Here is a 64,299-nt window from a genome sequence, read left to right on the forward strand (position 1 = left end):
TTCAGATTATTTTTGGGCCGATTTAACCCATTTTAAAGATCTGAGGTTGCTGTCTATTTAAACAGGCCAGGACACACTGCAACACTTCAGAACTACACAGGAAAGAGGAAGAGCACCGATACAAAACCCTCACTATAAACAGATATCCACGCAACTTGATCTGCAGATGCCTACTAAACAGACAGCAACAGGAGGACACAGTATGCCCTAACACACTAGCCATACTGCCCTACATCAAGAACATATCAAACTGACAACTAGACTCTTAAGACCACTAGGAATCATGGTAGCCCACAGCCGCTCTTTGACAAACGCTCACAAGGAATAAAGATCCCACATCCATAATATGAAGAACCAATGTGGTTCATAAAATACCATACAACGACTGCCACAAACATAACATCGGACAGACATGAAGGAAACTAGCCATCAGAATACATGAACGTCAGCTAGCAGCAAAACAGCACGACAAACTCTCCTCAATATTGGTACGCTCAGGCAATGAAGGCCATCAGTTTAACTGAGACAATGTAACCATAGTAGCCCACGCCAAACGTAGACATGCACAGGAACTCCTAGAGGCATGGTTCTCCACCCGCAATGCAGTCAACAAGTACATAGAATTGGACCTCATATACAAACCCATACAGATCAAAACCGGAAACGACACTAATCACTAGAATGGGCCGAACAGTATAAATTCCAAGCAGAGTAGAATAATAACATTGTTTCATAGGAGGCTTCACAGATGACGTCACCTAGCACAGTGATGAAACGTCTGAACGAGAACAAGCCATCTCAACGAGCAAGTCAACAATCCAAGCTACAGATCTTTGCCAAAGATTTTAAAGATCTATCGAACCATGGGACTGCTGTACAACTTTTTCTTGTGGTCTGCTCTCCATTCTCAATTTGCAATTTGACCCTATCCAGTCTAGTTCCTATTATAAATCGGTAGCCTGAATTTTCTAAGTCCATTCTTTTATGCCTCATGACGGTCATTCTGTTCCTTTGCTTCCAGTTTGCAGTACAGGATTGTGTGGGTGCATGGCTTACAGATGACATATCTTAATGTCCCGAATGGTTGTACCTAATCAGGATAAACAAAATGGCATTGGACGCAGCTCACTCAAGGCTCTAGATAATTTTGTATTCCTGTTTGTCAGGCTTTATAATAGAGATGACTCTGTTAAGCTGTTAACACTGAGATTTATGCATATTTTGTTGCAACCAGGTGAAGAGGGGTGAATTTCAACTATATCACACTTCGATTAAAACACTATACTAGACAAATTTAAGACTAAAGTTTTCTTTCTGATGTGCTAAAAATGTGGAATTTTCATTATTTGCTAACTCTGAGAAAAATAATAAATTTTTCAAGCGTATGTGCAAACACGGGTGTAATGTTTTAAAAGGAAGAAGGATGTCTTTAAAAGGAAGAAACAAAAGAACAAAGACTTAAAAAATTGTTATAGCCTTTGAATTGTGAGGGTTGAAGAAGATAGACAGAGAGAGAGAAAGAGATTAGAGAGTGAGAGAGACAGTTATAGAGATGTACAGCATGGAAACAGACTCTTTGGTTCAACTCATCCAAGCCAACCAGATATCCCAAATTAATCTAGTTCCATTTGCCAGCATTTGGCCCATATCCCTGTAAACCCTTCTTATTCATATACCCATCCAGATGCCTTTTAAATGTTCTATTTGTACCATCCTCCACCACCACCTCTGGCAGCTCATTCCATATACACACTTACCTCTGCATGGAAAACTTGCCCCTTAGGTTCCTTTGAAATCTCTGCCATCTCACCTTAAACCTATGCCCTCTAGTTTTGGACTCCCCTATCCTGGGAAAAAGACCTTGACTATTCACTCTAATCCATGTCCCTTATCATTTTGTAATCTGCTATAGGTCACCCTTCAGCCTCTGATGCTCCAGAGAAAATAGTCCCAGCCTATTTAGCCTCTCCCTACAGCTCAAACTCTCTGACCCAAGAGAGGAAGAGAGAGAGAGAGCGCGAGAGAGAGAGCACGAGAGACAGCGAGAGCGAGAGCGAGAGAGAGATCCTTCCAGGTCCTGCTATTATCAAGTTATTTTCTTTCTAGTATGGGTCAATTGTGTATTCCCAAGCCTGACTCTATTTTCTTTCCATACCACATCATATTTGCAGGCAACCCTTTCATGTCCAACATATGTAACTTCTCACACAAATGCAAATCAAAACAGGAGACAATGGTTTTCTGATGCCTTACTCAATTAACTGGTTTCGGTGCATTTAGGTAAAATGGTAACTTCAATTCAGATAATTTTGCTTTTTCCATTGACGGTAATATCTGGTCATATGATCACTGCAGCTACTGAAATCCCACATTACTTTTCCATTTTAAAACTGTTTCAGTTAGTGTAAGTCTCAGGCACCACAAGTACTTAGAACAGTTTTGTCGATTTTCTGACAGCATGCTACTCAGGCTGTACTGTTCTATGCTCTATAAGCAAACAAGCAACCCATTAACTTCAGTATGATCCGGATTTGTTTCATTGACGTGGGATTGCTGGCCTCGAGTTTTCTTTAGACTATTATAAAAGTCTTAACCATTTGTTGCTGTATTCTACAGATTTCCTAATAATGCACCTCTGGAGTGTAGTTATCTGTATTAAAAAAAGTCACATTCTCTGCACTGTGTCAAGGCTCATAGTCTAATAAAATTAAAGAGCTGCCCACATATGATGCATTAATAAAATGTACAGCACAGAAACAAGCTGTTCGGCCTAACATATCCATGCGCACAACTGCCACACAACCACATGTGTTTCATTTAACCAAAGCAGCACTACTCATATGTGTTTATTGAGTTCCATATTTATCCTGCTCAACTCACATACTGGTTATTCAGTTGACAGGACAGCTGACTTGCTATGCAGATGGAAGCCATCCTCATAGATTCAATTCCCATATCAGCTGAGTTTACTGTGAAGACCAAGTCTTCTCAACCTCACCTTAAGTATGATCACCCTCAGATTCAACTCACTGCCAGTTGTCTGTCTCTAATGAGTGAGCAGCCTATAGTTCTCTATGGGCTATGGTGGCTTTTCACTTCAAGCTCCATATTCTCAACTCTCTTCAGATTTATTCATGGCTACCTTATATTCCTGGACCCAAATTATTTTCTTTCCCACAAGTGGAACCAAGTTCCAAACCTCTACCATGTTGTTGTAGGTTTTCATGAACAACAAAGAAGACTATTTGCAAATATAAGAAGATATCAATAAACTTTCAAAATGGGTGTATAAACCATAATAGATCCAATAAAGCCAAGGAGCAGTGCATCTCTGAGGCTAAACATGTATACCTCATCTTCCTTATCCTGACAATTACCTTCCACTTAAAAAACAATGATCCCTTCAAAAATACTGGAAGAGATTTACAAGCTAGCCTTGAGGCACTTGTGTGGTTACGTCATCATCCACCTCCACTCCCACTCTTTGCTAGCTCGTAACTCACCCCTTCAGTTGCAAAGACACATTTACATTATTGAAAAGAATCCCAACATTTACCTCAACCCAATTCAAACAGTTCAAAATGTGAGGCTGGATGAACACAGCAGGCCAAGCAGCATCTCAGGAGCACAAAAGCTGACGTTTCGGGCCTAGACCCTTCATCAGAGAGGGGGATGGGGGGAGGGAACTGGAATAAATAGGGAGAGAGGGGGAGGCGGACCGAAGATGGAGAGTAAAGAAGATAGGTGGAGAGGGTGTAGGTGGGGAGGTAGGGAGGGGATAGGTCAGTCCAGGGAAGACGGACAGGTCAAGGAGGTGGGATGAGGTTAGTAGGTAGCTGGGGGTGCGGCTTGGGGTGGGAGGAAGGGATGGGTGAGAGGAAGAACCGGTTAGGGAGGCAGAGACAGGTTGGACTGGTTTTGGGATGCAGTGGGTGGGGGGGAAGAGCTGGGCTGGTTGTGTGGTGCAGTGGGGGGAGGGGATGAACTGGGCTGGTTTAGGGATGCAGTGGGGGAAGGGGAGATTTTGAAACTGGTGAAGTCCACATTGATACCATATGGCTGCAGGGTCCCCAGGCGGAATATGAGTTGCTGTTCCTGCAACCTTCGGGTGGCATCATTGTGGCAGTGCAGGAGGCCCATGATGGACTTGTCATCAAGAGAATGGGAGGGGGAGTGGAAATGGTTTGCGACTGGGAGGTGCAGTTGTTTGTTGCGAACTGAGCGGAGGTGTTCTGCAAAGCGGTCCCCAAGCCTCCGCTTGGTTTCCCCAATGTAGAGGAAGCCGCACCGGGTACATTGGATGCAGTATACCACATTGGCAGATGTGCAGGTGAACCTCTGCTTAATGTGGAATGTCATCTTGGGGCCTGGGATGGGGGTGAGGGAGGAGGTGAGGAGACAAGTGTAGCATTTCCTGCGGTTGCAGGGGAAGGTGCCGGGTGTGGTGGGGTTGGAGGGCAGTGTGGAGCGAACAAGGAACCTTCAGTTCACCTGGGCCATCTCCAGCACATCCCTCACCTTCCTGGACCTCTCAGTCTCCATCTCAGGCAACCAGCTTGTAACTGATGTCCATTTCAAGCCCACCGACTCCCACAGCTACCTAGAATACACCTCCTCCCACCCACCCTCCTGCAAAAATTCCATCCCCTATTCCAATTCCTCCGCCTCCGCCGCATCTGCTCCCACGATAAGACATTCCACTCCCGCACATCCCAGATGTCCAAGTTCTTTAAGGACCGCAACTTTCCCCCCACGGTGATTGAGAACGCCCTTGACCGCGTCTCCCGCGACACATCCCTCACACCCCGCCCCCGCCACAACCGCCCCAAGAGGATCCCCCTCGTTCTCACACACCACCCTACCAACCTCCGGATACAACGCATTATCCTCCGACACTTCCGCCATTTACAATCCGACCCCACCACCCAAGACATTTTTCCATCCCCTCCCCTGTCTGCTTTCCGGAGAGACCACTCTCTCCGTGACTCCCTTGTTCGCTCCACACTGCCCTCCAACCCCACCACACCCGGCACCTCCCCCTGCAACCGCAGGAAATGCTACACTTGTCCCCACACCTCCTCCCTCACCCCCATCCCAGGCCCCAAGATGACATTCCACATTAAGCAGAGGTTCACCTGCACATCTGCCAATGTGGTATACTGCATCCACTGTACCCGGTGCGGCTTCCTCTACATTGGGGAAACCAAGCGGAGGCTTGGGGACCGCTTTGCAGAACACCTCCGCTCAGTTCGCAACAAACAACTGCACCTCCCAGTCGCAAACCATTTCCACTCCCCCTCCCATTCTCTTGATGACATGTCCATCATGGGCCTCCTGCACTGCCACAATGATGCCACCCGAAGGTTGAAGGAACAGCAACTCATATTCCGCCTGGGAACCCTGCAGCCATATGGTATCAATGTGGACTTCACCAGTTTCAAAATCTCCCCTTCCCCCACTGCATCCCTAAACCAGCCCAGTTCATCCCCTCCCCCCACTGCACCACACAACCAGCCCAGCTCTTCCCCCCCACCCACTGCATCCCAAAACCAGTCCAACCTGTCTCTGCCTCCCTAACCTGTTCTTCCTCTCACCCATCCCTTCCTCCCACCCCAAGCCGCACCCCCCGCTACCTACTAACCCCATCCCACCTCCTTGACCTGTCCGTCTTCCCTGGACTGACCTATCCCCTCCCTACCTCCCCACCTACACCCTCTCCACCTATCTTCTTTACTCTCCATCTTCGGTCCGCCTCCCCCTCTCTCCCTATTTATTCCAGTTCCCTCCCCCCATCCCCCTCTCTGATGAAGGGTCTAGGCCCGAAACGTCAGCTTTTGTGCTCCTGAGATGCTGCTTGGCCTGCTGTGTTCATCCAGCCTCACATTTTATTATCTCACATTTTATTATCTTGGATTCTCCAGCATCTGTAGTTCCCATTATCTCTCTCAAACAGTTCAAAGTTTGTTTTCATGAAGTTTTTCAAACTACCTGGAAATGTGCACTATATCATTAGAAAAATTCTGTGGAAATCATCCCAACTTTTTATTAGCAGTTTAAAACAAGCTTAAACCCACCAAGTGGTAAATTATGTACAGACATCCACCAGAATGCAATCAGCAGGGCCTCTTCGTTCTGCCATGATTTCCATAGAATAATGCAGTGCTGCCATCTACTGTGCAGATTGCAAAAATACAGCTTAAAATTAAGCCGTGTCAATGAAAAAAACATATGCAGAGGCAGAAATTTCTGAGTAAAATTTCACAATGTCCTGACATTGAATGACAGAACAATTGAACTAGTCTACCGTGTAAATAATGCAAGTACAAGAGGCTAGGAATTCTGTGCAAATAACTCACCTCCTTTCTTCCCAAAACCTCTCAAGTCAGGAGGGTGATGGAATACTCTCCACTGACCTGGACAAACTATGTTCATTGGAATTATACAGCCATTCCTTCAAAGTCTCTGGGACAAAATCCTGGAACTCTCTTCCAAACAACGCTGTGGACTTCTCTAACTCCCAAGGACTGGAGTGACTTAAGAAGGCATCTCACCATCACCTACTCCAGAGCAATTAGGAATGGGTACAAAATTCTAGCCAGCCAGCAATGCCCACTTCCAATGAATATATTGAGGTAAAAAAAGACACAGCACTGAACAAAACATTCCATTTTTACCTATGTTTGGCAGCGGGCGATTTCGTGATCCAAAACTCTCATAGAAACATGGAAACATACAAAAAAGAAGCAAGATTAGGCCATTTGAACCTTTGATCCTGTCCTGCCGTAAAATATGATCATTTTTTTTCCCCGAAGAAGGGCCCAGACCCAAAACGTCAGCCTTCCTGCTCCTCTGATGCTGCCTGGCCTGTTGTGTTCATCCAGATCCACGCTGTGTTATCTCAGACTCCAGCACTGGCAGTCCCTACTATCTCTCAATATGATCATAGTTGCTCAGCCAACTCAGTATCTTTTTCCTATTCCACCCCACCCCCATACCCTTTGATCCCTTTAGCCCTAATAACTATTTCTAACTCCTTCTTGAAAACATTCAGCGTTTTTGCCTCAACCATTTTGTGTGGCAGAGAATGCCACAGGCTCACCACTCTCTGGGTGAAGAAATTTCTCCTCATCTCAGTATGCCTATCCCATATCCTTTGGCTGTGACCCTCTTGACTCCCATAAAACTGCTCTGTCTGAATGCTCACCTCCGAAGAAAAACTCAAAAGGCTGGATACTGGAAACAAAATGCTCAAAGTAAACATGCTCGAAATGCTCAATAGAAATAAATAGTCAAATTAATGCTTTAGGTGTATTTATATGACAAGGTCACAGTAGTGCTATTTCTAGCTTTTCTCTTAATTATTACATTGGTACCCTAGTCAGCAGTGCTGCCTCACAGAGCCAGCAACCTGGGTTCGATCGCAGCCATGGGCTACCGTCTGCGTGGAGTTTGCAGAATTTCCCTGTGCCCGTGTGGGTTTCTGTCAGGTGCTCTAGTTTGCACCCACAATCCAAACATGTGCTGGTTAGGGGGACTGGCCATGCTAAATTGCTCATAGTGTCCAGCGATGTGTAGGCTAGGTGGACTAGCCATGGGAAATGCAGACCTGATGGGCTGAATGGCCTCCTTCTGCATTGTGGGTGCCCTATGAAAGGAAAGGACAACAGTTCAATTTTATTTAATAGAAACACGTATCTGTATCAGAAAGTCACAGGTTCAAATCCTATATTGAAATTTGAGCCGAGAATTCAGGCTGACAGCTCACTGCATTACTGATGACCTCATCATTGCAACACCATTAGTCAAATGAGCTATTAAGTGAGACACGACCTACTGCAGCCATGGATGTTGCGAAGATCATAGCTCCTTCAGCCAACACAATCAAATAAACTCGTTCATCGTTGCTGATTGAGAATCGTCACTGCATAGTTGTCATTGTTACCCACACAATGTTTGCTAGGTTTTAAATAAGTAATTGTGTGAAGCCTTTTCCTGTTAACATTCGGAGTTATATTGAGAATAGAAGTATTACTCTTCAGTAAATTTTTCCATTTGATGAAAAGCAGCAATAAATTAAATATTTTTCTCAAAGACATTACGACAGGCTCAGATCAAAACTTAAAGCTATTGCAATATCTTTTAGATTTTTCTTTAAATTCCCAACATTAGGCAATCGCTTCAAGGTGAGGCATTGGCCTCGTTGTATTATCACTGGGCTATTAATCCAGAGACCGAGGTTATGTCCTGGGTACGCAGGATTCGAACCTGGCAGATAGTAGAATTTGCATTCAACATAAAAATATAAAATTAAGAGTCTAATGATGACCATTGTTAATGGTAATGATGACGATGACTGTCAGGAAAAACCCATCTGGTTCACTCACATTCTTTGGGGAAGGAAACTGCCATCCTGACCTTGTCTTGCCTCCAGGTGACTCCAGACCCATAGTAATGTGGTTGACTGTCTACAGTCCTCTGGGCAATTACAGTAATAAAAATGCTGGGCTGGCCAACAGCACTCACATCCTTTGAAAGCATTTAAAAAAAAGCCCTTGGTCAAGCCTTGGTTTTAATAACAAGCAAAAAGATTTTTTCAACAGTGTAGTACATCGTGGAATGCAAGAAAGTGAATAAAGAGATAAATCATGTTCTGAGTACAAACATAACCATTACAAAAAAATTTCCAGTAATAGCTGTAAATCAGGGAGGTGAAAGGAAGAGAGGAATTTAGTGAACTTACAATCACGGTGGAAGTGATACTGAACAAACTGATCCAGCTTCAGGCTGACAGATCCCCGGGTTTGACGGATTCCAGTCCTGGCTTTTAAAACAGCTGGCTAATGGACTAGTTGATGCATCGGTTTCAGTTTTCCAAAGTTTGCTCCATTCTGGAAAGGTTTCATCACACCAGAAAATATCAAATGTAACTCCTCTATGCAAGAAGTGAGTGAGGCAGAAATAAGAACATCTATTTGCTGTAGGGAAGGAGTCAAATCAATCATTACGGACATTATTGCTTGCATTCAGACAAACTCAGGGTAATCATCAAGTGTCAGCATGAGAAAGGGAAATCATTAAAAAAAAATGGATTGAAAGCTGTAGGAGTTGTTGAATGTTTCACAGGTACTGTGGGTAAAGATGAGTCTGTTGATGTAATGAACTGATGGGGTGGATAGTCAGAGGCTTTTTCCCCACAGAGGAAAGGTCACCTACAAAAGGGCACAGGTTGAAGGTGAGAGGGGGAAAGTTTAGCGGAGAAGTGCAGGGAAAACTTTTCACGTAGAGGGTGCCTGGAATGCACTGCTAGTGGTGGTGGTGGAAGCAGATATGTTGGCAAAGTTTAAGGCATATCTCAATAGACACAGGAATGGGAGGCGAATAGAGGGATAGAAACTGTGTATGGGCAATACGCAGTGAGTCTAAATAGGATTAGGAATTGGCACAGGCTTGGTGGACCAAAGGGCCTGTTCCAGTGCTGCATTGTATTGCTGTATTTTGACAAGTGGATACATAACAGATTATTGTACAAAGTAGGAGCTCACGGTGAAGGGATAACATATTTACATTGCTAGAGATTGAAGGGCTGGTAAAACACAGAGTTTGTGCAAATGGGTATGTTTCCGAACAGCAGGATTTGACTAGTAGGGTCTGTGGGCGCCTCAATCATTTGCAATTTATATCAATGACTTGGATAAGGGGAGTAAAGGCCTGGTAACTAAATCTGCTGATGCCACATATATCAGTAGGAAAATATGTTGTGAGTAGGACAAAACAGGTTGCAGTCAGATACAGGTTGGCTGTGAGTGGGCAAAGATCTGTCAAATGGAGCATAATATGAAGTTGAGATAACATGGTGTGAAAAGCCGTGAAGGTGGTGGTCGTTGAATATTTTTAAGACTGAGGTAGAGAGATTCTAGTTGGGCAGGGGAATCGGGGTCATTGTGGGTCAATGAAAACGTGAAATGCTAAACACAAAACGATCAGCCATAATCTTATTGAATGGTGGAGCAAGCTTGAGAGCCAAATGGCCTACTTCTGCTCCTAACTTTATGTTCATATTCTCTTCCTTTCACCTTCCATGTTTCAAAAGTTGAAGATGTCTTCTTACTAATCAACAGCAAAACAAACAAACAGTTCCACATTACGATGTTCATCAGATAACTGCTATAATCCTTATGCTTGGTCACCAAAGGTAATCAAAATTAATGCCTATAAAATTATTCAGTACCATTAGAATCAGGACTTATTGCAGAGGCAGTCATGCAAGGACTGAAGCACTCTGCCCTCCCCCTCATACAGCCAAAACTGTGGCTCTGATACATGGACAATGTGTTTGGCATCATTAACCGCACCAAATTAGAGGAGACACACCATCTCATCAACAACATTTTCATCGGGATCAAATTTATGAGAGAAGAGGAAGACAACAATGAACTTCTATTCTTAGACATCAGGGTAGAACAAATGACCAACAGAGAGTTTCAAACCAGAGTATATCAGGAAGCAACCCACACTGACCAAATCCTCAATTTCTACAGCAAATCACCCCAATGTCCACAAACAAAGCTGTGTTAGGACACTATTCAAACGTGCCACAACTCATTGCAACAAGTCAGAACTATACAGGAAGGAGGAAGAGCAAGGTCTTTGCTAACAACAGATATCCCAACAACTTCATCAACAGGTACCTACTAGATAGGCAATGGCAAGAAGACACAGTATGCACCAATACACTGGCCACACTACCCTATATCAAGAACATATTAGAACTGACAATGAGACTCCAACAATCACTAGGAAACCACGTGGAGAGGTGAGTGAGAGAGGAGTGGTATTATCGGTGGACAGTTAATCACTAGGAAACCACGTGGAGAGGTGAGTGAGAGAGGAGTGGTATTATCGGTGGACAGTTAATCCAGAGATAATGTTCTGGGGACCTGGGTTCGAATCCCACCATGGCAGATGGTGGAATTTGAATTCAATAAAATATCTGGAATCTAATGGTGACTATGAATCCATTGTTGATTGTTGGAAAAACCCATCTGGTTCACTAATGCCCTTTAGGGAAGGAAATCTGCTATCCTTACCTGGTCTGGCCTACATGTGACTCCAGATCCACAGCAATTTGGTTGACCCTTAACTGCCCTCTGGGCAATTAGGGATGGACAATAAATGCTGCCTAGCAGCAATGCCCTCATCCTGTGAATGAATGAAGAAAAAAAAAATCATTGTAGTGCACAAATGCACAGCCACTTTACAGTAACACTGACACAGACCAAAGACACCATACCCATGACATGCAGGATCAATGTAGTTTACAAAATACCCTGTAATGACTGGAATAAACATTGCATCAGCCAGACCAGAAGGAAACTACAAAGTGAGTGAACGTGAAGAGCACACGTAAGGAGACCTGAGGTGCACCCTGGTTGAATTTTGTTGTTCGAAATGACGTAACAGCCAGTTTCTGTCTGAAATAATTTCAACCAACACAATGAAGATTCTTCAAACAGTCCCAAAACTTGCAGGTTTTTCAATTAAGCTGATGCAGACAGAAATCCAGCAGAGGAAAGAGCTTTCTCGGCATCAATGGAATTGAGTCCATAAGAGGAATGATCCAGGCTCAATGGAAGGAGGTACAATTGGCAAGGAGCGCTACTTCAACACATGCTGTTCAACTCCAAAGTGCTTCACAAGCCATTCCAGGGCAGCCACATGAGAGGTGCTCCTTGTGCAATGCACGCAACATGTACATTGCTGATTTCTAGTCACTTTTTCTTCATAGTGCTTCATCTGCTCTACAACATTCAAAGACATATGTGCAACACAGGAAAATAAGGAATAGCAGCAGGTCTAGATTATGTGATCCTTTGAGCCTACTCCATTATTCAATACAAATGTGTCTGACCTTAAATCCAACTCCTTACACAATTGTTTTTGTTTTAATTAATTTCAAAATCTTCCAGGCCCCCCTGAACAACACAGGCATTGACAAGAAAGTTGGAAAAATCGTGAGATGGCCAGTGAGGAATTTCTCAATGTCAACACCAAAAGTTACATTTTCTAATCAAGTGTTGAATAGTGAGATGACATTCTCAGTATTGAACAGCGAGGGGTCAATCTGAATGCATTGACACACTGATAATTCCCCAAAAACACCTCATTGGTATGCAGTTTCCCATTCCCCCATCTGCTACATAGAATCCAGACGGTGAGAATTCCTGACGTGGAAGTCAGTACGGTTACTTGGCTACTGCTGATTCCTCTGACCTTTCACACTAGGCTCCAACATTTCAGAGCAAACTCCATGGGCAGTGCTGATGCACAGACCTTGGCATCTGAAATGTACCAGCCCGACTGCACCTTAATTGCATATCACAATTCAATTCACAAGTTGGCTCTGAATCTCAATGCTGCATTTTGAGACCTCCTGGCACTTATCATTGGAATGCTGCTGCTAGGACATTTTGTGCACAGAGAGGGGCGGGGGCAGCCAGCTCACAGAATCAGCCAGGGTGCACCTCAGGGTTCCTTGTGTGCTCTTCACGTTCACTCACTTTGCAATCTGAGAAAATGGGAACTGCAGATGCTGGAGAATCCAAGAAAACAAAATGAACACGGCAAGCCAAGCAGCATCTCAGGAGCACAAAAGCTGACGTTTCAGGCCTAGACCTTCATCAGAGAGAGGGATGGGGAGAGGGAACAGGAATAAATAGGGAGAGAGGGGGAGCGCCTGCTTTGAAGTTCACAGTTTACCTTTTTTTTTGCTTTGCCCCCTCATCCAATGCTCACAGACTGACCGTCTTTCTGTCTTGCTTGCCAGCGGTGATCACAGAAAAGAGAGCAGAAGTGATGCCATGTGGCAGTATGCTACATCAATCTTGCACAAGCACAGCAAACACACTGCATGTGCTTCAAGCACATGAGGGTCACGACTCAGACTCCAACTTGACCGAGGGCGACTGTACTTAAAGCAGAGGGGTTGTGACTCAGTAAGTCAAGGGCCACCTCAGATAACAGTTCAGGAGCTTGGGCACAATCAGTCGACTGCTTAGGGAGGTCAGGGGCACGATCATCTCTGCAGTCTGGGCAGTGGGCCATGGGCAACCCTGTGGGTCCAATGCAAACAGGAGGCATGGGAAGTCAGCTGGGTGCCTGCACGGAGATCAGTCAAGGGTCTGGCCAGTCATCAGTCAGCGTTGTCTCTTCAAATCAGTTGAAGGGATGGGTGGTCCATCCATTGAAAGTCAAGTGGTGATGGTGGTGGGCGAGTGGGTGTGCAGGATGTATTAGAGGCCGGGAATGAAGCTGGAGAACTTTACTGTGGGAATTAGACCATGCTGAGATGTAGGTGGGATAAAAATTATGAAGAGGAACAAAAGGGGGAGGCAGAGGGTACAGCATTGGAGGGAAGGTGATAAGATCATCGGCAGTCAGCAACACCCTGGTTCAAATGGGGGAGGCAGTCATATATTAGCATTGGAAGCAGTCCATCACTAGACTCATCCCAAGTTGGATGGAACACCTTTTGAGGAGAGGTTGAGTAGGTTGGGCCTGTTCTCATTGAAGTTTAGAAGGATAACAGGCGACCTTACTGGAACATTCAAAATGCTTAGACAGGTTAAAGCAGGAGGGCTATATCCCCTTTTGGGATAGTCTAGGACCAAATGGCACAACCTCAGAGTAAGGAGTCACCCAATGAGGAGGAATTTCTTCTCTGAGTGTAGTCAATCCGTGGAAACTTTTACAACAGAGGGCCATAGAGATCGAGTTGTTAAACATATTCAAACACCAGATAGGCATTTTAATAAGCAAGGAAATCGAGGCTTATAGTGAAAAGTGGAATTAAGGACTAGCGTTCAGTCATGTTCACAGTGAATGGTGCACACAATGGGCTGAATGGCCTACCTTTGCTCCTGCATCATCGTCTTATAGCCTTTGTCTCTGTGCATGAAGCGTGAGTGCTGTTTCGTTTAATCATTCTGTAAATAACAAACGTGCAACGGAGCTGAAAATGGCTGGAATGGATGGGGCAAGTCTTTCCTTCTGTGGGGTTGGTGCTCTCTGTTTTAAGTAATTTGAGGTCCCTTTAAACAGCAACAGTATTACACGGGCACTAGGAGGGGTACACCTGCCAGTACTATATGCTGTGTCAGCATTAACCTACACCGTGGAGTCTAATCCTGGCCAAACATCCTTCCCCCTCCACCCCACTCCAGACACAAACTCCCCATCCCCCTGACATAGTTCCATCAGCCCCGCCTGAGGCTGGACCCAGTCCCCGCTTGCCCTACAACCCAACACCCCACATCACCCTGCGGAACCAACACACCCCTTCAACCAAGATAATAAAGTGTGAAGCTGGATGAACACAGCAGGCCAAGCAGCATCTCAGGAGCACAAAGGCTGACATTTCGGGCCTAGACCCTTCATCAGAGAAGGGGATGGGGTGAGGGTTCTGGAATAAATTTCACTCCCGCACATCCCAGATGTCCAAGTTCTTCAAGGACCGCAACTTTCCCCCCACAGTGGTCGAGAAAGCCCTCGACCACGTCTCCTGCATTTCCCGCAACACATCCCTCACACCCCGTCCCCACTACAACCGCCCAAAGAGGATCCCCCTCGTTCTCACACACCACCCCACCAACCTCCGGATACAACGCATCATCCTCCGACACTTCCGCCATCTACAATCCGACCCCACCACCCAAGACAATTTTCCACCCCCACCCTTGTCTGCTTTCCGGAGAGACCACTCTCTCCGTGGCTCCCTTGTTCGCTCCACACTGCCCTCCAACCCCACCACACCCGGCACCTTCCCCTGCAACCACAGGAAATGCTACACTTGCACCCACACCTCCTCCCTCACCCCTATCCCAGGCCCCAAAGATGACTTTCCATATTAAGCAGAGGTTCACCTGCACATCTGCCAATGTGGTATACTGTATCCATTGTAGCCGGTGTGGCTTCCTCTACATTGGGGAAACCAAGCGGAGGCTTGGGGGCCGCTTTGCAGAACACCTCTGCTCAGTTCGCAATACACAACTGCACCTCCCAGTCGCGAACCATTTCAACTCCCCCTCCCATTCTTTAGATGACATGTCCATCATGGGCCTCCTGCAGTGCCACAATGATGCCACCCGAAGGTTGCAGGAACAGCAACTCATATTCTGCTTGGGAACCCTGCAGCCCAATGGTATCAATGTGGACTTCACCAGCTTCAAAATCTCCCCTTCCCCCACCGCATCCCAAAACCAACCCAGTTCATCCCCCCCCCCCCACTGCATCCCAAAACCAGCCCAGCCTGTGTCTCTGCTTCCCTAACCTGTTCTTCCTCTCACCCATCCCTTCCTCCCACCCCAAGCCGCACCTCCATCTCCTACCTACTAACCTCATCCCACCTCCTTGACCTGTCCGTCTTCCCTGGACTGACCTATCCCCTCCCTACCTCCCCACCTATACTCTCCTCTCCACCTATCTTCTTTTCTCTCCATCTTCGGTCCGCCTCCCCCTCTCTCCCTATTTATTCCAGAACCCTCACCCCATCCCCCTCTCTGATGAAGGGTCTAGGCCCAAAACGTCAGCCTTTGTGCTCCTGAGATGCTGCTTGGCCTGCTGTGTTCATCCAGCTTCACACTTTATTATCTTGGATTCTCCAGCATCTGCAGTTCCCATTATGTCTGATACACCCCTTCAGCCACATGAGTCGATATCTCCCATAGGGCCCAACCTCCCCTCAACACTCGCTGAGACATTCGGCCCATCCAGTCTGCCCTGCCATTGCAGCATGGCTGATAGGCTTCTCAACCCCATTCTCCTGCCTCCTCCCTGTAACCTTTGATCTCCTTATCGACCCTTCTGTCACATACCTGGCCCCCTGGAACTCTACACCCCCACAACCACTTGGCACCCTGCATTTCCAGCAGACTAGCTTCACATAAACCTTACGATTTTACCCTTTCACAGCAGCTGTCAAAGTGGCTGCATGAGATTCTGAAGCTATAAATTATGGTTTGATTTATTTGTCACATGTACTGAGTATAGGAATACATGAGTACAGCGAAAAGTGCAGAAAGTCACCACTCACTGGTGCCCACTTGGTTACAAAGACCCGAAAATGAAAGATTTAACAGAGCTTGACGTAAAAACACAGCCAGGTGACCTTCTGCACACAATTTCCACTCCTTAGAAAATCCAGCCCAATATTCCTGATCCCAGGCCATGTGCATTGTTCAAGGAGTCCGAAGCATAGCTCAAATATCTCAGTCTAAGATGAATAAAAGAATGGCTGCCGGTATTTATCCGGTCTGTGACACTCTGACTTAAGTTATAATCACAACCAAGGTAATCATCAAATACATGGAGTCTGCATTTTATAGCGCCCACTATTGGACATGATTGTCATTTTAATTCAAGGCATACTTCTTTAAATTGCATTGGCATTTATAGTTTAAGAAATGGCATCTCGGTATTGTCTGCTCCCACTCCCATTCTTGCCTCCTGCACAGCTTCCCTCCTTTCAGTGGCGCCTTCTCATCCCCAGTCTCAACTTCCACCATCGCCATCACTCCCCCCCCCAGCCTCACTACCTGGAGACGCCATCTCCGCACCACCCCGCACTTGACGTCGGCTACAGGTAGGGTGGCATACTTCCATTTGGTTTTACCTTCCTCCATTCTTAGCCCTGCCTTGTCTCACTCCCACTGTTCTTTTCTTCAGCCCTTCCCTTAATGACTGAAGACCCTCTCCACTTTGGCTACTGCTCCAAGCTTGCACTCAAGGGCTCCATCTATTGGCAGCTATTGGTTGTGCAGACAGTGTTGGAACTCAGCAGCTCCCTGCACAACTCAACCTCTGTCACTAGATGGAAACTGGTTAATCTGAAAATTCAAATGCATGGACTTTTATTTAATATTGTATATAATATTGTACTTAGTTGATGTATTTAATTTTGCAAGTTATTTCAACTCAGAATATCCAGTGCTACACATCTATCACACACTTATTCAACTGCTTTTTTTTTCTGGGCAAGTAATGACTGAAGGAACCTGGCTTTAACATTAGTCCCCATGCGTCCCATGATTCACCTAAAGTCACTTGCATTAAAAGTATCAATTTTCACAACTTTAAGAGAAATTGGGAATTTGGCCCTGTTTCAATATATGAAACAACCATCACAGCCAGCCACTGTGGGGTCAAAGTCATCCTTGATAGCAGAAAGAGATTGTCGCCTAATTGAACACTGGCAGGTTTTAGATTTCAGCTCACTGGTAACTCCTAAGACACAGATCTGCGAATTTGAGGACAGTTAATTTAGATCTAAAGAGTTTGTCCTCCTGCAGGCCACAAATCAGATGAGGTTGCTGCCTTGGAATGTGTTTCCAATCCTCCTCATTCAGCATCAGCACCAGAACCACTGGGCCCACATCCAAATATCTGATGCTTACCAGAGAGATGTGATGAAGATAACTATGTGATGGTTGACAAGACCATGAACGTGGAATCATCCATTAAAACGAATGAGATGCGGCTGATCAAAGTATAGCACAATAAAATATCGGACCATTTTTGGCAGCAGAAAGAATATGAACACAAAACAAGAAGACCACAAGAAATAGCAGCAGAATTAGGCCATTCAGCCCATTGAGAGCTCTGCCATTTTATCAAGGCTGATATGTTCCTCAACCCCATTCTCCTGCTTTCTCCCTGTAAGCCTTGATCCCCTCACTGATCTAGAAGTGAATTATCAATGCCTTAAATATACTCACTGATTGGCCTGCAGAGGTAATGAGTTCCACAGATTCACCACCCTCTGGCTGAAGAAACTCCTCCTCCAGTTCTAAAGGGTCATCCCTTCACTCTGATCCTGTGGCCTTAGGTCCTAGCCTCTCCTACTAGTGGAAACATCTTCTCCGTGTCGTCTCCATCCAGGCCTCTGTCCAGTGTTCTGTAAGTTTCGATGAGAACGAGAGCAGACTCAGATTCCTAAACTTGACAAGTCCTTTATCCCTGAGGTCATTCTTGTCAATCTCCTCTGGATCTCCTCCAAGGCCAGCACATCTAGAACCCAAAACTGCTTACAATATTCCAAACATGATCTGACCAGAGTGTTGTACATCCTCAGTAGTTTATTCCTGCTCTTGTATACACATTCAGAGTCCATTTACACAGTGTGCAGGAGTTGGACAGTTGCATGGGAATATTTCCCATGTGTAATGACAACAGGAGACCTTTAAAAAGTTATCTGCTGACGTGACCAACAACAACATGAGCTCTTTTAAACAGCAGGTGGAGTATTTCCTACCTAAAGAAGAACATGGCACATTTTCTCTGCATGCATTGCTTCAGGCATGATTTGAACAGGAATAGTTACTTCAATGTGATTATGCAATAGGCTGCCAAAAATGCAGAGGTTTGACTGACCGTCGGGCACGCTTAAAAAAATAAGTGACATATCTTGGAGCTTTGCCACAATTTTGAAATTCTTCTATATCATTATCTGTTAAAATGAAAACTTCATTTTCTAAAACCTTGAACTGTCCCTCCCAGTTCTCTCTGTTCTCCCTCCCCCTCCCCAAAAGTGACTCTCTCCATTCGAAGTATCGCAGGGACCCAGTTCGAGGAATGTGGTTTTACAGCTGGTACCTCTCTTCCCCATTTACGTTTAAATCCAATTTTGGATTCCTGGCCTGTAGCTGACTGAATCTGTAAGGTGGTCGAAACCTCTGTCAAATAATTCTCATCTTCTAATATAATTCTAAATACTGCCAGCAGTGAGAGGACTGCATGTCCCAGTTGATTGCAGTGTTTAAATATATAGATCTTCCACTGTAGAATTCCATTATATTCATTTTCTTTTTAGAGTTCCTAAGAGTTACCAATGTGTTGTCTATTATATTACACAGACATAACATATTTCATTTAAAAGTTAATATTTGATAAATGATTGCATGCTTGTAATTTCTAAAACATTATCTTTTATAATGGGCACACACTTCAGTATATGGAAAGATAAGGCTGAAGCATTCGCAGCAATCTTCAGCCAGAAGTGCCGAGTGGATGATCCATTTCTGCCTCCTTCGGTGGTCCCCAGCATTACAGATACCACTCTTCAGCCAATTCGATTCACTCCACGTGATATCAAGAAATGGTTGGAGACACTGGACGCTGCAAAGGCTGTAGGCCGCAACAGCAATTTGCTGCTCCCCTAGTCAAGTTCTTCCAGTACAGTTACAACACTGGCATCTACCTGACAATATGGAAAATTGCCGAGGTATGTCCTGTACACAAAAAGCAGGACAAATCTAATCCAGACAATTACTGCCTAATCAGCCTACTCTAAATTATCAGTGAAGTGACAGAAAGTGTCATCAACAGTGTTATCAAGCAGCGCCTGCTCAGTGACGCCCAGTTTGGGTTCTGCCAGGGCCACTCAGCTCCTGACCTCATCCCAGCCCTGGTTCAAACATGGACAAAAAAGCCAAATGCGAGTGCGACGGCCCTTGACATCAAGGTCGCATTTAACTGAGTCTGGCATCAAGGAACCCAATTCTTCCAGTTATGCTAGGGTACCAGGGTCAACTCTCCACTGGGTGGAGTCTTACCTGGCACAGGAGAAGATGGTTGCATCTGTTGGAGGTCACATATCTTAGCTCCAGGCATCTGTGCAGGAGTTCTTCAGGGTAGTGTCCTAGGCCCAACCATCTTCAGCTGCTCCATCAGTAACCTTTCCTTCATCACAAGGTCAGAAATGTTCACCAATGACTGCACAATGTGTGCAGCACCATTCGTGGGTCCTCAGAAACTAAAGCAGTCCATGTTCAAATGCAACAAGCATGGCAGGCTAGTCATTGGATTCAAAATTAGTTCAAAGGTAGGAAGCAGAGGGTGATGGTTGTAGGTTCTTTCTTGGACTAGAGGCCTGTGACTAGTGATGTGCCAAAGGGGTCAGTGCTGGGACCTTTGTTATTTACATAAATGATCTGGATGTGAATCTACAAAGCATGATTAGCAAGTTTGCAGATGATAGAAAATTATGGGGTATCTTTGATAAAGAGGAAGGTTATCAAAAATTACAGAGGGATCTTGATCAGATGGTGAAATGGGCTGAGGATTGGCAAATGCAATTCAATACAGATAAATGTGAGGTGTTGTACTTTGGAAAGTCAGACCAAAGTAGGACTTGTACAGTAAATGTTAAGGTCCTCAGGGCGTGTTGTGGAACAGAGGGACCGAGGAGTACAAGTACATAGTTTGTTGAAAGCAGCATCACAGGTGGGCACGGTGGTAAAGAAGGCATTTGGAACGCTGGCCTTACACAGTCGAGGCATTAAATATAGGAGTTGGGACTTATACAATTGTATAAGTCATTGGTGAGGCCGCACTTAGAGTACTGTGTACAGTTTTGGTCACCCTGTCATAGGAAAGACATAGTCAAACTAGAAAGTGTGCAAAGAAGAGTTATAAGGAGAGTTAGACCAGGATACGACTTTACTTCAAGGAACATAGCAGCCCGAGGGGTGGCCTTATTGAGGTGTATAGAAGCATTGATAGAATGAATGCATATAGTCTTTTTCTATTGAAAACACGAGGGCAGAGGTTTAAGATGAGTGGGACAGATTTAAGGAGGACCTCAGGGGCAACTTCTCCACACAGAGAGTGGTGTGTTTATGGAATGGGCTGCCAGAGAAAGTTGTTGAGGCAGATACAATAGCAACATTTAAAAAACATTTGGAGAGGTACATGGATGGGAACGGTTGAGAGGGATATGGACCAAGTGCGGGCTATTGGAACTATCTGGTTGGGTAATATATCCATACTTGGGCTGACCAGTGGCAAGTAACATTGCTGATATATAAAACCAGGCAATACCTGCCTACCATCCATAAGGCAAAGATCAGGAGTGTGATGGAATTATCCCCATTTGGCTGGATGGGTGCAGCTCCAACAATACTCAAGAAGCTCAATACTATCCAGGCAAAGCAACCTGCTTGATTGGTAATACATTCACAAGCATCCACTCCCACCATAACGCACGGCCAGTAGCACCGTGTACTATTTACAAGATACACGGCAGAAAATTCACCAAAGATCCTCAGACAGCACCCTCCAAACCCACGACCACTTTCATCTAGAAGGACAAGGGCAGCAGGTACATGGGAACATCACTACCTTGAAGTTCCCCTCCAAGCCAATCACCATCCTGACTCTTCTTTCGCTGTCAGTGGGTCAAAATCCTCTAATGGCAATTTGAGTCAACCTATAACAGGTGGATTATATCAATTCAAGGAGGCAGCTCACCACCACCTTCTCAAGGGCAACTAGGGATGGGCAAGAAATGCTGGCCAGCCAGTGATACCCACATCCCATGAGTGAATTTTAAAAGTTGATTTATCTTTGTTCAATCTCAGATAAATGGTCTTAATAAAGACAAACAATTGCAAGTTTTACCTACCACTCTGCTCTTGAACATGTTATTACTTTGGAGGCTAGGTTTATAGATGTGTACGGACCAAACACTTTATCAAGGAAAGATCTTTTTATCTTAAAATCAAGAGAAAGTAAGTAATTCAGTGCACTGAGGTGGATTTACAAGTTATGTATGTGAACTCTGGAAACAATTTTTGATTCCAACTTACAACTTCAAAAGAGAACATTAAAAGCAGGCACCTGTTTTTTAAAACATCTACTCCTCTAAGTACCTTCTGGTTTTACAGACTGACCGAAGGCATGTAATTATGGCTGTGCTCACACTAACAAGTTCAAATTTCTGGTTGTGAAGAGCTGACCTGACTCGTAAGTATGAAGTGAATGGTTCGATTATGGAATGCACGGCCTGGCAGCATGGTGAAGTCAGATACAATCGGGTTTTTGTTTAAAAAGAGATATTGAGTAAACACCCAAAGAAAGAATTATGTAGGAGAAAGGGTGAGGGAATGTAACTCGCTGAGCTTCTCTGTCAGAGAGCTGACCCAGACATGAGGAGCCATGTGACCTTCTGTTGTGCTGTGCCTGTTTTAATGATTCTGAGTAAAGCAGAATCTCAATCCAGGTAACAAGTGTAGAGCTGCATGAACATCCTGACTTTGGGTTTAGGTTGCATGTACACCACTGCTACTAAAAAACAAAGTTTCCATCAATGCTGTATTGGCCGCATACATGCACATCTTGTTGCTACGCTCTCCACAATGTTGTTAAATGGTTGTTTGTCTTCATTAACTTTGTATATTATGGAACAGTGCTTGGATGAGAGACATTGAATCATTTTCAAGTCCTCCAGTGAAAATCTAGTTCTTAAAAAAAATGTTCAGAGATAGTGGGAACTGCCGATACTGGAGAATCTGAGATAACACTGTGTAGAGCTGGATGAACACAGCAGGCCAGGCAGCATCAGAGGAGCAGGAAGGCTGTCATTTCTGATGAAGGGTCCAGACACGAAATGTCAGCTTTCCTGCTCTTCTGATGCTGCTTGGCCTGCTGCGTTCAAACAGCTCTACACCTTGTTAGCTTAAGAAGATACATACACGTTTTATATCTGCTAATTCTAAATATTAGGAATACAGAGCAGGAGGACACCTTAAACTTCAGGAGCAGGTAACACGGGCCACTCCTAGTTTATGCTGTGAAAATCTGTCAGTATTCAAGATAACGTTGCTCTATCTAAACCAACTGTTCGATCGGCCAAGACCTGTAACAATCTCTGGGGTGAAACTTAACAAATTTACACTATGAACAGCCAAAAGACAAAGATTCCATGCCTAAAATATATATTTAATAAGCTCCCTCAACTTGGCTTGTATCACCTGCAATTTGAGTCTTTTCCTACAGCTTTCTCCTTCTATTTTTCTTGCTGTCTGTCTTCCTTTAGTATTGCGCCATTTCTAGGAGAGAGGGTGGAACCTTTCAGACCTTGCGCAAATGTTGGGACGGGCAGCAGACAGAGCATTCCTCTTATGATTGGCCCCACGTTTCTGGAAGAAAGTTTCCACGCCCCTCATGCCTTCTCAACATCTGGGACTGTCGTCCACCATGATTCCTCTGACCACTGCCACTCTCCCACGTTGATGGACCAAATAAATTTGTAACAGCTTCAACTGTATGAACAGTGGTACATAGAAATACATCAATTGTTCTTGAGTGGCTTTCACAGATAAACAAATATCCAAAACGCATTCTGACCTTCTGTAACAATATGGAAGATTGGCAGGCTATGGCTAACTTTAATAAAATAAATTGTAAAGAATTACACATTGCATTTCATGATTTCTCTCAAACAGACTGTCGCATAGCATGACGAATTCAGGCTGAAGGACACAGAAAGAGAGTCTCTCACTTTGTGAGGCTGTTTGGAGTCATCAGTTACAAGTTCACAGCCTTCTTTTGCAAAAGGAGCTTCCTTGTCCTCTAACCACCAAAACTGCAGTTGCTGAGGCTGTGCTAGGAGGCGCCGGTAGCACCCAGGAATGTTCAGTTGCAGTGCAGGGATTCTAAACTTACATTCCTTCAGTCCATCCCGAGCCAAAGTTTCTTGATACCACAATGCCAGTTTGTTGCGTGGATACTGGACACTGTTACCAGGTATTGGTAGAACAACCTTTAATAAAAAAAAAGCCATTATTACAGTACAATTTAACTAACTACCATTAAAGAACTCATGCTTACTGAAAGCAGCAGAGGCAGAAATCAGGTTAGTAACTGTTTTAAAAAATAATTTTAAAAGAAAGCATTGAAAGTCAGCATTTGAATTTGTATCTGTTGTATTTTTTCCGTATCTTTAATTTGTACGAGTACAGGAGTACAATAAAAGGTCCCCACAAACAGCACTGAGGTTAACAGCCAGTTAATCAGTTTTACTAGTGTTGTTTAAGAGGTGACGATTAACCAGAATGACGGGAACACTCCCCCTCACGTCTCTGAATAAAGCTGGTCCCTTTTGGGATGACCCGAGAAGATGGGTGTGATTTGAATCTCAAAATGGGTAAGGGTAGATAAATATTTTTAAGTCTTAAAATGTGATTTAAAAGTCTCAACCTTCTGACGAGACAGAGAGAGAGAGACAGAGAGGGAGAGACAGAGAGACACAGAGACAGAGACACAGAGACAGAGGAAGTATCATCTGTGGGATGTGGTTCATGCCAAAATTGTTTCTTCTAAAATAAATCAAGGAAGTAAGCTAAAGAGCAGTCTAGATCACGTTATATTTTTGCAAATCCTAAATAGGTGTTTTTCATATAATTTTCCAGTATCCAATCCACAACACCTTCAATAATGAGCAAAGTTGCATCTTTTGTGTATAAAATACCTTCAAAATCACTCCTGCAAACTGTTCTTCAAGAAAATAATGGGATGAGTTAATGCAGGCTTAATGAGGGAATTGGCCTTACTTGGTTAATGGAGTAAATGTTTGACTTCAGATCTTCAGTTGTCACAACGTGCACCTGCTGAGTGGAAATAATGAAAGTGCGGCACATTTTAATACACAAATCTTCAGGAAAATTAAACAGAAAAATACTGCCTTGTTTTTCTATACAATGTGACAGCTTGTTACAGCAGATACTGAATGACTGATTGGTATTTGCAAACAGTTTTCAGGGAAAATAAAATACAGAATTAAACCCATACATGATAAATCCAAAGCCAATCCCATTGTAGACTGCAGTATTCTTTAACTTAATTCACAGTGATGTGTGTAATTTGCTTGCAATGAGTTCTGCGACTTGTGGGCCTGGACTCAAAAACTAAGTGCACACTCCACCAAAAAATGATTTTTGATCCTACAGCAAAGTTAACATGAATATTTTCCAAAGTATAAATTCATCCTGCAGTTTTACTGTCACTCGAGAGATCTTAAGGGCTATTTACAGGCATTGTATAATGGAAAACTGCACAGATATTTATTTGATACATTTGCGGCAACAGGATCAATGCTCTCTTCAGTTAGAAGTGTCACAATAACTCTTCACTACAAATCAAATCCTAAAAATATATCATTATAAGTAGATTCCAATAAATGCAAAAATACTTCAAACCCCATAAACATACAAGCAGTATGCTTTTCATCTTCCAAAACAAGTGTGCATGTCACAAGGGTTAATTTAAGTTGCATCTATAAAATGCTTTTCACAAGAACACACATTCCAAAGCCTTTCACAGACAATTTACAAGGTGTCTGCAATGTTGCGGTATAGGAAATGAAGTGGCTAATTTGTGGACAGCAGGAATATAAGAAACAAAAGCAAGGGTAGTTCCCTTGAGCTAGATCTGCCATTTAATATAAAACATGGAAGATTTTCTACAGCAATTCCATGATGCTGAAAAACCCCATATCCCTTAATTCACTTGGTGTCAAGATGCCAGTTCTGGTCGCCCTGTTATGGGCAGTATATTATTAAGAACAGGATCCAGAAGAGATTCACCAGGATGTTACCAGGACTGGAGGGTTTGAGTTATAAGGAGAGACTAGGCAGGCTGGGACTTTTATCACTGGAATGTTGACAGGTGACCTTATAGAGGTTTATAAAACCATGAGGGGTATAGGTAAGTGGTATGGCATGTGTATTTGCCCATGGATAGGGGATTTAAAGACCAGGGGCATATTTTCAAGTTGAGAGAAGAAAGACTTAAAAAATACAAGAGAGGCTTTTCATTTTTACACAGAGTGGTACACATGTGGAACGAACTTCCAGAGATAGTGGTGCATGTAGGTAGAATTACTACACTTAAAAAACATTTAAATGAGTACGTGAATAGGAAAGGTTTGGGATTACAATCGGCATGGACTGATTCGACCAAAGGCTCTGTCTCCATGCTGTATGACTCTGTCACTCTATGCCACAAATTGGTGAATCGATAATTAATAACACGATTACAATGTTGAAGGATTGTCGCTGGCTGGAATTTAAGGAGAAATCTCCTCCTCTTCTTTGGACATTGCCACAGAATCGTTTGCATTGATCTGGTCCCATCAAAAATGACACAGGAAGGTAACAATTGTCATTGCTAAGTCTGGTAGCATTTGATTTACAAACGAAACCCAATGAATTCTGAATTCTTCTATTGCAGTCTCGTGTCAGCCAGCATTTGTTACTTGCAGTATTTTACCTCACAAACTGAAAGAAGCAGTGGGACTGCTGTTCAATAATGTAGACAAGGCTCTCAGTGTATGTGCAATTAATGCTTGCTTGCATCATTCTCCTATTACTGTTTCAGAGCAAAGAAATACCGAGGCAGACTTCCTGCTTAGACATGGCAGGAGATATTGTGAGTACGTTTTGGGAAATCCCACAGTTACAGTCAACAATTCACTTGTCCCTTAAGATTTAAGCTGGATGTGAGTAATTATTTGCATTGCTTGTAAATACTGGCAGCACCCATGCAGAAACTCTCTCACATAGGGTGAAGGGTTAGTGACACTGTAATACAGAGTTTAGAAGACATTTCCAACAGAACCACTTAAACTAATCCAACAATTTAATCCACAGCTGATTCAATAACAACTTGCATTTACATAGTGCCTGGAAATTAATTAAATGTCCTGAGGTACTTCACAACAGGATAGCAAGATTTGAATTAAAAACTGGCTCTGAGCAAAGGGAGATGGATATTAGGATGATTCTGCCCATTGGCTGGATTTGCAGCTACTTGCAATCTGGGTTTCTGTCCTTTAATTTGAAACATGGACCGCAGCAGGTTCAAGAATTTCAAGGGGAGGCCATAGCCTAGTGGTGTTATCACTAGATTATTAATCCAGAGACCCAGGTAATGTTCTGGGGACATAGACCATGGCAGGATTCAAACCTATCCCTAATGATGGCCGTGAAACGATTATCAGGAAAAACCCATCTAGTTCATTAATGACCTTTAGGGGAGGAAACAACCATTCTTACCTGGTCCGGCCCAGACTCAGACACACGGCAATGTGGATGACTCTTAATCAAGCAGAGGCAATAAATGCTGACCCAGTGGCACCCACAACCCATGAATTAATAAAAAGGACACAGTTCACCAACACCATCTCAAGGGCAATGAGGGCAGGCAATAAATGTGGCCAACTGGCAATGCCTGTGTCCTATGAGCGAATTTTCAAAACAGGATAGAATGACAAAAAGCTTGGTTTAAGGAGGAAGGTTCCACAAGGTCTTGAGGGAGGCAACAGAGAGCTGAGGTAGAGATATTTAGAAAGGGCAGTTCGTACGGATGGCTGAGGTTAGTGTCATCAATGGCTGATGGATATACAGATACAGGAAAAAAGCCAGTATTCAAGGGACAGAGAGTTCCTTGATGTCCGTAAAGCTGAAGAAAGATAGAAAAAGTTGTAAAGGGGATTAAACATGAGGTTAAGAATTGTGAGACGAGCCCTACTAGCCAATGGGAGCAGAGGAACTAGGGGTGAGCAAGGCATGACGTGGGTTAAAATACAAGCAAAATTGAGGGTGAGCTCAAGATCTCAGAAGGTAGAAAGCTGGCCAGAGAAGCATTTGCGGTTAGGAAGCATCAAAGGCAGCCAAAAAGCTAAAGCAAGCAGTGGAGACAGGTGATGTTTTTCTTCATTTGTTCATTTGATATGGGTGTTGCTGGCTAGGCTAGCATTTATTGCCCAGACAGCAGGCAGAATCATTAAATTTTACAGTACAGAACAGGTCCTTCGGCCCATCGAGTGTGTACTACCAAAAATATATTGCTATCGACCCTCATCCCACTTTCTCACATTAGGCCCATTGCCTTGAATGTTATGACACTTCAAATGCTCATCCAAGTGCTTTTTTAAAGATAGCAAAGTTTCGATCCTCAACTACCTTTCCAGGCAGTATATCCCAGACCCTCACAACCCTGTACGTGAAAAAAAACTTTCCTCAAATCCCCTCTAAATCTCATTTCACTTTAAATATATGCTGTCTTCCTACTGACCTTTTGATAAAGGGGAACAGCTGCTTTCCATCCACCCTGTCCATGCCTGTCATAATCCTATACACCTCTATCAGGACCCCTTCAACCTGCTCTGCTCTAAAGAAAACAACCCGAGCGGATCCTGCCTCCCTCCATCGCTGAGGTGCCCTATCCCAGTCAACATCCCGATGAATTTCCTCTGCACTCCCTCCAGCACAGTCACATCCTTCCGACAGTGCGGTGATCAGAGCTGCACAAAGTACTCCAGCTGTGGCCTAACCAAAGTTCTGTACAGTTCCAACATTAACTTCCTACACTTATAACCTACAGCATGACTGATAAAAGTACATGTCCCATATGCTGCCTTAACTGCCAGATTAACCCTGTCTTGCTGCCTTCAGCAATCAGTGGACAAGCACCACAAGATCCCTCTGTTCCTCTGAACTTCCTAGTGTCCTGCCACTCACTGAATACTCCCTTGTCTTGTTACTTCACAAATGAATCACCTCTCACTTCTCAGGATTAAGTTTCGTCTGCCACTGATCTGCCCATCTGACCAGTCTGTTTAGATCATCCTACAACCTAGCACCTTCCTGTAAACCGTCTGGCCAATCTTTGCATCATCGCAAATTTACCTATCATCCCTACCGCACATTCTCTCCGACATGGTTTATGAATTTCACAAACAATATTAGACCCAGCACCGCACACAGGCCTCCAGTCACATGAACAGCCTTCTACCACCACCCTCCATCTCTTGTCTACTAAGCCAATTTTGGTTCCAAGTTGCCAAGTTATGCTGGATCCCATGAGCTTTTATCTTCTTTATCCATCTCCCACGTGGGACCTTGTTAAAGGTCTTGCTGAAATCCGTATAAATTATATCGACTGCCTTACCCAAATATTTGGTCACTTTCTTGTTTGGCGTGACCTCCTGCTGATGAAGCCACACCAAATATCCTTGAACAAACCTTGCCTGTCCAAGTGGAGGTTCTCTCCTTCAGAATTTTCTCCAATAGTTTCCCTACCATGGATGTTAGGCTCACTGGAACCATATTAACTGTCCTCCAGTCCTCTGACACCTCACCTCCTCCCATGGCCAGAGACATTTAAAAAAGTTTGGGTTAGGGTTCCTATAAGTTTATCCGTCACCTTCCACAGCAATCTGGGATACAACTCGTCTGAACTTGGGGATCTGTACACTTTTAAATCTGCCAAAAGTTCCGAAACCACCACGCTTCTTGTATCAATCTGCTTAAGAACAGCAAAAGTCTATCTTCTCGCACCTTCCTTTCCCCAAGTAAAAACAAATGTGAAGTATTCATTTAACACTGTCCCAATGCCCTCTGGCTTCACGCACAGATTGTCCCCTTGGTCCCCAACTGGCCTTATTCTTCCTCTGGTTATTTTCTTCCTCTTGACGTACTTGTAAAAAATATAAGTACAAAATACAAAAAAAACAACTCTCTCTGCTCTCCTAATTGCTTTCTTGATTTCCCCTCCTTACTCCTTATACTCCTCCAGGGTCCCTGTGTTTTGCTTCCTTCATATCTGTTAAGCACCCCTCTTCTCTTCTTGATCCAGTCACCAATATACCTACACATCCAGGGTTCTGCTACATTTTACCTTAAAAGGGAACATGTTGGGCCTGTATTCCTCCAGAACCTTTTTTTAACAGCTCCCAGTGTTCTGCTGTAAAGTCACCAAGTACCTGTTCCCAGTCTACTTTGACCAGATCCTGCCTTATTTTAATAAATTCTCCCTTACTCCAATCCAAAGCCCTTTTCTGAGAGACCCTCTTTCTCCTTTTCCATTCCAAAATTAAAACATACGGTGTTGCGGTCACTATCTCTAAAGTGCTCCCCACTGACACCTCAAACACTTGTCTGGATTCATTCTCCAGAATTAGGTCCAGCACCGCACTATCGCTTGTAGGACTATCTACAATGTTGACACAAATAGCTCTCCTGTATAGATTTCAAAAAACTGTCCCCTCTAAACTCATTAGACTAAAATTATCCCAATTAATATTGGGGTAGTTTAAATTCCCCTAACATAATTGACCTATTATTATTGTAACATCATTTACATTACAGTTGTGACTTAGGGCCTATAATACACTCTGGACAGTGTCACTTCCCCTTATTTCTTCCTAAGTTCTACCCCCAAAGTCTCAACTGACCACTCTGCAAGAAAACACTCCCCTCTTCTGCAGAAACTGCATACCTAACTAATAATGCAACACCATCTCCACTTCTGCGCACCATTCCCCCCAACACGCCCATCATTCCTAAAGCACCTTTTCCCCCAGAATGTTAAATTGCCAGTCTCGTCCCTCCCACGACCACATGAAGGGTCTGGAGTCACACGGCCAGGCGAGGCAAGCGCAGCAGTTTCCTTAGTGAAAGGTCATTAGTGACTCAGATGGGGTTTTCTGACAATCAACAATGGTTTCATGGTTAGTTTGAGACTGTTAATTGCAGACATTTATTGAATTCAAATTCCACCATCTGCAGTGGCAGGATACGAACCTGGGTCCCCAGAACATCTCCTAGGTCTCTGGATTAACAGTCTAGTGATAATACCCCTTGAGGTTGATTATAGTTAGTACTTGATAACTATATCAAGTAATGGTTATCCTTGATCAGTGGGGCATGGCAACAATAGGACTAACATTAAATATATGAGGAGGAAGCACGGCCAAAATTAGTTCCATAGGAAATGTTGCTTGTATTAGGAATGATTGATAATCCCCCACCTCCTCAGGAAATAACAGTGTTGATGCTTTCCAATGGCAGCTGCAGGTCAGTGTGCAGTTTCTTGATGTGCTTGTTGAAGTGGATGTAATCATCTTGATCTGAATACGCTGGCTTTGGTTATGATGGGTTCAAAACTAGATGAGGAACCCACAAAGGCTCATTGTAACCGGGCAAAGTCCTAACGCCTCTCCTCAGGGAGCACCAGAATCCAGTGTCATGGCTGAGCTAAAAACTGGAAAAAAACTGCGGATGCTGTAAGTCAGGAACAAAAACAGAAATTGCAGGAAGTTCGGCACAGGTCTGGCAGCACCTGTGAAGGACAAAACACAGAGTTAACGCTTCAGGTCCAGTGAGGAAGGGTCACTCGGCCCAAAATGTTAACTCTGAGTTTTTAATGACAGATGCTGAGCTTCCAGCAACTTCTGTTTTTGGTCATGGTTGACCCTTTTCTGTTGTTAGGAGGCACTGCAGATGAATATCGATCAGAAAACCCAACATCAGCAACCAATGTCCATTCTATTCCAGTTCATCTTTATATATCTAGACACAGGCCTTAGGATAATCAGACTGCTGACGTAGCAGGCAATCTGCAAACATGCCACATTTAGTTCATATCACCACATCCAATCCAGCTCAGTGCACTACAGTAATGGTCAGATTCGAACACTTTTGTTTTCTGGCTTGTCTAAAGTGCCAAAGAAATTTGAAAAAGCAAATTGATTTGTTTCGCAATATGTTTGTTTTCACTGCTAGGGAGAGAATCTGCCACTTCTCACACTGAAGATTAGAATATTTTCTGAATTGGTACATGATGGAAATAAATGCAGCGCAGATAATGGGGAAAGGCTGACAGTAATGCTCACTGGAAATCATTTTTATATAACACAGAAAAGGAAAATTTGATTAACGTGGCGTGTGGTTTCTTCAATATCTCCTGCAATGTAACTGTGCTAAAGTGCAGCAAACAACAGGAAATTATTGAAATAAAAGTACTGCACTAATTTGAAAACAGAATCAATTTTAAAACTTACAGAACTATTCTGATTCGATGGATCCCACTCGAGATTATCACAGGCAACCAAGTCTCCCTCTACAACTTTCAGGTTGTAAGTTTTCAAGCGAAAAGATGCAGCTTTATTCCAGACCTTACTGCAATACGAGTGGATATAAAGTACACGCATGGAATGTGGCAAACTAAGCCATGCCCGGGCACAACCCTCCCGATTGTTGCCATAGCGGTTTAATGCACGCAACATCATACGCTCCCTCGTTTTGTACTCTGGCATCAAAGCAAGTGTCCCTTTGGCATCCCCTGAAGAAGAGAAAACAGTATTGATATGACATTGAAGATCTTACAGTGGCACAGTGACAGTGCACAGTCCAGTGGTGTTTAAACCTTTGCATGAGAAATCCCTAGAAAGATTGGCATACCCCTGGGGAACCGCTGTGCTAACTTCCAAGACAGTGTCAGCTGACTGAAGGTAAACAGGAAGCCAAGACTGTTTTGGAATTAAAGTCTCTGAGCCTTTGCATTGCATTTTGCAAACACAAACTATGGACAGCCATAATTACAAAAAGTAATCCATGCTTTGACTCTGCAGATTTGATGCTAATTCAATCCAAGTTTTTACTCAGAAATAACAATCTATCATGTTTGGATCCATAACCAGAGGACATTAAATGTAACTGACACAAAGAACCAATGGTTTGAAGGTTTCATTAAATGCAGTGAGATGGTGATCTGGACTGCATTGCTGAAAAAGGAATTGACAGCAGATTCAATGATAACATTAAAAGTATGTTTGAAAGAGAAGTATTTGCAGGAATACGGTAAAACAGAATAGGTCTAAATAGATGTTCTTACTAAGGGCTAAGATAAGCACAGTGGGCTGAATGGCCTCTACTAATCCGCAAGGTTCCATACAAAATATATTTAATATCAACAATAGTAAGAACTGCCGATGCTGGAGTTTGGAGCTAGAGGAACATAACAGGCCAGGCAGCATCTGATGCTGCCTGGCCTGCTGTGTTCCTCCAGCTCCACGCTATCTCATATTTAATATCAAACTGTTTGTTAATGACAGCCGGTTACAATTAAAAAAGAATTCTGATCGTGGAAACTGAACCTTACCAGTCTGAATAAAATGTCTTTTGGCCTGATTGACAGGGTCATCTCCTTCTTCAGGTGTAAAGACTAAATGCACAGCCTCCACCTAAGTAGAATACATATGCAAAAGATCTGTCAGGAATTTTATAATTCACCACTCTTGCAACAATAGAATTAGCATTTGCATGTTACTCAGGACTATAAGACGATGTGAGCTAAACAAGGTATTAGGGCAGATCGCCAAACACTTGAACTAAGAGTTTAAAGGAACATTTGAAGAAGACAGGAAGGTAGAGGTGATGAGGTATATTGGAAGTTTCAGAGCTTGGTGTTTGGACAGCTGAAGGTGCAGTAGAGAAATGGAAGTCGCAGATGTGCAAGAGGGGAGTTGCAGGAGCACAGATTGTACAACGTCCAAGGGCTCAAGGCAACTGTGGAGGCCGGAGAGGGATTTTGAGACAAAACTGGGAAATTTAAAATTGAATTGTTGCTACACCGAGAGCCAATGTAGGTCCTCAAGCATAGGTGTGACGGGTGAAGAGAACCTGGTCTTGCTATAGATTTGATATGGGCAGAATCAGGCAAATAATCAATTGAGTTTATAGGTGTTCAGCTTTCATAAAGGATAAATTACCCCAAAGGCTCACGTGGCCCTTAACATGCCCAAAGCAGTATCCAGGTAATGTTTAATAGAGTCTTGGCAAACACCACTAATGTTAGGGGACTTTAAACTAACCCAATTATGAGCAGCCTTGTCCTAAATTGATTTTATGACCATCTAATTGACAATATGTACACAAACAGGTTGCAGGCTTCATACACGGGAGCACACGCAGGCCAATCAGCCGACTGAGTCTGCTGTACCGTGGAGGGGACAGAAAAATCACGGGCCATTTCTTCTTTTCAAAAAAAACACAGGGAAGAAGAAAATTTTGCTGTAAGAGTGAATTATCCACATTGTAGATATTAAACAGAAATTTTATTTGCCCTCTCAAAAAGATATAGAAGATCCCACAGCACAACTCTAAGAACAGCAAGGGAGTTTTTCCCAGAATCTAACTGAAAGTTTGTACCTCAAGCATCATCATTTAAACAAAATGATTTTTTAGTATCTCATTCCCAACAGAACCATCTGTTCCAACTAGCTGCTATGTTTGCCTACATTGGCACAGTGACTGCAGTACTTCATGGTTTGTGAAGCTCTGTGTGGGGTGTCCTTGACTCACAAAAGCCAAGTATAATTAACCTTTCCTTCAGATTCGTGCCAACCAACAGCTTCTCAATCCAACAGTCAGTGCGCTATAAGGCAAGTGCATCATTTTCCACTGACACAGAGGTCTGTTGACATTAACCAAACATTAGCTCCACTGAAGTGGTATTCATTCCCAAATAACAAAAGCAAAATAACGTAAGTACTGGAAATCTAAAAGAAATCATCAGGTATCAGAACTGAAGAAATTTAGAAACCTATTACATTTCTAACTTTGATATAACAAGGTGTAGAGCTGGATGAACACAGCAGGCCCAGCAGCATCAGAGGAGCAGGAAGGCTGACGTCTCGGACCTAGATCCTTCTTCAGAAATTTTTTTCAGAAAATCAGAACTTGTTCTGAAGAAGGGTCTAGGCCAGAAACGCCAGCTTTTCCGCTCCTCTGATGCTGCTTGGCCTGCTGTGTTCATCCAGCTCCACACCCTGTTATCTCAGATCCTCCAGCATCTGCAGTTCCTGAAACAGTATCTCTGAAACAGTTCTAACTTTTCTCAATTCTGATGGAAGGTCAAACATTAACGCTGGTTTTTCTTCACAGATAGACTGCAGGGCAGGCATTATGTCCAGCATTTCCTGTCCTTTTACGACAGGCAGATGAAGAATAGAACATGTGGTGATTTTTGAATGATAGAACAAATGTTTAATGCAACATTGGAGAAATGAGTTCATCAATCTCTGAATTTAAGGAATTCTGGATCTAAATGCTGCCAGCATTCGTCTTTGATTAATCCACTTCATCGTGTTTTTCAATATCTACATAAATCACTCGTGTTTGAAGTTAAAATATATTTGCAGCAGACACTGTCCATGCAGAAAATGCATTGTCTTTTTTAAAGCAGCATTTCCAGCACAGAAGCATGCCATTTATTCCACAGTTGTTTACTTGTGGCTGCACATCACATGAGTGCCCATTCAATCATATCTGCATAACCCTCCTTCGCCTTGTCCTGCATGTGTTCATCCACCTTACCCTTAAATGCATCATTTTAACTGCATTTTTAACCATGCCAACTTTTGGCAATAAACCAATGACCTCATGAATATTCCATTCTTGATTCTGCAGAGTCACTGATAAAATTTCACCTGATCCCATGATGCCATTCACTGTCATTCACCATTCACAAGTTAAATTCAGTTCCAGACTAGCTGCACACCTATGGTGACACAACAAGGAGATGTTGAAGCATAAAGTCTCAAGCTGAGAGCCCTTGTGAGAACCACAATCTGCACAGCAGGTGCAAAGTCTGACATTTGCAGGAATGCACTCAGCAATATTCGCTCCTGACCTACATACACATACAAATGATTAAACATTTAACAAGGAAAGGGGCCTTACCAATTTTCCCTCGAGAAGAGCTAAACCAACTTGATCTGCCTGAACATTCTGTCCTAGGCCGAATCGCTGAGGTCCATAGTAGTTCACAAATCCTTTCTCCTGTGCTCAAAAGAACCAAATGTACATTTTTGGCCAGAAAAGCAGTGCAGACTTTAAAAAAATGATGCTCTAGGCACTAATGCAACACTAACAGTACAAAGGCAAAAATTTTACATTTAATATCCTGCCATATAATTGAAGAATAAATGGTCACTGTTGAGTGTCCACGCCAAAAAATTTAAATTAGCCAGGCATAAAGATCTAGTATCAACTTTCTCTGAAGATAATAGGGCCATGGATGCTTACTTCCCTGTAATTTATGTTCCAGAAGATGCTAATGGGCATTGCACCACCTAATTGAAGTGTGATTATGTCTGTCTCAGAGAAGCATAGACTGCAGTAATAATCATCTGTAGTTTATAATGTCACAACCACAACTGATCCCTGGGAAACAGAACACTCAAAAACAGATACTGTAGTTTATTCAGAGCTAACAGCTGACCAGGGAGAACAATGCCACTGCTATATTATTTATAATTAGAGGATGTGCCAACGACAGTATCAGTGACTCAGTGGTTAGTACTGCTGCCTCACAGTACCAGGGACCTGGGCTTGACTCCAGCCTCAGGTGACTGTCTGTCTGGAGTCTGCACATTCTCCCCATGTCTGTGTGGGTTACCTCGGGGTGCTCTGGTTTCCTCCCACAGTCCAGCAGGTTAGGTGGATTGGCCATGCTAAGTTGCCCATTGTATCAATAGATGTGCAGACTAGGTGCATTAGCCATGGGAATCACAGGGTTACAGGGATAGGTAGGAGTATGGATCTGGGCAGGATGCTTTTCAGAGGGTCGGTGTGGACTCGATGGGCTGAATAGCCTGTTTCCATGCTGTAGGCATTCTATGATTCTATCTATGATAACTGATTGTTTGGCAGTAGAGAACTTAAATGTTGTTAAAAGGTGAGACAAAGTTAATGCTTTTGTTTTGCATTCATCAGAACTTGGAAGCCAGAAAATTGACTTGGCAAAGAGACACCAATTTATCCAGCATGAGAAATGGATGCTAAATGTTTGAGCATGGAGATGCAGCGGGAACAGTTAACTGTTAATCTTAGCTCCCAGGTCAGACACATTGACTCTGATTTGTCAAAGTGTTGTCATGGAAATGCAGCAGAGATTGAGAGTCTCCCTGATCCCAAGTAATTCAACAAAAATGGGCAGTGCTGGCGAAACTGAGCAGAACTGATGAGGAGTCACTGAACTCGAATCGTTAATTGTGCTTTCTTCCCTGCTGCGTTTCCCCAGCAATTTCAGTTTTAGTTTCAGATTGCCAGCATTTGAAATTGTTTGTTCCCTTTTACCAATGTGATGCAACAGTACATACTAGAAGCTACATGTAATAATACTGAATACCTTGTTTTATGGTGACAAATAAAATTCTTATATACACTACACATTTTTCAAAGTAAATCAAACTGGGTCCCAAAGTCTACCGTTTACTGTTGCGTTTCCAAGGCAACACAACCCTGATGAATCAGAATCTACCTGCCTGGTTTGAGATCCAAGAATGAGTTAACTGTTATAGCTACATCACCATCCAATGACGGCCCAACCAATCAATACCCACTTCTGACACGAAATAAATTGTTGTTAGTTTTTCCAGATCTGGTTTTTTTGCTCCCTTCTCCTGATGAGGGCAAAACAAAAAGCTTCCACTTTGTGTTTCCTTTCAGCAACACGCAAGTACAGTCCGAATGCAGTTTCCAGACCATCAACAGACCGGTTCATTCTTTGCAGCCTTGCACAGACATTGATGGCTATAACAGGTAAACTCAACACTTTGCCGGCAACTCGAACTGACTGAAGATGACAGTGAAGGTATATTGCACCACCTGTAATAGAAGATTGGCTCCACATGCAGAAGGAAAGTCAAAAATAACAGCATTATCAATACTTGAACGTTAATATGCTACCCAATGTTGGGATGTGTGCTACAGGATGTTACTCTCCATTTCCTCCTCCGAAAACAATCGATTGGTCAAACTTGGTTTATGATGCAACAACACTGTAAAGAGTCTTCACCTTGACATTCTCAATTGCTTCAAACACTTGATCAGTAAGACTCGTGTTAGGATCATCTTCCTGGTGCTTGCTGACATGTCTGATGATGATGCTGAAATGGTTTCCTTTCAGCTGGCCAATCCGTAGGTGCTCAGTTACACGACGCAGGTTATACACTTTCAGCCCTTGGCTCTGGATTGACAGTTGCTTTGCTTTTAACCTTGATGGATAAACAAATTGGTACAGCTGATCAGCTCTAAACACAAGCATTTAATTCTATTCCCTCACAACCTACTGGTCCAAACTAAAATGCAAGTAAAAGTTCTGAGTGTCACAAGTTAAATTAGTAATTTTTGATATAGAGTTATTTATTATTTGACAACAAACATGTGAAAAGATATAGAGCGCTCAATGCTATGAGGAAGGGAAGGAAAGGAAACAAAGATATGTACCAATGTAACAACATTGTTTGTTGCAGCCTCATGAGACCCAAGGCTCTGCCAACACCAAATGGTCCTATCCCAGATGTCTAAAGGGAGATGAGAGTATTGCAGACACCCTAACTATCATCATCCTAGCTTCTCATGATTTGCACTTCTATTTGTGACAGAAACCTGGAGACAGTTAGAGACAATAAAGTGCGAAGCTGGATGAACACAGCAGACCAAGCATCATGTCAGGAGCACAAAAGCTGACGTTTCGGGCCTAAACCCAAGAGGGGGATGGGGAGAGGGTTCTGGAATAAATAGGGAGAGAGGGGGAAGCGGACCAAAGATGGAGAGAAAAGAAGATAGGTAGAGAGGAGAGTATAGGTGAGGAGGTAGGGAGGGGATAGGTCAGTCCAGGGAAGACGGACAGGTCAAGGAAGTGGGATGAGGTTAGTAGGGAGATGGAGGTGCGGCTTGGGGTGGGGGGAAGGGATGGGTGAGAGGAAGAACCGGTTAGGGAGGCAGAGACAGGTTGGACTGGTTTTGGGATGCAGTGGGTGGGGGGGAAGAGCTGGGCTGGTTGTGTGGTGTAGTGGGGGGAGGGGACGAACTGGGCTGGTTTAGGGATGCAGTAGGGGAAGGGGAGATTTTGAAACTGGTGAAGTCCACATTGATACCATTAGGCTGCAGGTTTCCCAGGCGGAATATGAGTTGCTGTTCCTGCAACCTTCGGGTGGCATCATTGTGGCACTGCAGGAGGCCCATGATGGACATGTCATCTAGAGAATGGGAGGGGGAGTGGAAATGGTTTGCGACTGGGAGGTGCAGTTGTTTGTTGCGAACTGAGCGGAGGTGTTCTGCAAAGCGGTCCCCAAGCCTCCGCTTGGTTTCCCCAATGTAGAGGAAGCCGCACCGGGTACAGTGGACGCAGTATACCACATTGGCAGATGTGCAGGTGAACCTCTGCTTAATATGGAAAGTCATCTTGGGGCCTGGGATAGGGGTGAGGGAGGAGGTGTGGGGGCAAGTGTAGCATTTCCTGTGGTTGCAGGGGAAGGTGCCGGGTGTGGTGGGGTTGGAGGGCAGTGTGGAGCAAACAAGGGAGTCACGGAGAGAGTGGTCTCTCCGGAAAGCAGACAAGGGTGGGAATGGAAGAATGTCTTGGGTGATGGGGTCGGATTGTAGATGGCGGAAGTGTCGGAGGATGATGCGTTGTATCCGGAGGTTGGTGGGGTGGTTTGTGAGAACGAGGGGGATCCTCTTTGGGCGGTTGTGGCGGGGGCGGGGTGTGAGGGACGTGTTGCGGGAAATGCGGGAGACGCGGTCAAGGGCGTTCTCGACCACTGTGGGGGGAAAGTTGCGGCCCTTGAAGAACTTGGACATCTGGGATGTGCGGGAGTGGAATGCCTCAGTGAGATTTCCTTACTTTTATACTCCAACCCCTATGAAATAAGGGCCAACATTCCATTAACTTTCCTGATTACCTACTGAACCTGTGCGCTAACTTTCTGTGTTTCATGTACAAGTAATCCCAAGTTTTGTTTAATTGCAGCTTTCTACAGTTTTGTTTTCCAGTTAAATAATTCTTTGCTCTATTGTTCTCCCTTCCAAAATTAACAATTTCACATCTTCCCACATGTAATTCCATTTAGCATCTTTTTTGGTCACTTAATTAACCACTCAATACCTGTAAGCTGTTTTTATCCTGCTCTCAACCTGTACTTCCACCCATTTTTGTGTCAGCTGCAAATCTGATTTCAGCACATTTGGTTCCTTCATCCAATCCTCCCCAAATATATGTTATAAACAGTTGTAGCCCCAGCACTGATCTCTATGGGACTATGTACCTGCCTGAAAAAGAAACCTTCTATCACCGCTTGCTGTTTACCAATTAACTGCACATTGACAATTCTCTATGTACACCAATACCCTACTATAATGGAGACTGGGGGTGGGGTTGCTGGAACTCACCTCATTCAATGCCAGTATAATGACATATGCTTTTCTTTTTTCCCAACATCAATATAATCATATGTAACTTTTTATAAGTCCAGTGAGTGTAACTAAAGATAAAAATTGCTTTGCCAGTCTGGCAGTATCTGTGGAGCAACTGAGTTAACATTTCAAAGAGCATTCTGAAAAAGAGTCATAATGGACTCAAAACTTTAACTCTGTCTCTCGCTCTCTCCACAGTTCTGCTCAGGTTCTCCAGCATTCTTTGTGTTTGTTTCAGATTGCCAGCATTTTGCTTTTATCAAAGGATTTGGAAGAGACACAAGACATGACTCATCAGTGCAGGAAATTCTTGCAAAAGACAGAAATAAAAACAATTATTTTGGGCATTTAATATAGGTAGGCTATATTTTTCACCCACTAGTGATGAATGAGTAGAGGTTATTAAGTTACTTAATGATACATATTTTGTCCAACTCACGAGGATCCTGAGCCTCAGATAGTCCATGGCTGCATCCCTCAGTGTCTCTGTAAACTCTTCCAGCCCTAATCCTCCGTGAACTCAACATTGTTTCACATCTATTTCCTTGACTATGCTCTTTGTTAGTTTGTTGCCATGCTTCCTTCACTTGTTGTGCCAATTCTCGTCCCAATGTTTCTGGATTTTGTTAATTTCCAATGTTTATCAACCTCCCCCTTCAAGGAATTCATGCTTCACTTCAACTATGGTGGCAAGTTCTACATCATGCATAATGATATTTCTCCCAAGTTCTCCTGAATTCCCAATGGAATTTATTTGTGACATTTTCTTGGATTTAAAAATTACTGGATTTTTAAATGAAAAAAAAACATGAAGTAACAAAATGAAGAACATTGCTTGCCAGGACTTTTGGCTGAGAGGTCAATGAGTGAGTTTTTAAAATGGAAAGGAAAGGTTCACTAGGGATGGGGTGACAGAGCAATGTAATGTCCATTGTCCTCCTGGTTACCATTGTCCTACAATACTATAAGGCTGCTCCTCCTCTAGAGAGGTTGGTGGTTTAACCTGAGGGTCACTGTGCCTCAGGCAGGGGGGTGGGCAGGATGGGGCGGCGGGGGAGGGTGGAGAGAGGCTGAGAAGGAGAGAGTTCTTCAAGGTAAGCTCAGTTCGCCATACCGCTATGCTACCAACTAGGAAGGTGAACGGCGGCTTTCCTGTTCGGACGGCAAATGAGTCCATCGTGGCCAGTTAAGGTTGGTCCCTGGTGTCTGGCCAACCATAAAACTAAGATATAGGAAGCGAATTAAGCCATTCAGCCCATCAAGTCTGGTCCACCATTCAATCATAGCTGACATGTTTCTCAAACCCATTCTGTTGCCTTCTCCCCATAACTCTTGATCCCTTTACTAATCAAGGACCTATCTTAAATACACCCAGAGAGTTGCCCTCGACAGTGCTCTGTGGTAGTGAATTCCATAGATTCATATCCTCTGGCTGAAGAAATTCTTCCTCATCTCAGTTCTAAAGGGTCATCCTTTCACTCAGAGGCTGTGCTATGGTGGTCCTAGTCTCTCCAACTAGTGGAATCATCACTTCCAATTCCGCTCTTTCCAGGCCTCTCAGTATTCTGTAAACATTAGCGGGACCCCCCCTCATCTTGCCAAACTCCGAGTACAGACCCAGATCCTCAATTGTTCCTCATAGGACAAGTCCTTCATCCCCAAGGTTGCTCTTGTAAACCTCTTCTGGACTCCCTCCAATGGCACCACATCATTCCTCAGTTACAGGACCCAAAACTGCTCACAATATTCCAAATGTGGTGTTTAACAGAGTCTTATACAGTCTCAGCAATACATCCCTGCTTTTGTATTCTAGCCCTCTTGAAATGATTGCTCACATTGCATTTGCCTTCCCAACTGCCAACTGAACCTGCATGTTAAGAAAATCCTGAACTTGGATTCCCAAGTCCCTTTGTGCTTCAGATTTCCAACACCTTTTCCCATTTAGAAAATAGTCTTTGCCTCTATTCTTCCTGCCAAAGTACATAATCTCACACATTCCCATACTGTATTCCATCTGCCACTTTTTTGCCCACCCTCCTAGCCTGTCCAAGTCCTTTTGCAACTTCCTTGTTTCCTCAATACTACCTGTCCCTCCAAACTATCTCTGTGTCATCTGCAAACTGAGCAACAATACCCTCGGTTCCTTCATCCAGATCGATAACGTATAATGTGAATAATTGTCATTCGAACACTGACCCCTGCAGAACTCCAGTACTCAGTGGCTGCCATCCTGAAAAAGGCTTCTTTATCCCCAATCATGGCCCCTGCCAGTTTGCCAATCATCAATCCATGCCTCTGCTTTGCCCCTAAAACTATGCGCTCTTATTTAGCAGCCTCCTGTACGGCACCTTGTCAAAGACCTTCTGGAAATCCAAATAGATCGTGTCCATTGGCTCTCCTTTGTCTAACTTACTCATTACCTCCTTAAAGAATTCTAACAGATTTGTCGGGCATGACCTCTCCTTGACTAAACTGTGCTGACTCTGCCTTATTGTATCATGCACATCAAAGTACTCCGCAATCCCATGCTGAATAATGGACTCTAAAATTGTACCAATGACTGAGGTCAGGCTAATTGGCCTACAGTTTCCTATCTTCTACCTCGCTCTCTTCTTAAAACAACCAACAGGGGTCTCCCCTCCCTGTCCTGACCAAGGTTTTATCCCAAAAATGATACATGTAACCTTTGGAAAGACAAATCTCTTCTTTTTCTGTATGCTTTGTTGAGACTTCAATATCACTCTCATTCTCCTCACATTATCCCTGTCTTACCAGCAAATACACTGTCCAGTTAGCTCCATCAAACCGAACCAAAACCAGACATTAAAAAAATACCATACTGGAACAAGGGGCTAACTGAGACGTGGCTTCAAGTGGACAGGGCCTGGGAAATGAATATTCAAGGCTATACGTGCTATCAAAAGGACAGACTGAGGGGCAGAGGCGGTGGGGTGGCCCTGTTGGTGAGGAATGATATTCAGTCCCTTGCGAGGGGGGACACAGAATCAGGAGATGTAGAGCCAGTATGGATAGAGCTGAGAAGTTCTAAGGGTAGAAAGACCCTAATGGGAGTTATCTACAGGCCCCCAAACAGTAAGCAGGATGTACGGTGTAAAAGTTAAATCAGGAGCTGAAATTGGCCTGTTGCAAAGGTATTACTACAGTTGTTATGGGGGATTTCAACATGCAGGTAGACTGGGAGAATCAGGATGGTACTGGACCCCAAGAAAGGGAGTTTGTGGAGTGCCTCCAAGATGGATTCTTAGAACAGCTTGTACTGGAGCCTACCAGGGAGGAGGCAATTCTAGATCTGGTGTTGTGCAATGAACCGGATTTGATCAGGGACCTCAAAGTAAAGGAGCCATTAGGAGGTAGTGACCATAATATGATAAGTTTTAATCTGCAGTTTGAGAGGGAGAAGGGAGAATCGGATGTGCCAGTATTGCAGTTGAATAAAGGGAACTATGGAGCTATGAGGGAGGAGCTGGCCAAAGTTCAGTGGTACAATACAGTATCAGGAATGGCAGTGGAACAACAATGGCAGGTATTTCTGGATATAATGCAGAAGGTACAGGATCAGTTCATACCAAAGAGGAAGAAAGATCCTAAGGGGAGGCAGGGGCGGCCGTGGCTGATGAGGGAAGTTAAGGACTGTATAAAGATAAAAGAGAAGTATAACATAGCAAAGATGAGTGGGAAGCTGGAGGACTGGGAAGCTTTTAAAGAGCAGGAGCGGATAACGAAAAAGGCAATACACAGAGAAAAAATGAGCTATGAAGGAAAACTGGCCAAAAATATAAAGGAGGATAGTAAAAGCTTTTTTAGGTATGTGAAAAGAAAACAAATGGTTAAGACTAAAATTGGGTCCTTGAAGTCAGAAACGGGTGAATTTATTATGGGGAACAAGGAAATGGCAGATGAGTTGAATAGGTACTTTGGATCTGTCTTCACTAGGGAAGACACAAGCAATCTCCCAGATGCAGTCGTGGCTGAAGGACCTAGGGTAATGGATGAACTGAAGGGAATTTATATTAGGCAGGAAATGGTGTTGGATAGACTGTTAGGTCTGAAGGCTGATAAGTCCCCGGGACTTGATGCTCTGCATCCCAGGGTACTTAAGGAGGTGGCTCTAGAAACCGTGGACACATTGGTAATCATTTTCCAATGTTCTATAGATTCAGGATCAGTTCCTGCATATTGGAAGGTGGCTAATGTTGTCCCACTTTTCAAGAAAGGAGGGACAGAGAAAACAGGGAATTATCGACTGGTTAGCCTGATGTCTGTGGTGGGAAAGACGCTGGAGTCAATTATAAAGGATGAAATTATAACTCATTTGGATAACTTTAACAGGATAGGTCAGACTCAGCATGGATTTATGAAGGGGCTATCGTGCTTGACTAATCTTCTGGAATTTTTTGAGGATGTAACTATGAAGATGGACAAGGGAGAGCCAGTGGATGTAGTGTACCTAGACTTTTAGAAAGCCTTTGATAAAGTCTCGCATAGGAGTTTGGTGAGCAAAATTAGGGACATGGTACTGGGGGCAAAATACTGGCTTGGCTTGAAAATTGGCTGGCTGACAGGAAGCAAAGAGTAGTGATAAACGGGTCCCTTTTGGAGTGGCAGGCAGTGACCAGTGGGGTACCACAAGGTTGGGTGCTGGGACCACAGCTGTTTACAATATACATTAATGATATAGATGAAGGCATTAAAAGTAATATTAGCAAATTTGCTGATGACACAAAGCTGGGTGGCAGGGTGAAACGTGAGGAAGATGTTATGAGAATACAGGGTGACTTGGACAGGCTAGGTGAGTGGACGGATGCATGGCAGATGCAGTTTAATGTGGATAAATGTGTGGTTATACACTTTGGTGGCAAGAACAGGAAGGCAGATTATTATCTAAATGGAGCAAAGTTAGGTAAAGGGGAAGTACAACGAGATCTAGGTGTCCTTGTACATCAGCCAATGAAAGCAAGCATGCAGGTACAGCAGGTAGTGAAGAAAGCTAATGGCATGCTGGCCTTCATAACAAGAGGAATTGAGTATAGGAGCAAAGAGGTCCTTCTGCAGCTGTACAGGGCCCTGGTGAGACTGCACCTGGAGTACTGTGTGCAGTTTTGGTCTCCAAATTTGAGGAAGGACATTCTGGCTATTGAGGGAGTGCAGTGTAGGTTCACAAGGTCAATTCCCGGAATGGCGGGACTATCATATGTTGAAAGATTGGAGCGACTGGGCTTGAGTACTCCTGAGTTTAGAAGGATGAGAGGGGACCTGATTGAGACGTATAAGATTATTAAGGGATTGGACACCCTGGAGGCAGGAAGTATGTTTCCGCTGATGGGTGAGTCCAGAACCAGAGGACACAGTTTAAAAATAAGAGGTAGGCCATTTAGAACAGAGTTGAGGAAAAACTTCTTCACCCAGAGAGTGGAGGATATATGGAATGCTCTGCCCCAGAAGGCAGTGGAGGCCAACTCTCTGGATACTTTCAAGAAAGAGATGGATAGAGCTCTTAAAGATATTGGAATCAAGGGTTATGGGGATAAGGCAGGAACAGGATACTGATTGAGGATGATCAGCCAGGATCATAATGAATGGTGGTGCTGGCTCGAAGGGCCGAATGGCCTACTCCTGCACCTATTGTCTATTGTCTCAGTCTGTACAAAACAGTGAATGCATAATGCTTTAGAAATACAATCACTGAATTTTTTTCCAAGTGTCTACAACAGCAAAAATACCTTTGAACAGCTGCTGACCTTACTACAACAAGCAGCAGGCCTGGGACTTAATAAGATAAACACAGTTGTGTAAACGTCTGGTTCTGGATTCACCCATCAGCGGAAACATACTTCCTGCCTCCAGGGTGTCCAATCCCTTAATAATCTTATGCGTCTCAATCAGGTCCCCTCTCATCCTTCTAAACTCAGGAGTACTCAAGCCCAGTCGCTCCAATCTTTATTTAAATTTAAATATAAAACCCAATCCTTGGAACTGAAAGTAACCAAATGTAGATACACTTCAATGTTTCTTTATATGGTCTGCACCGTATTTCCTAGGAATCTGCTTCTGATCGGGGTGGGGAAGATCTGATGGCATTTTTCATCACAGCTTAACTGCTGCTGACATGGACAGATGTAGCAGGATGACCAAGAGGCAAGTAAGATTACAACGGCTGTTTCAAACCAGTAGAAAATGACACATGTACAACGGTCATCCCTAAACTAGCCCACGACCAATCAGAAGTGCTGATAAGAAAACAACAATATGGAGCAGTTTGCTTTAAATCTGACAGATTGAAGTCACTAAGGCCCTTCAGTGGAGTGTCCGTTTATCTAGTAGCTTGTTACAAACCATTTAACTGAAGGGAAACCTGGCAAAAATTGACCCTGAGCCAATGAATTAGGCAGGCAACCGAAGCCGAAGTGAGAGAGTTAGCGAGGATAGAACAACTTGTGGCAGGAATTTTTAGAGCTTAGAGGCTAGCTACTGATAATATGGCTGCTAATTGTAGGGTGGTGAAATGAGGGATACAAAAAGCCAAGTTGGAAATCAGGGCAATAGAGAGAAAGGGAAATGTGAAGGCATGAATGGATTTGAAAAGTTTGAAACAAAGTCATTAGTGGACTAGGAGCTGGTGCAGGGCAGTAAGCAGAGGGGTAATGGGTGAGCTGGTCTTGGCCCAAGTCTCGAAACAGACAGCAGAGTTATGCAATAGCTTATTTCGATAGGGTGGGAGATGACAGTGACTGAATTCCCGTTGTCCTTACTTGTTCTGGCCAATATGTAATTTCAGTCCCATACAAACATTCAGCATTTTCTAAAACAGACACTATGTTGAGTCTTTTCATCCCACACTCATTAGGGCACTTTGCTGGACAGCATTTGCTGGATAGTCCTGACTTTAAAAAAGGTGGCACAGTGACTCAGTGGCTAGCACTGCGCCCTCAAAAGGGGCAGAGACCCAGCTTCAATTCCATCCTTGGGTGACTGTCTGTGTGGAGTGTCTGCATAGGCTTCCTCCTGTTTTCTCCCACAGTCCAAAGATGTGTAGGTTAGGTGGATTGGCTATGCTAAATTGTCTATAGATCCCAGGGTTTTGCAGGCGAGATGAATTAGCCATGGGAAAGACAGGGATAGGGTAGGATGCTCTTCAGAAAGTCAGTGTGGACTTGTTGGGCCCAATGGCCTGCTTCCACACCAGAGGGATTCTATAATTACACTGATAACCAAGTTAGGGTTGTCAGTCAGTCTAGCAATATAGTGCACTTGCATATCTGGAAGCTACATATATTAATACACATAGAAAGAAACTATAAATCCAGTGCAATGGGTCCTTGTGGTGTGGTGGTAGTGTCCCCAGCTCTGGACTTGGGACCTAGGTTCAAATCCCACCTGCACCAGAGGTGCACAGTAACACCTACATGCATATTGCTTACAAAATATCTAGAAATCCACATGTTTCACCTCAGCAAAACAGGTGATAGCCATTCGTTGGTTCATTTGCATAGCAATGCCTCAACTAATTGATTCAACCTGTCCAGTTTAAAATTTCAAGGCCTGGCAGTTAACCTTCACACAGTAACAACTGGTGCATTCTGCATGGCAACACCTCTACAAATCAGAATCCATTCGCTAACCAATCAACATTCTCCTCTCATGGAGTGTAAGTGCTACCTTTCCCTTTGAACTGGTATTCTTGCAATATGTCCTGATGGGTACAAGATGAAGAGCTTAGACAAAAGATTTTCTCGGCAATAATGCAGTTCTGTGCTATCACACAACGATTTCCGTATTAAAATTGGTGATTTTTAACCATTCTATGAAGCGGACAACTTCGTTGTATCATTCTTTGCGCAACAACAAAGAGGAATGGGCAAAAAAAAATTCAGCTTTGGAAATGAAAACTGACAATCCAAGAATGAACCCAAGTAAACAATATAACTCTGAGCTTACCTGTTGATTGTCACATTCTTTACCACCATCGATTGGGAAGTAATAGCTTTTTTGTCCTTGATGCCCGCGTAGCTGAAATCTGATGCCACCACACCAAGCTCTGATGCTAGGCAAGCAATTGCTTCCAGGGTTTCCATGTTCACCTTACACAAGGTAAATGCTTCAGGGAAGTAAAGATACCTCAACCTTATTGTTAGTTTTTAAAAAGCACAACCACGTCAATCTTAACTATAATTTCTGTTTAACTAAAACGCCACCTCTCCTGGGTATCTATACATCCATTAGATAATATATGTGGATGGATTAACACTTCAGCCATTCCACTAGTCTGCCAGCAGGGCTTGGGAGTCATTAGACTGTCCCCACTTCTGCAAATCCAAACATAATTTCTGTTCTTGACCACGGCTCATTAATTCACTAGCCTGTCTCAATTATAGATACCTAAATCTTTTAGCCACATTACAACAGTGCTGACTCTGCAAATATCCTTCATTTTCTGCAAAGAGCCTTAGTCACAATGAGGTTATGAAAGGCAATCTCTTTCTTTAGCTGCATTAGTTAAAGACTCACATTTGGAAAACTGAAGTGAATAAGTTATCTTCTTGTCTAAATACATTCATAGTTCTATAGAATATTACAGCATTGCTCTAAAACTATTTCATCTGGGGCCTTTACAGCCCTCAGTATATCATTCAGTTCCGTTTCAATCCTTATACCAGATACATAACTTTTCGTAGCCTTAAGAAATTAAACCTTTCTTTACAACCCAGGCATTTCCTCCAAATTTCCATTATGTATTTCAAGTAATTCTCCTACATAAATTTTTTTTTTAAAAATCACAAAATAAAAAATCATTGTCAAAACCACAAAAAAAATTCAATACCTGTGTAAGTTGTTGGCACTGCCTGGCAATCGTTGGCATTTCGTTTCCTGCCTGATGTGATTTTATCTCTAAATCTCACAGTAATTACTGCAGCTTTGTCACTGCTGCCATCTTGCTCCAAAAAACTTTTCGTTTCCACCAGTTTCCCAAAGTATTTGCTGACAAAATGGTGGATGGCTTTCCGGTGCTCCTTATTCCGATCGGACTGAAATGTGAACTTGGAACTTCTATCTCTTGAATCTAAGAAAGCGAAGAACCCGCTGGCTTCTGCCTCAGACACTAACTGGCAAAGCTCCGAATACTGAGGGTCAAGCCTGACCTCGATTTCGCTGCGGCTGGTAACAGTCTTTAGGAAAGGAAATTTCTGCCGAACAGCCAAATGAATGGCCGCTCGTTGGCATTTCTCTTCAAAGGTTCCAAGTAAAAGACTAGCTTTGTCTTCTGTCCCCTCTTGTTCAGCGGCCTTACTTTCCTTAGCCAAGGACGCAAATTTTTCCAGCTTTTCTGACAGTGATCTACCCAAAAGCAAATGCAAGGTACCTCCCTGGATTTCCAATTCTTGCAGTGAAGGACAGTTAGCTGCAGATTCAGGTAAATTGCTGTCAGCAGTCTGGTTAATCTTGCCGTGCACAACGTTGGAATCCTTCAATTTGTCAAAGATTGGCAAACCAGAAAATGTCACCAGTGCTTTTTCTGGTTTCTTCATTCTCTTCTTCTGTATCAGATGAGCCTTTTCTTGCTCACTTTCAATGTTATCAAAATCCTGGCTGCAATCTGCTTCAATGTCACTGACTAGCTGCCCATGCATATTGATCTCAGTCACCACAAAGTCACTGGCAGAATTTTTAATTGTGCCACGGAAGCCAGTGTGATCACTGACCCAGCACAGGGACATGCCATCCATAATGTTCTCTGTACACTCTCATCAATGGCTGGACCGAAAATCAAAGAATCCCCGGTTTGAATAGCAACATATTATACACCTGTGGAAAGAGAAAGATGACCAAAATGATCCAAGAATAGTTAAAAAGCTGGAAAGGAAAAGTACAGAAGATATTCTGGTTATACTATACATTTGTTCCCTGAGGTTTTTAAGTATTGTGTACAGATCCTGTAAATATTCTAAACTAATCATGATACTCCAGCCAATTAAAGCATAAGCAGGTACTTTGGGCTTCCAATTCCTCTTTTTTCATTCTTTTGTACTTTGATATTAGTTGTTACTTTACTTTCAGAGACCAAGCATGGTCTCAATAGGCCAAATGCTCTCCTACTACACTAATGCTTTTAGATATCAGTTTATTCTCTGACAGACTACACACTGGGAGTAATGTGTGCCAACATTCACTAACAGGCCATCACTGCCTTCAGCAAAGTGAGGGGAGTCTCCATGAAAATAAGGTGTGGAGCTGGATGAACACAGCAGGCCAAGCAGCATCTTAGGAGTACTTGGCCTGCTGTGTTCATCCAGCTCTGCACTTTGTTATCTCGGATTCTCCAGCATCTGCAGTTCCCATTATCTCCGAGTCTCCATGAATGATGGATTTTTACAATCTTTGATGCAAGTGAGGGCATCTCCTCAGGAAACCACAAGACTCAGTCAGTCTTAAAAGCACATTTTCCTTTGAGTCAGAAGGTTGTGGTTCCAATCTCTACTCCTGGGTCTTTAATTAAAATAATTACTAAAATAATTCCCATAATGCACTCATATTTATTATCATTACTGGAGGAATATACGTGCAGAATTAATATTTTAAGAAGTATTCACCAGTTAATTCATGCGCATGTTCGTTTTCTCCAACTGATCTGACCAGGGTCTTCCACCAGTTTTATTTGATCAGTTCAGAAAGGTCACGGAAGTTTTACAGCACAGAAAAATGCCCTTCAGCCCATTCTGTCTGCGCTGGTCATCAATTATCCATTTAGTTTAACCTCATTTTCGGGCACTTGGCCTGTAGCTTTGTACACTGAAGCATTTCAAGTGCTCACTTGGGGATTTTGAGACTGAATTAAAGATCAGGATGTACCATCTACGATTCAGTCAGAATTAACTCCCACATGAAATTATATTATCGGGTTCAGAAACACTTCAGAGTCGGAATAGTAGCACAAGAATTAGATTAAAATACGATTCTTTTAAAAATTAAATTACGGAACAAGATGGCAATGAGAAAACAGAGCAATTCTCTAAATTTTCCAAATATATTTTCGCCGGCACCTTTTTCTTCTGCATTTAGAGCAGTGCCCCTTTAAATCCAGGCACTTCTGCTTTTCCGCTTCCTTCGGAGCTCTCCGCTTACGGCAGAGGCTGGTCTGAGCCCGGAGGGTGGGGGCGGCCTCAAACCCCGTTTACTGGCGTCGGAAAGTCTGACTGAAAATGTCATTTGTAGCCACGAACGTGCCCTTGCACAATTTGAAGTGTGGGAGCAGCCCGGTGCAATAAAGCGAACAGCGCAAGTTACAAAACTAAAAGATAATAAAGTGTGGGGCTGGATGAACACAGCAGGCCAAGCAGCATCTCAGGAGCACAAAAGCTGACGTTTCGGGCCTAGACCCTTCATCAGAGAGGGGGATGGGGGGAGGGAACTGGAATAAATAGGGAGAGAGGGGGAGGCGGACCGAAGATCAAGAGAAAAGAAGATAGGTGGAGAGAGTGTAGGTGGGGAAGTAGGGAGGGGATAGGTCAGTCCAGGGAAGACGGACAGGTCAAGGAGGTGGGATGAGGTTAGTAGGTAGCTGGGGGTGCGGCTTGGGGTGGGAGGAAGGGATGGGTGAGAGGAAGAACCGGTTAGGGAGGCAGAGACAGGTTGGACTGGTTTTGGGATGCAGTGGGTGGAGGGGAAGAGCTGGGCTGGTTGTGTGGTGCAGTGGGGGGAGGGGACGAACTGGGCTGGTTGAGGGATGCAGTAGGGGAAGGGGAGATTTTGAAACTGGTGAAATCCACATTGATACCATATGGCTGCAGGGTTCCCAGGCGGAAGATGAGTTGCTGTTCCTGCAACCTTCGGGTGGCATCATTGTGGCACTGCAGGAGGCCCATGATGGACATGTCATCTAGAGAATGGGAGGGGGAGTGGAAATGGTTTGCGACTGGGAGGTGCAGTTATTTGTTGCGAACTGAGCGGAGGTGTTCTGCAAAGCGGTCCCCAAGCCTCCGCTTGGTTTCCCCAATGTAGAGGAAGCCGCACCGGCTACAGTGGATGCAGTATACCACATTGGCAGATGTGCAGGTGAACCTCTGCTTAATGTGGAATGTCATCTTGGGGCCTGGGATAGGGGTGAGGGAGGAGGTGTGGGGACAAGTGTAGCATTTCCTGCGGTTGCAGGGGAAGGTGCCAGGTGTGGTGGGGTTGGAGGGCAGTGTGGAGCGAACAAGGGAGTCACGGAGAGAGTGGTCTCTCCGGAAAGCTGACAGGGGAGGGGATGGAAAAATGTCTTGGGTGGTGGGGTCGGATTGTAAATGGCGGAAGTGTCGGAGGATAATGCGTTGTATCCGGAGGTTGGTGGGGTGGTGTGTGAGAACGAGGGGGATCCTCTTGGGGCGGTTGTGGCGGGGGCAGGGTGTGAGGGATGTGTTGCGGGAAATACGGGAGACGCGGTCAAGGGTGTTCTCGATCACTGTGGGGGGAAAGTTGCGGTCCTTAAAGAACTTGGACATCTGGGATGTGCAATAGTGGAATGTCTTATCGTGGGAGCAGATGCGGCGGAGGCGGAGGAATTGGGAATAGGGGATGGAATTTTTGCAGGAGGGTGGGTGGGAGGAGGTGTATTCTAGGTAGCTGTGGGAGTCGGTGGGCTTGAAATGGACATCAGTTACAAGCTGGTTGCCTGAGATGGAGACTGAGAGGTCCAGGAAGGTGAGGGATGTGCTGGAGATGGCCCAGGTGAACTGAAGGTTGGGGTGGAAGGTGTTGGTGAAGTGGATGAACTGTTCGAGCTCCTCTGGGGAGCAAGAGGCGGCGCCGATACAGTCATCAATGTACCAGAGGAAGAGGTGGGGTTTGGGGCCTGTGTAGGCGCGGAAGAGGGACTGTTCCACGTAACCTACAAAGAGGCAGGCATAGCTGGGGCCCATGCGGGTGCCCATGGCCACCCCCTTAGTCTGTAGGAAGTGGGACCTCCTACTGCCTCCTCGATCATGACCCCACACCCGAGCATTTTAACCTCTCTTACAAAAATAAAAGGCGCGTTTCAGTTTTCAGTTCAGAGCAGTCGATGCGAGCGAGCAAGGGCGGACCTAGCGCTTGTTCCAACTCCGGTGGGCGCAGTCTGGGCTTACCTGCTGCCTTCCTGTTCAGTGAGCATCGGCAGTTCTTACTGCCTTTCTGCACAATCCTTGTCCACTCTGGCTACCTATCTGATGCGCACGTCCCTGGTGGGAGTCAGAGGTTCAGTGCAGAGCTTGAAGCTGAATGTGAGACCTTTGAAGTGCTCACTTTCCTTTGTAATGTCAGTCCCAAGATCATTGGTCTTAAAGGTAACGTTCCCCATTGAGATTACAGTCAACCCTGAGCAGCACTGTTCCTGACTCTTCCTGGAAGCTTAATTGCTGAAACATAAATAATAAATTATGACCAGGTTGATTCATTTTGTTCTTTTTTAATATAAAGATTGAAACATGGGATATGTGCATCACTGGCTAGACCAGACCAGTGGACAGTTAAGAATTGTTGTTGTGGGCGTGGAGTCATCTATAGGCCAGACCAGGTATAGATGGCAGATTCCCTTCCCTAAAGAACATTAGTGAACCAGATGTTTATGACCATCAGCAATGGGTTACATGATCACTATTAGGCCAGCTTTTATTCCCGTTTCAAATGAAGATCAGGTTTCACCATCTGCTGTGGTAGGATTTGTCCCCAAAACATTCATCTGGGATTCTGGATCACTGAGAAGGAAAATCCAGTAAAACTAGTGAATTACATATACTGATCTGACTCGTATACCTCGAACAGGAGCTCCTGTACAACCAGTATTTTCATTTCCAAGTGTTTCTGTTTCTTTTTTAACCTCTAGGCATTGCCAATACTCTACTGTCTCTCCAGATTTCTGATCTCCACCTTACTGCAAAGCACAGGTAGGCAGTGTATTGCAGTCACCCTTACATAAAGCTGGGAGAGGGCTTCACAGGAAAATTAAGGAAGAATTGACACAAAGTCAGTTGCACTAGTGTGGGTAAAATCATTGAAGTGGACAATCTTCCATAATTCTTTTAAATGGTAGAGCAGTTTCGATAGGCTGTCAATACTCCTGTTCATAAAATGACAAGAGATTTTTCTTTAGGTTTGTCATGAACAGTTTTGAGCAGCATCTTAAGACAGATAAAATCCCAAGGTTTAGGCTTAAACAGCTAAAACTGACACACTGGTGCAATTTGTGGGTTGCATCAGAGTCAAGAGTTGAAGGAACATGGTGCTGTTCAAATGCTGAACAGCTACTGCTGAGACTCCTATCACTGTCCAGAGTCTGCCCAGCACTTAACACCTTCCCGTCTCCCACTTTCATACACTACAACATATTCAAAACCTTGTTGCACATTTGCATGAGATAATGGGAACTGCAGATGCTGGAGAATCCAAGATAACAAAGTGTGGGGCTGGATGAACACAGCAGGCCAAGCAGCATCTTAGGAGCGCAAAAGCTGACGTTTCAGGCCTAGACCCTTCATCAGAAAAGAAAACCCTTTTCTGATGAAGGGTCCAGGCTCGAAACGTCAGCTTTTGTGCTCCTAAGATGTTGCTTGGCCTGCTGTGTTCATCCAGCCCCACACTTTGTTATCCTGTACATTTGCATGAGTCAGGTTCTGCACCCGTCAGTCCTATTTGCTGATGTACACTGACTGCAGATTTCCAACCCTCCAGGTGGTGTTGCCTGTGAAATATTTTACACAGACATTTTGAACAGCTTATTATTCATAAAACCTGTTTACCAGGTGCTCTTACTGTATGAGACAGATAAAGGACTGCAGCTGAAGCTTAGTTTTATTAAAATACTTGGAAATTAAAGAAACAAATTAAGTTTTCCAAACGAGGCTGACTTCATGAGAAACACAGATACCACCCAGATAACAAGGTGTCGAGCTGGATGAGCACAACAGGCCAAGCAGCACCTTAAGATCAGGAAAGCTGATGTTTCAGGCCTAGACCCTTCATCAGAATGGGGGAAGGGAAGGGGGTTCTAAAATAAGTAGGGAGAGAGGGGGAGGCGGATCAAAGAAAGGTAGAGGAAAAGCTAGGTGGAGAGGAGACAGACCGGTCAAAGAGGCGGGGATGGAGCCAGTAAAGGTGAGTGTAGGTGGGGAGGTAGGGAGGAGATGGGTCAGTCAAGGGAGGACAGACAGGTCAAGGGGGCGGGATGAGGTTAGTAGGTAGGAGATGGGGGTGCGGCTTGAAGTGGGAGAAGGGGATAGGTGAGAGGAAGAACAAGTTAGGGAGGCGGGGACGAGCTGAGCTGGTTTTTGGATGCAGTGGGGGGAGGGGATATTTTGAAGCATGTGAAATCCACATTGATACCATTGGGCTGCAGGGTTCCCAAGCGGAATATGAGTTGCTGTTCCTGCAACCTTCGGGTGGCATCTTTGTGGCACTGTAGGGGACCCAGGATGAATATGTCGTCTGAGGAATGGGAGGTAGAGTTGAAATGGTTCGCCACTGGGAGGTGCAGTTGTTTATTGAGAACCAAGCGTAGGTGTTCTGCAAAGCACTCCCCAAGCTTCCGCTTGGTCTCCCCAATGTAGAGGAAGCCACAACGGGTACAGTGGATGCAGTATACCACATTGGCAGATGTGCAGGATAACATCTGCTTAATGTGGAAAGTCTTCTTGGGGCCTGGGATGTGGGTGAGGGAGGAGGTGTGGGGGCAAGTGTAGCTTTTCCTGTGGTTACAGGAAAAAGTGCTGACAACATGGCCATCCTGGACCTCCTGCAGTGCCACAACAATGCCATCCGAAGATTGCAGGAACAGCAACTCGTATTCTGCTTGGGAACCCTGCAGCCCAATGGTATCAATGCGGATTTCACAAGCTTCAAAATCCCCCCTCCCCCTACCGCATCCTAAACCAGCCCAGCCCTTCCCCGTCTCCCTAACATGTTCTTCCCTTCACCTATCCCCTCCTTCCACCTCAAGCCGCACCTCCATTTCCCACCTACTAACTTCAGCCTGCCCCCGTGACCTGTCCATCCTCCCTGGACTGAGCTATCTCCTCCCTACCTCCACACGTACACTCACCTTTACTCGCTCCATCCCCGCCTCTTTGAATTGTCTGTCTCATCTCCATCTACCTTCTCCTCTATCCATCTTCTATCCGCCTCCCCCTCTCTGCCTATTTATTTCAGAAACCCCTTCCCCTCCCCCACTTCTGATGAAGGGTCTAGGCCCGAAACGTGAGCTTTCCTGCTCCTCTGATGCTGCTTGGCCTGCTGTGTTCATCCAGTTCTACACCTTGTTATCTCGGATTCTCCAGCATCTGCAGTTTCTATTATCTCTATCACAGATATTACCCAGTCTGGTAAACGTCATTGGGCTGCTGGATTAACAATTCACTGAACTCTTTCTTGGTACAAATGTGGGTCTCACACAGAGTGCGCACCTAGCTGATCTTTGCTGAGGGAATAACTGTCAGGTGTCCCTTCTTATCCAGAGGCCAGTAAGAACTGCAGATGCTGGTGTCAGAGTCAATACAATGCAGAGCTGGAGGAGCACAGCAGGTCAGACTGCATTCGGGAAGCAGGACAGTCAATGATTCAGGTTTACATCAAAGGGTGTAAATCCGAAACATTGACTTTCCTGCTCCTTTGATGCTGCCTGGCCAGCTGTGTTCCTCTCACTCAGCTGTCTAACATACTTTCTTATCCACGCTTTCTGAACCTTTCTGGAATGTTCTCTGACTTCAGCCAATGGTGTCAGAGCACTCAATAAGTTTAGACCAGGTCATCCTCGGAGTGCCTGCCCCCTTTCTAAGATATGATTACTCTGTGATGCCATGGACACTGGCTGAAACTGAGAGAGACACAAACATAATGTCTCTCCCTATTGTTCTGGCTCAGTACTTCTTAATAAGTCACAGGTCATAACAACTCTCCCGTTGTTAATGTAAATCACCTCCGTTCAGTATAAAAGACAGTTCTCTTCCAATTCTAGATAATAAAGTGTGAAGCTGGATGAACACAGCAGGCCAAGCAGCATCTCAGGAGCACAAAAGCTGACGTTTCAGGCTTAGACCCTTCATCAGAGAGCTTTCTGATGAAGGGTCTAGGCCTGAAACGTCAGCTTTTGTGCTCCTGAGATGCTGCTTGGCCTGCTGTGTTCATCCAGCTCCACACTTTACTATCTTGGATTCTCCAGCATCTGCAGTTCCCATTATCTCTTCCAATTCTATTTTGATATAATCCCGACCCTCCCCCTTCACTTTTGTCATGTAAGTACTACCTTTGTCAGACATTGCTTGTTACCAGTTCACTGGCCACATGGGTGCTTTCCTGACAGTGGAAATATTGAACAACATTTCCTGCACAATGGTATCTTTACATACACGCACAAAACACAAATGTTGTGGGGAAAATATAAGCCCTACTGCTATACAGTGGTGTGTTTAGAAAAAGAAAAATAAGGGATTCAGAATCTCCTCACTTCAAGAAATAAAAAAGAGGGACAAATTTGGTTTGGTCTTCATTTGCCTTTGGCCTTTTTGCATACCATCAGGCTTTGGCAGAAACTTTTTTTATTCATTCACAGGTTGAGGACGTCACTGGCCAGGCAGCATTTGTTACCCATCCCTAATTGCCCAGAGGGCAGTTAAGAGTCAACCATATTGTAGTGGGTCTGGAGTCACATGTAGGCCAGACCAGGTAAGGATGGCAGTTTCCTTACCGAAAGGACATTAGTGAATCATTTGGGTTTTTCTGACAACTGACAATGGATTCATGGTCATAACTACACTGCTAATTCCAGATTTTTTAAAAAATTGAATTCAAATTCTACCATCTGCCATGGCAGGATTCAAACCCAGGTCCCCAGAACATTATCTGGGTCTCTGGATTAACAGTCCAGCAATAATACCACTAGGCCATCACCCCTTGTTTAGCTAATTTTATGTTATATTTTATATCAGTTCTGAGGAAGGGACTGAACCCAAAACATTCACTCTGATTTCTTTCTTCACACCTGCTGACCTTTTCTAGCAACTCCTGTTTTTGTTCCTGATTTACAGCAGCTCTTTCAGTTTTTATTTATGTTAGGCCTAGTCGCTTAGGGCGCCAGACACTCGGCCACACTGGAATTCCACCGGAATCATCATCTAGCGACAACTGGCCAAAGATAGATTGGAATGCAGCTGCTACGTTGTTTGCCAGTATCCATTCTGCGCCTGAGTGTGATGGTTTGTTTGTTCATTCATGTGTTGTGGGCGTCTGGCTGAGCCAGCATACAATCTCCAAACCTTCTGACTTGTTTTAGTCTCACTTTAAGATCGTCCAGAGAGATGTTTCATTTGCAGCTGGTGTATTTGGTGACTGCCTTGGTTCCTTCGGGATGGTGTGTGTTTGACCCGTTCCCCGGGAAGCAGCAGGCCAACTGTGGTCTGGATGTCCCCTGGAAGAGATGGTGCGCTGCTCACTGCGGTGTTTGAGTCAGGAGGCCTCTCAGGCCACGCGCTGAAAGGTTTCACCGATGAACGAGTTGATGACGCTCTTGGAGGAGGGGGAGATCCTGGTGTCCAGGTTCACCTGCTTCAGGTGAGGCCACACCTGGAGTACTGTGTACAGTTTTGGTCTCCTTACCTCAGAAAGGATGTGCCTGCACTGGAGGGGGTGCAGAGAGGATTCACTAGTTTGATTCCAGAGTTGAGAGCGTTGGCTTATGAGGAGAGACTGAGTAAACTGGGACTATACTCATTAGAATTTAGAAGAATGAGTTGGAATCTTATAGAAACATGTCAAATTATGAAGGAAATAGATAAGATAGAAGCAGGGAGATTATTTCCACTGGTGGGTGAGACTGGAACTGTACGGCATAGCTTCAAACTGGGGTGAGCAGATTTAGGGCTGCGTTGAGGAGGAACATCTTCACCCAAAGGGTTGTGAATTTGTGAAATTCCCAGTCCAGTAAAACAGTTAAGGCTACCTTGTTGAATATCTTTAATGCAAAGCTAGGTTGACTTTTGAACAGTAAAAGAATTCAAAGTTTTGGTGAGTGGACAGGTAAGTGGAGCTGAGACCATGAAAAGATCAGCCATGATCTTACTGAATGGTAGAGCAGGCTCAATGGGCCAGATAGCCTACTCCTGCTCCTATTTCTTATGTTTAGCACCAAGGCGATGATATGCTGCAGTCCTTGGAATGTGGAGACACTGTGAGGGAGAGAGTTCCAGGGTTTTGACCCCATGCCAGTGAAGGAGCATTGACATAGTTCCAAATCAAAATGTTGTATGATTTGGAGGTAATGATGACTCTGTGTATTGTCTGTCTCTGTTTTCTGGGTGGTATGTCATCCCGTGCTCGCAGCTGTGAAGCTTATGGAGGGAGATGGGAGAAGCACAGTGCACAGAGGGGCAAAATGAGCTCTAGTTGTTTCTGTTAACTGCAAGTATGTGTCAAAGGTCAGAGAGAGATTAAACAACTAGCGTTGGGAAGGCTCCTAAAATATTTTGCAGTGGCCATTAAGTCACAACATATAAAGCCAACAATTTTAGCTGAGTTTCCTTTTCCTGGTAGCTGGACCGGGTTAATGGTTGCTATCCTGAGTAAAGAAGGGAATGGTCGAGTTCATCACCATAAGGTGCAGGAACAGAGTGGGCAAAGACAGATAAGGGGGAAATGAGTGAATGTAGCATATTCTGATTTTCAAAAAGCTGTTAATAAACTGTCACACAAGAAGCAGTTACTACACAAATCAAGACTCACGAGATGGAGGTAAGGCATTAATCCTGATTGTGGATGGTATAATGGACAATTAGAGGGAATAAGCAGAATATTTTCAGGACGGTGATCTATAAACTACAAAGAATGGCAAAGATTATTACTTGGGCCTCAGGGTATTTACGACCATATTCATGACTGAGATAAGGTGATTGAGTGTAAAACTGTTGACAATTCAAAGTAAACAATGACAAGGACACAAAGAGATTGCAGAGAGATCTTGTGATCTTGAAATCCAGACAAGAACATCATAGGTGGATGTGACATTGTGTACATTATCCAGTTGGGTAGGAATAATATTTTGGAAAGTAGAATATTTTTTGATTGGCAAAAGATTGGGAAGTGTTTGCATTCACAGGGACTGGAGTCATTTTGTCCATGAATATCAGGTGGTTAAGATGCAGGTAATTCAGATGAATAATTAAGAAGGCAATAAATAGTACTGACATGGTTGCGAAAACAGTACAGGAAGGAGTGCTTTAGATTCCTGGGACAATGCGACTGACTCTGGGGATGGTGGCAACTGTACAAGATGGGTGGTTACACATGAACAGAGTTGAGACTGAGTTCCTGCATGGTATTTTGCTAGTGCTGTCAATGAGGATAACACTGTTGATGTGGTGTGCATGGGCCCCCAGGAAACATTTGATACAGTGCCACACCACATATTCTGTGAGGACAGTGGCACAGGGGTGCAAAATTGACTTGAATGATAGGAAGCAGCATAATGCTGCATGGATATTTTTAGTCCAGGTGAAAATTGGTAGTGAAAGACATACAATTTATACACAGAATGCAGTCACAGTCAAAGTTTGAATAAATTTACTTAGTGGAGAATATAAACTCATTTCTTTGTGCAGTGTACACAATCTGACTTAATTTCCAGATCAGTGACAAAGTTATTTGTAAATTACAATGGATGGCATTGATTTACTCCTCGGGCATGATTTGGTCGGACTAATCAGAGATTGTCTGAGTGAGGGTAGTGAGGCAAAACAGTTACAGAACAAAGTTCTACTTATTTTTCCGCCAAATGTGTGGTGACTAAAGCACTAGCTAAACAAAATCCATCACTCAAGATCAAAGTGATCCCAGAAGCAGATATTACAGTCGCCAAGATATTTTCAAGGATGGAGAAAATCCAAAAGAAACATGATCCAAAATAAGTCGTCCTTAACTGAGTCTGAACAAGCAGTAGATGTCTTAGCGTGAAGTTAGAATGCAGGTAGATTGTGGTCAAGGCGGCTAATGGAATGCTATCATTTATTATGAAAGGAATTAAACATACAAGTAAGGCTGTTACACTTCAGTTTTAATGGATATTTGAGAAATCAAATCTGGAATATTGTGCGCGGCTTTTGGTCTCCTTATTTAAGGGAAGCTATAAATGCACTAGATGCGGTGCAGAGCTTTGCAATATCGATATCTGGAATAAGTAGATTATTTTTTGAGGATAAGGCTGGATTTGTTTCTGCTGGAGTCTGGAAGAGCAAGGGGTGTATTATTTTAAATGTAAGTGTCCAGAGTAGTCTTGACGTGGTAGTTACAGAATGATGCTTCTTCTGTGGTTCAGTCCAGAATTAGAGAGGACTTGTTTAAAATCAGGGGTTATCCTTTACAGACAGAGATGATGAGAATTTTTTTTCCTCTCAGTTGTGCAAAATTTGGGCTCTCTCAAAATATGGTAGAGTTGGAGTCATTCTTAAGGCAGAAATAGATAAATGCTTAAGCACAGGAATTAAAGATTATCTGGGGTAGAATGGAAAGTGAAGTTCTCGTCTAAAAAGACAGCCAACCGTTCGGGACACAACATGTGCTTAAAATAGCCTAACAAATAAAAATCAACATTCTGACAATCAGAAACTGCCTTGAGAGATGAGTATGCTGTACGTTTAGTCTTTATTGGCAGAACACCAGAATTTGAAAGGGATCAATGCCATTAGTTGAAATTCGCTGTGAAATTATTTGTAGAATATTTATTTAGCAGCAGCGGCTCAAGAAACTGTCAAACAGAACTTTGTGAAGCCCTGTTTTACAACTGGCTCCTGCAGGGCACTTAGCCCACCACAATAGCTTTTAGCAGGTTCAAAGGAAGTGAATTAACAGAAGCCCAAGTGGATTATAGAAAGTGCAGGCAGGAACTTAAGAAAGCAAGAGTGCAAATAGGAGACATCAAAAAATGCAGATGGATAATATTAGGGAGAATCGTATGATATTCTATCAAGGGAAAGAAAATAATCAGGGAAAGCTCCCCATTAGCAACTAAGGGGGTAATCTGTGCGGGGAACTGGAGATCGTTGCTTGGGTGTTACATGCATGCTTCACATCTGTCTGCTTTGGAGAAGGATGTAGGAACAGAATTCAGGGAGATGGACCGAGAGGTACTTGAGCAGTTTGACGTAGGGAGTGAGGTGGTACTGGAGGTTTTAGTGGGCTTCAAAGTAGAAACTTCCACAGGTATAAATGAGTTGTATCCCAGGCAAAGATGAGGGAGGAAACTGAAGGAGCTCTGAGCCAAAAGATTAATGCCTCAGGCCGTTGGCGAGGTATCAGAGGACCGGAGAATACAAATGTGATTCCACCTTTCAAGAATGGGAATTACAGATCAATGAATCTCATATCAGTGGATAGGGGAACTATTGAAGACAATTCTGAAGGAGAGAATTAATCTCGACTTGGACAGGCAAAGTTTGATCACAGATAGTCAGAGATAACAAGGTGTAGAGCTGGATGAACACAGCAGGCCAGGCAGCATCATGGGAGCAGGAAGGCTGACATTTCAGGCCGAGACCCTTCATCTGATGGGTCTAGTCCCTTCATCTAGGCCTGAAATGTCAGACTTCCTGCTCCTATGCTGTTTGGCCTGCTATGTTCATCCAGCTCTACACTTTGTTATCTCGGATTCTCCAGCATCTGCAGTTCCTACCACCTCTCACAAATAGTCAGCATGGCTTTGTCAGACATAGGTCATGCTTATCCACACAATCAATACTTGACTGAATTTTCGAGGTGGTGAAAAGACATAGATGAGGGTAGTGCAAGTTAATGCAGTTTACATAGTTTCCCACAAGGGACATTATCAAAGGCTTCGCTGGAATCTGATGAAAGTCAAAGCATAGTATCCAGGGTAACTTGGCAAGTTAAATCCAACACTAGGTTAGTGGTAGAAGGCAGTTTGTGTTACTGAAAGCCTGGTGCAGTGCCATACCACAGGGATCAATGCTGGGTCTCTTACTATTAGTGATATATATAAATGATGTAGAAGAAAGTGTGGGATTGATGGGAAATATGACAGACTGACCAACGAAAATCCTAGATATAGACAGATTAGTCAAATAGGCAGATCAGTGGCAGGTGGAATTTAACCCTGAAAAGTGAGACGATGCACTATGAAGTAGCAACAAGACAAAAAGGAGTATGAATTAAAGGTAGTACACTCGGAAGTTAAGAACAAAAGGATCTTGGGGCACTGGTCCACAGATCCTAAAGGCACAGGTTGGGTATATAAGAGTGGTTAGGGCAGCATTCGGGATACTTGCCTTTGTCAGTCATGGCACAGATTAAAAATGAGTAGAGAGACTGTGTTCCAGCAGTACAAAACTTTCATTTTGCGAGGAGGTGGAGTACTGCGTAACTCTGGTCACCAGACTACAGGACGGATGGGATCGCCGTGGAGGGGGGTCAGAGTAGGTCCACCAGTATGTTGCCTGGGTTGAGGCAGTTTGGCTTGAAAAGACACTAGATAAGCTTGGGTTAACAAAGTGTGGAGCTGGATGAACACAGCAGGCCAAGCAGCATCTCAGGAGCACAAGACCAGCGGAGACTTGGGAACCGCTTCACAGAACACCTCCGCTCGGTTCGCAACAAACAACTGCACCTCCCAGTTGTGAACCATTTTAACTCCCCCTCACATTCCTCAGATGACATGCGCATCATGGGCCTCCTGCAGTACCACAATGATGCCACCCGAAGGTTGCAAGAACAGCAACTCATTCCGCTTGGGAATCCTGCAGCCCAATGGTATCAATGTGGACTTCACAAGCTTCAAAATCTCCCCTTCCCCCACTACATCCAAAAACTAGCCCAGTTCTTCCCCTCCCCCCACTGCATCACACAACCAGCCCAGCTCGACCCCTCCCCCCACTGCATCCCAAAACCAGCCCAGCCTCTCTCTGCTTCCCTAACCTGTTCTTCCTCTCACCCATCCCCTCCTCCCACCTCAAGCCGCACCTCCATTTCCTACCTACCACCTCATCCCACCTCCATGACCTGTCCGGCTTCCCTGGACTGACCTATCCCCTCCCTTCCTCACCTATATTCTCCTCTCTACCTATCTTCTTTTCTCTCCATCTTCAGTCCGCCTCCCCCTCTCTCCCTATTTATTCCAGTTCCCTCTCCCCATCCCCCTCTCTGATGAAGGGTCTAGGCCTGAAACCTCAGCTTTTGTGCTCCTAAGATGCTGCTTGGCCTGCTGTGTTCATTCAGCTCTACATTTTGTTATCTCGGATTCTCTAGCATCTGCAGTTCCCATTATCACAAATGGGCTTGGGTTGTTTTCTTTAGAGCAGGGAAGGCAGATAGGAGACCTAATGAAGGTAAATAAGATTATGAGGGCTTGAACAGGGTGGTCAGAAAGCAGCTGTTCCCCTTAGTTGAACGTCAATAACAA

The 64,299-nt window shown here is 44.1% G+C and overlaps 1 protein-coding gene across 2 annotated transcripts; it reads right to left on the reverse strand.

Moving 5' to 3' along the window:
* Positions 1-22,515: 22,515 nt before the first annotated feature.
* On the reverse strand, positions 22,516-51,268 carry pus7l (pseudouridine synthase 7 like). 2 transcript variants are annotated; one of them, XM_048548351.2, is made up of 9 exons: positions 50,936-51,268; positions 48,718-49,700; positions 47,835-47,994; positions 37,477-37,675; positions 35,358-35,456; positions 32,776-32,857; positions 31,676-31,956; positions 24,384-24,440; positions 22,516-23,593 (listed from the first exon to the last, which is right to left on the reverse strand). In XM_048548351.2, exons 2-9 carry the CDS (start codon positions 49,619-49,621, stop codon positions 23,243-23,245), a joined length of 2,133 nt encoding a protein of 710 aa, XP_048404308.1. In that variant the 5' UTR covers positions 49,622-49,700; positions 50,936-51,268; the 3' UTR covers positions 22,516-23,242. The 2 variants fall into 2 exon arrangements, with proteins under 2 accessions (XP_048404308.1, XP_048404307.1); XM_048548350.1 differs by lacking the exon at positions 50,936-51,268 and adding an exon at positions 50,486-50,924.
* Between the last annotated feature and the right edge of the window lie 13,031 nt (positions 51,269-64,299).

Source organism: Stegostoma tigrinum, chromosome 18, assembly GCF_030684315.1.
Source record: "Stegostoma tigrinum isolate sSteTig4 chromosome 18, sSteTig4.hap1, whole genome shotgun sequence".
Lineage (NCBI taxonomy): Eukaryota > Metazoa > Chordata > Chondrichthyes > Orectolobiformes > Stegostomatidae > Stegostoma > Stegostoma tigrinum.

Bases quoted from the DNA above. Each gene is read 5' to 3' on its own strand.
- pus7l (XM_048548351.2), bottom strand. From the start codon at position 49,621: ATGGATGGCATGTCCCTGTGCTGGGTCAGTGATCACACTGGCTTCCGT. The intron at 37,676-47,834 runs GTAAGCTCAGAG...TTATCCATCAAG, and splicing joins AAGAATGTGACAATCAACAG to GTTAAAAGCAAAGCAACTGT. The intron at 31,957-32,775 runs GTAAGGTTCAGT...TCTCTTCTTCAG, and splicing joins AAGACATTTTATTCAGACTG to GGGATGCCAAAGGGACACTT.